Genomic DNA, 72,089 nt, shown 5'->3' with positions numbered 1-72,089 from the left:
TCTCCTCTAGTTTTGTTGGGATTTCAGCAAACAATTCGATGAGCTATCAGAAGACTTCTAAGTTGCCTAGAGCTGCCAGGCAGTACATATGCAGGAAGGACAAAAATTTGAAAAATGTAAGAATTTTAGAGGATGATGAGCACATAGATGGGATGTATGACAGTATGATTTGTGTAGATACGATGATAGAGATGGAAAATACGCTGAAAACTGATATGCAGAGTTGTCACAGTAATGTATTAGTGCAATCCCTGGACATGTTTCATGAAATTGCAGATTTTGTGTCATAGATTGAGTCAGAGGCTGAGGTGATTCAGCAAAAAGTATTGAGTGCTGAAGAAATTCAGCAAACATAGTTTCCGGCTAATTATGATCAGCTTATAGAGACACAGAGGGCTGAAAACTTTCAGCCAATAGAGTTTACTGCTGAAATATTTCAGTATCCAAAGTTTAGGGCTGTTCCTATGCAGTCCATAGAGCAGAGGGCTGAGGATATTCAGCCATTGGAGTGCAGAATTGCTGATTTATAGCAAGATTTGAGTAATGCAGAGGATCATAATGAAGCCACGGTTGACAGGAAATACAAGACTATGGATAAGAAGGTGAAGCCGGTAGCTGTATCACTTCCACCTGACAGTGATCAGCAAATAGAGAGGACTGCCAAACAGTCAATTTTGAGGAATCCGGAGCATATAGGCCAGAAATTTTCAGCAGAGACTCTCGCTGAATTGAAAATTGAAAATGGTGATTTCTTGCTACCTACAGAGAAGCAATGTTTTCAGGAGATGCTTAAGCGACATGGAAGAGGGTTTGCTTTTTTCCCGCATGAAATTGGATGTGTGAATCTGGATATTGTTGCTCCTAGGGTGATCTTTACTATTCCTCATACTCCATGGAACCTCCGACCTATTCCAGTGCCTAAGGCACACCTACCAAAGCTGATTGATTTATTGAATGAGAAAATCAGGATGGGAATTCTTGAGCCTTCATCTACACCATACTCAAACAGGTGGTTTAGAGTTCCAAAGAAGAATGGTACTCTCCGATTTATATAGGACATGCATCCAATAAACAGAGTTACTATCAGGAATGTTGGTATAGGTCCAGTTGTGGATGAGTTTGCAGAAGCATTTGCTGGACGTGCCATCTATTCTTTAGGTGATTTGTATTCGGGATATGATCAGTTTCAGCTGGCTTTGGAAAGCAGGGACATAACCACCACAAGAACTCCTATTAGGCTGATCAGGATGTATACCTTGCCTCAAGGTGCAACTAATTCTGTTGCGCATATGATGAATGCCATGCATAAGGTCCTTCGTGATTATATACCTCAGCTTACCATGCCTTTATTGGATGATGTTCCCATTAAGGGGTGTGCAAAAGAAGAGAAGAATGAGAGTCTAAATGAGCAGGGATGTAGATACTTTGTGGCTGATCATATTTCAGCTTGTGAGAAGATTTTGGCCAGGTTAGAAGAAGTGAACTTGACACTATCAGGGCAAAAATCTATTTTTGGAGTGAATGAGGTTGTCGTTGTTGGACATATGTGTAAGTATTATGGCAGGAAACCCTCACCTGATAAGGTGGATGCTATAGGCAAGATTACGGAGTATTGTTTTACTACTTCAGAGGTACGGAGATTCATTGGAGCTTGTGTGTTTTATATGATTTGGATACCTCATTTTGCACACATAGCAGATTGTTTATATCAGCTGCTTCGAAAGGGGCATAAATTCTATTAGGATGAGAGCCACACTAGAGCCATGCGGAAATTGAAGAAGCTATTGCAGATTGCTCCTACTCTCAGGAAAGTGGATTATAATTGTGGAAGGCCTATTTGTTTTGACAGTTGACACTAGTCCAATTGGCATAGGTTGGGCTGTGGGTCAAGATGATGCAGATGGAAACAGGTATGCTATTCGGTTTGGGGCGAAAGTCCTAAACGAGAGACAGAGGAGATATCCGCAAATCAAGAGGGAGTTACTGGGGATTGTTACGGCTCTCAAATGTGACAAGGAATACTTTATTAGAGCCTCAGTTGTGGTAGAGACAGATTGCTTGCCATTGATAGGTATGATTACGAGTTGCTCTACTCCGGATATAGCTATGCTGAGATGGATTGCATACATCAAGTCATTAAATCCGGAATTTAAACACATAGGACGAAACGATAATCCAGTGGCAGATATATTGTCTAGAGCCAGATATGATGATGAGGAAATAATACTTGCAGAAGAGGAGGATGCAAAAATTTCAGCCACTATGGTTGATCATGTTTGCCATGTCTTTGATATTGTGGCTTTCATAGAAGAACTCTATGTTGGAGATTGGTTGTAGATTGGTAAGTACCTTAGTACACTAAGTAAAAGAGATGAATGGACAAATAAAGAGTTCAAGAAGATCAGAAGGAAAGCCTATGGTTATTTTCTCAAGGACGGATTTCTTTGGAAGCATCCGAAGAAAAGAGGCGGATTACCTTTGCGGGTTGTCTACGATAGAGAGACACAGTTACAGGTGATGAGGGAGTTTCATGAGAGACCTTGGGCTGGACATAGAGGAGTGTGGGCTACTTATGAGAAAATCAAGGAGAAATATTGGTGGAAAGGCATGTATAGAGATGTTTCTCACTTTGTAGAGACTTGCAGGGACTGCCAGATGTATTCAGTAGTGCGTCATCGAGATGAGCTTCATCCGACCTATCCGCTATGCATTCATTATAAGTAGGTAGTTGACTTGGTTACTATGCCTATGGGTCTATGGCAGATGAGATATATTATTTTGGCTAGAGAGGATCTTACCAATCATGTTGAGGGCAGATCTTTGAGAACGAAGACCACTAGTGCAGTGTGTAAGTTCTTATTGGAAGAAATTTTCTGCAGGTATGGTTGTGTGGGTAAGATCACTGTGGATCGCGGTGAATTGGATGCAGATGAAGCTAGGGAGTTTTCTCTCAACTAGGAATCAAGTTGGCTCTAACCACAGCATACAATCCAGAGGGAAATGGGAAGAGTGAAAGAGGGCACCCGCTGATAGTGAAAGCATTAGCCAAAGCATGCAGAGGACAGATTGGAGAATGACCGAGACTTCTACCATTTGCTTTGTGGGCTGATCGTACGACTCATAGTGTTACCACATGATATATGCCTACAGAGTTGATGTATGGTCAGAAACCGGTTATGCCGATTGAGACTTGTGCTTTGACTTGGTCAGTTCTACCTTGGCAAGAGGATTTGATGAGAGAGGAGCTCTTAGCTCTTCGGATTCGACAGTTGGAGAGAAGACCAGAGGATATTCAGCTAGCTATTGACAGGTTGAAGGTTGCTAGACTAAGGAATAAGGACAGGCTTGACAGCAGGCATCGCTTGCGGCCTAGAACAATAGAAGAAGGAGACTGGGTATTAGTCTTTGATAGCAGCCTTGAAAATCAGCATACTGCACTTCGGAAGATGATGAAAAGATGGTTTGGGCCGTACATAGTCAGACATGTCTTTGATAATGCAACATATGAGTTAACAGAATTGGATGGGACAGTGCTTAGAGTGCCTATTGCTGGAAAAAGAATCAAGATTTTCAAGAAAACAAATGATGAAGATTATGCATTTGAAGAATTTGCAAGAGAAGAGCAATGAGAAGAAACTCCAATGGAAGAGACAAATGATATGACAGATAATCTTGTTGATATATCGGAAATGCTCAATGAAAAGATTGATCTATTTGTGGATCTTGATGACAATGATCATGGGTAGTTGGCCCATCCGGAGGATGCACAGGATTAGAGGGGGTGGATGTCATATTTTTGCGCATTCGAGGTGTGAAATCCACCAAAAGTTGTGTGTTTGACAACGGGTAAGGGAAATAGTCTTGTGGAATGCAATGATCTCAGGATATGCTGAGTATGGGCTTGCTGTTGAAGCTTTGAACTATTTTGAACAAATGCAAATGGAGAGAGTGTATCCAAATGTAGTTACATGGAATACTCTGATATTGGGCTGTGCTGTGCAAGAGGAAAGTGAGGAGGCCATCCTGCTTTATGCCTAGACTTCTCTTCTTCTTCTTTTCTCATTCTCTAATAGGGGGGATGGAGGCGCCTGTCTCTGATGGGGGGGTGGACTGAGGCGCCTATCTCTGATGAGGGGGGGACTGTCCTTCCTAGTAGGGGGAGGGCTTCATAATGTGTGGGAGGGGGGAGGAAGCGGCTGTTTGCCACCAATTAGGGGGCTGCATGCCCCCCATCTCTAGCTCACTCCCTCTCTCTCTCTCTCCCCGCCATGCTCATAGCAGGGGAAGAGAGAGGGAAGAAAAAAAATTAGAAAAATAAAAAAGGGGGGTGAGCTCCTATGGGGGAAGGAACGGGGTCACAAGGGGGGGGGGGATGTTACATCCTCTCCCCCTTAGAGAAATCGAGATGTCCTTATCTTGAGAGAAACTGGGGGAGACAAGCACAATTGGGGCTTATAGCCTGTGGGTTAAGGCCCACCACACTTCCGCTGCGCTACTTTGATTACTCGAATTCTCAACTTAAAATAACAACTTGTCACAATTCATGGGATTCAATAGGATTTATTTCAAGTACAATACTTATTACCTCAAGAAGATCTTCCTAGGGTATGGTAATGTTTTTGCCCAAAAATATTATAGAACTTGACCCCCACACGCCCGCGTAAAAGCTGTGCAAAGTCATCTCCCGCGTCGATTAATGACGGTGGCTAAGTGGTTACCCCACGCACAGGATCAAAAACCCCATCCGCAATGTGCAATTAAGGCCGGGGCACGAAGACCGCAAGCCGTGCAAGAACACCCTTCTTGGATAAAGGGAAAATGGATAATGGTAAAAATTTAGGCAAATTCTTTTTACTAATTATCCCTTTCCCCAGCCGATGCATGGGTGGAGGAGAGGGAGTGGGAGAAGGATGCATAGAGGTGGAGTGCATGGGGAGAAGAGAGAAGCATGAGGGCTCCACCTGTGTGGAGTCTCTCCCCCCCCTTAGCACTATAAAATCACCCTTTAGCATGGGTAGAGGGAGGTACAAAGGAAGAGAGGATTCTGCCGTGTTGTTGAAAAACGAGAGAGGGAGAGGGAGGAGCCAGAGGCTACCGTGCAAGGTCATGATCCTGGAGAGAGGAGGGAGTGTTGTCGCTGCCGTGCGATAACGCCGCCACCTACAGCGCCTATTGCTGCCGCCCATTTCCCCCACTGTCATCATCATCAATAAACTTCCCCCCCTTCGTCATCATCCCCTCTCCACTAATCATTACCCCCTCCATGTTTTTGGGATAAGGCAGAAGCTTCTTGAGGAGCTTCTAAGGGTGGGCTCCCGTAAGCCCTGTTCCTATAAGCCTTCCCGAGCCTTTTTCAAAACCGTGTTTTGGTGTAGTAATTTCCTGCGCACGAGGGAGAAGGCAGATCTTGAGACTGTTTGAAGATCACGTAAAAGCGAGAGCAATTCACAGAGTTCAAATCATCAACGATAGCTACAAAGCCCAAGTCGCAAGGTGCACGCGCGGAAGTCTCGGACCCAAGCTTGCACGTGGACATCACCACAAGTCCCCATAACCAGATTCATAGAAGTTTAATTCCGTGTTGGGCATGCTTAACTTCACAGGAAAGTTATGAATATAAACTACTTATTCATCTTAGAAGCTGGTCGCATGTTGCCTTTTTGTGCATTTCCAAAGTGACAAGCCTAAGCACATATTGCTTATGGTTAAAAGATGAAATTGTTAAGTGCATCTTTTGGCCGTGGAAAGAATAAGCAAATATTGCATTTAGGCAATAACCTCCTTGTAGTGATTCGCATGAGGAAAAATCGTTAACATCTGTTAGATGTTGTCCGAATAATTGCATAGCATGGAAATGAAACCATGGACTTGCAAGTTGCATGTGAAGATGCTTGTGGAATGGATTAAGTCAACATTAGTCTTATAGTATTTGTCTTGCATGAACTTTATTAACGATGTTGTATCTAGAAAAGGGTTGAATGTTACATATTCGTCATGCATAAATTTCATTCATCAAAGTTGCATTTAGAAAAGGTCGCATGTCATATCAAAGCATGAAACTCAATTGCACTAAACGAAAGGTTGTAGGCATAGTTCCTTGATGTAAATCTTTGTAGGATTTATGCAAATTATTCTCCATAATTGTCATTCGTCATGACTTTAAGAGATAGAAGAAAATGGTTATTGCAAACCTATAGTACACAGAGGTAACGAATCGCATATTTACACGTAATGTGATGTCTTGCAACTATTTACACCCTTAGAATAAATTTAGCGTCTCTAAGATGAGATTGTTTCTTGTCACAAGACAAGTAGACCGATTTGGCTAGATCACCTGTAAGGGTATAACCCTCAAAGGGATTCGTGTAAGCATAGCTAGTTGGTACAACGAACACCTAAAAGTGCTAGGGTTTAGCACGTTAGAAATTCTGCCTACTGTCGCATTTGGATGCTAAGTCGAGACCCTCAAACCTGAAGGTCCTACCCACATTCACAGAATGTTTGGGTTAATTGGACACCCATGCAAACAACTATCTAGGGTTTCTACCCTAAGGATTGATTGAGCTAATGCTAAAACTCGGATTGTTTTGGGAGACCCTAGGTCTAAACATTGTCAGCCTAGTACAATTAGGGTTGGATTGGGTAAGAAGACACCCCAAACCCTACATCTTGACTAAAAATAATTCCTTGACCAGGAAATGCCATTCAATGGGTGAAATGATCCCATGAGTTTAGGTGTGACACTTGTGCAACAACTAGCAATGTCACATGGCTTTGTGGTTTAATCACAAGATAGGTTTGCCACTCCTTGGAATAAGGTTGGCAGGTTCTAACTAGCGCAAGACTAGCTTGCAAGAGGATGAGTAGACATCCTGTTACATCACCTTTCTTGGGTTGATTTGCCAAGTTAAGGGAAGTTATGTATTGCCTTGTAAGAAAAGGATCAATCAAGTTAGAGCGACATGGTCGCCAGGATTTACTATCTTAACTTAAGAAGCCTAAGGTGTTGGTTAATTTGGGTTGATATGGTATGACCCTAACCCAAGGACAGAAGGGTAAACAAACAAACCCTTGGGGATCTTGCCAAGTTGCAATTGATCCCGGATCGAATGCTGGATGCATTCAAAGAGAAGAATTCACTCCTTAGTAGTTGGCCAAGTAAAACGACCACTCGATTCATTGTGTTTGTACAATTTAGGAGCACTATTTGTATTGCTTTTCTCAAAGAAATGAAGAATGGAAAAATAAATAATGCTTCAGGTTGAAGGCCTAGGGAGAGGCAGCATCAGTTACCCCCGATTGTCTTCGTGACCCTAACCAAGGGGGTTGTTAGCCGCGCCAGGAATGTGGATTGAACCCGCCACGAGAGGTCTCTCCATTAGGCGCTACTTGGAGCAGGAGGACACTTGGGTGCTAGGGAGGGCTCTGGCCGTAAATCCATTGCCTTCTGGGCCCTCCACAAGAGGCCAACGTTACTTGGGATTGGATCTCGAGGCCCACATACTGGTCTACGAGCAGAATCTTGGATTAGTAATTCCTGTGGATTGCTGGATTGCCTTCGGACGGATTATGGATTGCCTTCGAGTAGATTATGGATTAGCCTACGGGCTGGATTATATGATGTATTCCAAAAATAAATAAGATCAATTGATGTAAAGGAACTTGTTTGACACTGCTTTTCTATGTCAAGTGCTAAGATTACATGAAGAAACTAGTGACTAATTGGCTAATTAAGGAAGCTCTTTTATGTGTGTCCAACTAAATGTGATAGGTAATTAGACAACTAAAGCAACCTTGAGAAAAGTGTGATGGATGTGGCCATGGGCTCATTCTACGAATGTGTGGTCCCACTTGGCCGGGAACTTTTCTCAAGCGAAATGGACAGCAAGGAACTTTTCTTGAAGGAAATGAACAGCAGGCAACGTTGACCTACAATCTAGAATACTAGAGTCCCGATTTATGTTGTTTTAGGGAAACGGAATGGGACTATGTCCTATGGGCAGAGAGGTCGAGCTTTGCATCCCTCTCATTTCCCATTCTCCTTGAACCAAGTGCAGTATGAATCCGCTTCGACCCTGACCTTTCTACGTAAAGTTGTGGGGTTTTCCGCTAGCTGCCATTCTAGGAATTTGACCACTAGGAGAACCCTGATTCAGGTCGGTCCTAAGTGGGAATGTCCGGAATGCTTCTGCTTCGTGGAAGACTCGAGAAGACCTAGATCGCAAATCCTATGACATTTGGTGGGAGTGCCGGGGCGGCGCTTTCTAGACTCTCTTCCCGATGGGCTGCTAAGACGTGTCCTGTGAGCGAACAGGTGGACACGTTATAGTTGGTATCAGAGCAAACCAATGAAGGATCTGTCTTTATAAGAAAACTTAATAAGAAGAAGTAAAGCAAATGTTGTTGTTAAGAACATTTCCTTACCTACTTGTCAATGCTAACTTGCAGAGTCATGAAGCATGGATTCTTGGTGTTCCAAGTCATGTTTATGACCGTGATGCATGCCTCGGATTATCGACAGAGGATCGATATGATGAATATCCTAGACCACATCTACAATCCTTCACCCTTGTACATGGAATGGAGATGGATGGGTGTTTCAGGGATCTATTACATAGCTACCCACCAACTTGCGTACCTTCAAATTATCTTGAAGAGAATCAAGTGGATGGAGGACTTAAAGATCGTGAAGTTGTTCATCTTTTTTGAGGCTTATGCAAACACAACCCTACATGTCGGCGGTCGAAAGGTTAAGCAGAACAAGTATGTGTACAAGGAAGTGACTCGAGTAATCCTTGTTGCCAAGATCAAGGTGTTGGGACGTTATGAAAAGAACGGATACCAAAGGAAAGGATACCCTAATCTTCCAATGACCTATCAATTCCTGAAAATCTATGACCCCAATCCATACTATTACTCAGTTCCAGTAACTGAATGTAACACAATCTTATTCTCCTCGAATTAATGTATCAGCTTGTTCCATCTCCCCAAGAATGATTGCACTCAAAAGGGCTATGCCCATATGAATGGAATAAGACTTCTTTTTATCAATAATTGTCTTGACTATGAGTATTGATAAAGAAGTTAAGTGATTAGGTCACTTGGCTAAAAGCTAAATTTTGCATGAAATGTAATATGAGGAACTCTTAGCAAGTTTAACGTAAAGAAACTTATTGCCCAAGCGCATGCTAAGGTGGAATTCTTACTAGGAGGAAATTTGACTTCGGTTAGATTTAGGGTCATGAACCTAGGTATCCATGAGTGTTTTCTTGGAATGGATTGGTTTAAACCCAATGATGCCCACATTCATTGTGGAAAGGGTCAAGTTTCCTTTCGAAACTCTGAAAGGGAATCGGTCACAACTCAAGGAGAGGGTGAAAAGCTAAAAATTCAATTGGCCAAAGCATCTCGGATAATAAAGGGGGTTAGAAAGGGACTACCTGTCTATTTGATTAAGCTTAATAAGCTAGATCAGAATCAGGAGTCTAGTAAAAAACCTTCATGGCTAAAGGAGTACGCATACGTATTTCTTGAAGAGCTGACAGAACTTCCGCCTCAAAGGGAAGTTGATCATGAAATCAAGATAGTGCCAAGAGCTACGCCAATTGCAAAAAGGGCATATAGGATATCCATCCCGGAAGCAATTGAGCTGAAGGAGCAACTCAAGCAAATTTTAGATCATGGCTATATCCTTCCCAGTAGTTTGCCATGGGGAGCTCCAGTGTTGTTCCAGAAAAAGAAAGATGGAACACCTCGGCTATGTATTGATTACAAAGGGTTGAATCAATCAACCATTAAGAACAAATATCCTATTACAAGAATAGATGAACTTCTTGACCGTCTTCAAGGTGCGAAGATCTTCTCCAAGATTGATCTCAGGTCTGGATACTATCAGATAAGGATCAAGGAAGAGAATATCCCAAAGGCGGCATTCAACACAAGATATGGACACTTTGAGTTCCTAGTCATGTCGTTCGGGCTGACAAATGCACCTACCACCTTCAACAAGTTAATGCAGGATATCTTTAGGCCATATCTTGATGACTTTGTACTTGTCTTCTTCGACGATACCTTAGTCTACTCCAAACAGGAAGAAGATCATGAACCCTAGCTTCGCATTATCCTTGAGACAATGAGAGTACACAAGCTTTATGCTAAGAAGAAGAAGTGTGCATTCTTCAAGCGACAGATTGAGTATCTGGGATTCATTGTTTTAGCTGCAGGAATCTCAGTAGACCCGGACAAAGTCAAAGATGTTCTGGAATGGCCAACACCAACAACTGTCAAAGAAATACAGAGTTGTCTTGGACTGACTAGATGATATAGGGTCTTTATAAAAAACTATGCTTTGATTGCAGCGCCTCTGACGGATCTAGTGAAGAAGCAAATATCGATTGTATGGTCAACTGCCGAACAATCTAGCTTTGATAAACTAAAGCAAAGTTTGGTATCAGCACCTATCCTGAAACTTCCGGACCTTAGTAAGGAGTTCGAAGTAGTAACTGATGCTAACACACTTGCCTTAGGATGTGTGCTTATGCAAGAAGGTCATCCTGTAGTATACTCTTCAAGGAAACTGAAGAGCCATGAGAGGAATTATGCTACCCACGATTTGGATTTGTTAGTTGTCATAAATGCTCTCAAGCTTTGGAGAAACTACCTGTTGGGTAACAAGTTTACCCTAGTGAGGGATCATAAAAGTCTCAAATGGATCTTTACCCAGAACAAGCTCATCATGAGGCAATGTCGATGGATTGAAGTACTGGAGGAATATGATTTTAAAATCAAATACAGGCATGGAAAGGAGAATGTAGTTGCCGATGCACTTAGTCGCAATGCATTTCTAAATTCTCTAATCTTGCAAGATCCATCAACAACTAGATCTCTAGCCACAAAGGTATCAATGCCAAACAACCCAATACTTAGCTAGCTAGAGAAGAAGCATGCCATGATCTGGCCAATCAGAAGTTGCTAAGGGAGATCCCTATCAAGGATCAAGACCCAAAGCTACAGGCTAAGTATTTAGAATTCTCTATCAACAATGGACTTGTCTACTATAGAATGAGATTATGTATACTGACAAGCCAGTCATTCAAGCAAAAGTACAAGGTATTGTGGACCTTACAAGATCCTCAAGTGCCTAGGACTTAATGCTTATAGACTGCAACTCCCTGAGAACCTAAAGAGTCATAATGTATTCCACATCAGTCTATTGAAGAAGTATGTACCTAATCCTAGCCATGTACTTGATGATCAACAAGTTGTAATGCCTAGCCAAGAAGTCCTTGAGCTACGGCCTTACAGGATCTTAGATGTTAGGGAGAGAGAATTGAGATCTAGAACCTTGAGAGAATGTCTCATCCAGTGGAAAGATTATCCTAAGGAGGATGCCACTTGGATGGATTAAAGTACTCTCAACCAACAATACCCCCAGTTCTTCTCGCGATAAGGACATCTCAATTCTTCCAAGGGGGAGAGATGTAATATTTCCGCCCAAAAATATTATAGAACTTGACCCCCGCACGCTCGCCTAAAAGCTGTGCAAAGTCATCTCCCGCATCGACTAATGACGGTGGCTAAGTGGTTACCTTGTGCGTGCGATAAAAAACCCCATCTACAATGTGCAATTAAGGCCGGGGCACGAAGATCGCAAGCCGCGCAAGAACACCCTTCTTGGATAAAGGGAAAATGGATAATGGTGAAAATTTAGGCAATTTTTTTTTACTGATTATCCCTTCCCCTAGTCGATGCATGGCTAGAGGAGAGAGAGTGGGAGAAGAATGCATAGAGGTGGAGTGCATGGGGAGAAGAGAGAAGCATGAGGGCTCCATGTGTGTGGAGTCTCTTCCCCCGCCCCCCTTAGCACTATCAAATCACCCTTTATCGTGGGTAGAAGGAGGTACAAAGGAAGAGAGGAGGCTGCCATGCTGTTGAAAAATGAGAGAGGGAGAGGGAGGAGCTCGAGGCTGCTGTGCAAGGTCACGATCATGGAGAGAGGAGGAGGGACTGTTGCCGCCACTGTGGGATAACGCCGCCACTTACAGCACCTGTTGTTGCCACCCATTTTCCCCCACCTGCCATCCTCATCAATAAACTTCCACCCCCTTCTTCGTCATCATCCCCTCTCTACCAATCATTACCCCCCTCCACATTTTTCAGATAAGGCAGAAGCTTCTTGAGAAGCTTCTAAGGGTGGGCTCCCATAAGCCCCGTTCCTATAAGCCTTCTCGAGTTTTTTTTCAAAACCGTGTTTCGGTGAAGGAATTTCCTGTGCACGAGGGAGAAGGCAAATCTTGAGGCTATTTGGAGATCACATAAAAGCGAGAGCAATTCACAGAGTTCAAATCATCAACGATAGCTACAAAGCCCAAGTCGCAAGGTGCACGCGCGGAAGTCTCGGACCCAAGCTTGCACGTGGACATCACTGCAAGTCCCCATAACCAAGTTCTTAGAAGTTTAATTCCGCATTGGGAATGCTTAAAAATTCATAGGAAAGTTATGAATAGAAACTACTTACTCATCTTACAAGCTAGTCGCATGTTGCCTTTTTGTGCATTTCCAAAGTGACAAGCCTAAGCCCATATTGCTTAGGGTTAAAAGATGAAATTGTTAAGTGCATCTTTTGGCCGTGGAAAGAATAAGAAAATATTGCATTTAGGAAATAACCTCCTTGTAGTGATTCGCATGAGGAAAAATCATTAACATATATTAGATGTTGTCCGAATGATTGCATAGCATGGAAATGGGACCATGGAATTGCAAGTTGCATAAGAAGATGCTTGTGGAATGGATTAAGTCAACATTAGTCTTATAGTATTTGTCTTGCATGAACTTTATTACTGATGTTGTATCTAGAAAAGGGTTTCATGTTACATATATGTCATGCGTAAATTTCATTCATCAAAGTTGCATTTAGAAAAGGTCGCATGTCATATCAAAGCATGAAACTCAATTGCATTAAACGAAAGGTTGTAGGCATAGTTCCTTGATGTAAATGTTTGTGGGATTTATGCAAGTTATTCTCCAAAATTGTCATTCGTCATGACTTTAAGAGAGAGAACAAAATGGTTATTGCAAACCTATAGTACATAGAGGTAATGAATCCCATATTTACATGTAATGTGATGTCTTGTAACTATTTACACCCTTAGAACAAATTTAGCGTCTCTAAGATGAGATCGTTTCTTGTCGCAAGACAAGTAGATCGATTTGGCTAGATCACTTATAAGGGTATAACCCTCAAAGGGATTCGTATAAGGATAGCTAGTTGGTACAGCGAACACCTCAAAGTGCTAGCTAGGGTTTAGCACATTAGAAATTCTACCTAGTGTCGCATTTGGACGCTAAGTCGAGACCCTCAAACCCGAAGGGTCCTACCCACATTCACAGAATGTTTGGGCTCATTGGATGCCCATGCAAACAATGATCTAGGGTTTCTACCCTAAGGATCGATTGACCTAATGCTAAAACTCGGATTGAGTTTGGAATCCCTAGGACCGAACGTTGTTGGCCTAGTACAATAAGGGTTGGGTTGGGTAAGGAGATACCCCAAACCCTACATCTTGACTAAACATAATTCCTTGACCTGGAAATGTCGTTCGATGGGTGAAATGATCCCATGAGTTTAGGTGCGACACTTGTGCAACAAGTAGCAACGTCGCATGGCTTTGTGGTTTAATCACAAGATAGATTTGCCACTCCTTGGAATAAGGTTGGCAGGTTCTAGTGCAAGACTAACTTGCAAGAGGATGAGTAGACATCATGTTACATCACCTTTCTTGGACTGATTTGCCAAGTTAAGGGAAGTTATGTATTGCATGGTAAGCAAAGGATTAATCAAGTTAGAGTGACATGGTCACGAGGATTTACTGTCTTAACTTAAGAAGCCTAAGGTATTCGTTAATCTAGGTTGACAGGGAATGGCCCTAACCCAAGGACAAAAGGGTAAATAAACAAACCCTTGGGGATCTTGCAAAGTCGCAATTGATCCTGGATCGAATGTTGGATGCATTCGGAGAGAAGGATTCACTCCTTAGCAGTTGGCCAAGTAAAACGATCACTGGATTGATTGTGTTTGTACAATTTAGGAGCACTGTTTATATTGCTTTTCTAAAAGAATCTAAGGATAGAAAAATAAATAATGCTTCAGGTTGAAGGCCTGAAGGAAGAGGCAACATCAGTTACCCCCGACTATTTGCCTGACCCTAACCAAGGGGGTTGTTAGCCACATTGAGAACGTGGACCGAACCCACCACGAGTGTCAAGATTGTGGGAGAGAAGGAAGGAGTCTCACTTGTAGCTTTCTTGCTTGCACAATGGGGGAATACACACACAGGTGGAGGCTGAAAACAGTTTTTCTCTTCTTAGTTGTGTAAGCCAAAAGAACTCAAGTACATAGAAATAGAAGAACCCTATATATGGGTCTCAAACCAAACTCAACTAACTAAGGTGGCATACTAACTGAGCCACGAACTAGAGTAGATAAGGATAGCTGTCATCTAGCTATTATTCATGGGCAGTGTACCAACCGCATCTGCAACTGACAAGTCGGTAACATAAATGCACAATGGTCACCCTGGCATATCACGAGTGGAGCTCGATATCTCAACACTCCCCCTCGAGCTCAATCCCAATTCCTGTACACCAAGGAGGTCTCTGAACTTGCACAGCTTCTCTGCACCCAATGCCTTCATGAATATGTCAGCTACCTGATCCTCTGTGCTGACATAAACTAGATCAATAAGACCTAGTAAAACCCTCTCCCGCACATAGTGATAATGCACCTCAATGTGCTTTGTTCTAGCATGATAGACTGGGTTATTTGCCAAGTGTATACTGCTCATGTTGTCACAATAAATGACAACTGGCCCATCTGTAGGCTGATGCATATCATAAAGTAGCTTATGCAACCAAGCTACCTCACATGCAGCCATTACTGCGCCCCTGTACTCAGCCTCTGTGCTTGACAAGGCAATTATAGGTTGTTTCTTGCTGCTCCAAGTGACTGTAGCACTCCCAAAAGAGAACACATATCCACTGCTAGATCGTCTATCAGAAATACTACCAGCCCAATCAGCATCAGTGTATCCATGCAATTGTATCTGAACCCCAGTCTCATAAAATAGTCCATACTGCAATGTGGACTTCACATACCTGAGTATGCGTCTAGGCGCATCCAAATGCGGTTTCCTTGGAGCCTACATAAACTGACTTACCAATCCAACAGCATAGCTCAAATTTGGCCTGGTAATAGTCATATAAATCAAACTTCCTACTATGCGTCTATACATAGTAGGGTCTTCCAGAAGCTCACCTGCATCTGCGCTCAACTTCACATTCTACTCCAAAGGAACTAAAATAGGCTTACAGCCTGTCATCCCATATTTGGACAGCATGTCCAATCCATATTGCCTCTGCAAGAGCTGTATCCCACTTGGTGATTTAATCACCTCAATGCCCAAGAAATAACGCAGCTCTCCCAAATCCTTCATCTCAAACTTCTGCTTCAATAGCATTTTCACATGAAGGATATCTTCATCACTATCACCTGTGATAATCAAATCATAAATATAAATGACAAGCAGCATAATACATTTCTCTGTTTTTCTCACATAAAGTGAGAAATCAGCCTTGGAAATCTAAAAGCCAATAGTGACAAGATACTGTCCTATCTTGTCAGACCATGCTCTAGGTGCTTGCTTCAAGCCATACAAGGCTTTCTTAAACCTGCAAACAAACTCAGGATGAACAGCATGCACATAACCTGGTAGTTGCTCCATATAAACCTCTTCTTACAAATCACCATGCTGCACCATAAACAAATGCTCATTTATGTCATCACCCTGTCTACTAGAAGATGCATAATTCCCTTGTTGCAGTTTTCCATTCATGATGTCATTTTGCTTTTTATAGCAGTCTTTAGCCATATGACCCATTTTACCACAGTAGTAGCATTCAACATTATTGTTTGCATTTTGGCCTCTTTGCCATCCACCATGACCTTTTTGGCTCCCCCTGCCTCTAGAGTTACCACTACTCCTCCATAGGACTGGTTTTCTTGAGTTTGCTGCATATTCTGATTTCTACCACGGCCTCCAGATCGGCCTCCTCTACCTCTGCCTCTACCTCTTCCAGGATTTGAGTAGAAGACAGCTTCTTTTGAAGTTCCTCCTGAAGAAGATGCATCACCATTTCTCTGCTCCTCAGAAATTAGAAGAGCAATCATCTCCTCAAAATCAAGAAATCTTTCACGGACGGAAATGGATGTTCGGAACTGTGCATAATCCTTTCCTAGACCATTCAAGGTCACCGAAACTAAATCATCATCTTCCACTGGCGACCCAATGGAAGCAAGGGCATCTGCGATCTTCTTCACCTTCATGTGGTAGTCATTGATGCTTATACTTTCTCTTTGCACATTGTGCAACTCTTGCTTGAGCTGCATTTTCCTGGCTTGCGTATTTGTGCTATACATTTTTGACAGAGTATCCCATGCCTCCTTTGGCGTACTTGCATCCTGAATATGCACAATCATAGAGTCTGAAATACTAATAGACAGCCAGTACATAACTTTTCTGGCTCTCTCATGCCATGCTTTAAATGCCTGCATTTGTTGTTGATTGGGAACATCAGGAAGAACTGGTTCTTCTTCATTTCCTGCAACAAATTTCCAATATCATTTTCCCATAAGGAAATTCGTCATTCTAAACTTCCATGCTTGGAAGTTATTCTTGTCAAGCTTTTCAATGACAATCTATGAAAGAGAATCAGGTGCCATTACAGAACACTGTAAAAAATTCTGTCACTGCAAAAAACACTGCTTCAGCCTCACAAGGGCAACTCTGCAAAACTGACGAAAGTGGTACTTGACCACACAGTCACTTCCTAGTGACGATTTTGCATCAACAGGCAATAAGGATGATTCTGTAACTCCCAATGTCTCTGCGCACAGGTATACGATGCAATTTCTATAGTAACTTTTCACCGACCTGTAGAATAGTGGTCGCACAACATAAAAATGGGCCTTTTCCTAAGTGCGTGCAGAAAACTTCTGCCTCCAAAACAGGCCCCAAAATGGCCTCAAATCAAAAAATTTGGGATACCAAGGACTAAAGCCCTTGCCCACAGCATATACTGTCCTCTTGCCACACTGCGAAGGGCGTCTCAATCTGAGATAATGCACTCCTGCACTTTATGGCTGTGCTACTTGCAGAGACTTGCTCCCAAAACAAAAAATGGAAGCAACATTGGTCCTCTTACCAGAACACCACGAACTTGGTTTGCTTTCTTGAGCTCCTTACCACGAACAAGGCTCTGATACCATATCAAGATTATGGGAGAGAAGGAAGGAGTCTCACTTGTAGCTTTCTTGCTTGCACAATGGGGGAATACACACACAGGTGGAGGCTGAAAACAGTTTTTCTCTTCTTAGTTGTGTAAGCCAAAAGAACTCAAGTACATAGAAATAGAAGAACCCTATATATGGGTCTCAAACCAAACTCAACTAACTAAGGTGGCATACTAACTGAGCCACGAACTAGAGTAGATAAGGATAGCTGTCATCTAGCTATTATTCATGGGCGGTGTACCAACCACATCTGCAACTGACAAGTCGGTAACATAAATGTACAATGGTCACCCTGGCATATCACGAGTGGAGCTCGATATCTCAACCATGAGAGGTCTCTCCGTTGGGCGCTACTTGGAGTAGGAGGACACTTGGGTGCCACGGGGACTCTGGCCGTAAATCCCTTGCCTTCCGGGCCCTATACAAGAGGCCAACGTGACTTGGGATTGGATCTTGAGTCCCGCATACTAGTCTACGGGCGGAACCTGGGATTAGTAATCCCTGTGGATTGCTAGATTGCTTTTTGTCAGATTATGGATTGCCTTCGGGCTGATTATGGATTAACCTATGGGCTGGATTATATGATGCATTCCAAAGATAAATAAGATCAATTGATGTAAATGAACTTGTTTGACACTACTTTTCTATGTCAAGTGCTAAGATTACGTGAAGGAATCACTGACTAATTGGCTAATTAAGAAAGTTATTTTATGCCTATCCAACTAAATGTGATAGGTAATTAGACAACTAAAGCAACCTTGAGGAAAGTGCGGTGGATGTGGCCATGGGCCCGTTCTATGAATGGGTGGTCCCACTTGGCCGGGAACTTTTCTCAAGCGAAATGGACAATAGGGAACTTTCCTCAAAGGAAATGAACAGCAGGCAATGTTGACCTATAATCTAGAATACTAGAGTCACAATTTATGTTGTTTTAGGGGAACATAATGGGACTATGCCCTATGGGCAAAGAGGTCGAGCTTTGCATCCCTCTCGTTTCCCATTCTCCTTGAACCAAGTGCATCATGAATCTGCTTGGACCCTGACGTTCCTGCGTAAAATAGTTCGCGACGCTAGCTGCCGTTCTAGGAATTTGACAACTAGGAGAACCCTGATTCAGCTCGGACCTAAGTGGGAACGTCCCGCATGCTTCCACTTCATGGCAGACTCGGGAAGACCTAGATCGCAAACCCTGTGACATTCCGTGGGAGTTCCGGGCGGCGCTTTCTAGGACTCTCTTCCCGATGGGCTGCTAAGACGTGTCTTGCGAGCGAACAAGTGGACACGTTACAGGTATCTAGTCATCCTCAAAGGTTACAACAGGCTCGAAGCCTTCATCATCATGTGGTTCATAATATGAGCCAAAAGTAGAGTTTAGACGGCTTCGTTTAACCACACGTTCTTGATTCTCAAGGTCCAACTCAGGACAATCTTTGTGGATGTGTCCTAGTTCATTGCAGTGGAAACATCGGCAGTTGGGGCATCGCTTATGGATGTGTCCTATCTCTCCACACTTGTGACACCTCTTGTCTTGATCTCATGAGTCATCTTCATCATAGTTACTTGATTTAAGCTCTTGGACAATCGGATTCGCTCGGAGTAATGCATCTTGCAAGTCCGTTGGGTGCATTGATTCTAATCAAGTGTTTATGGGTGGATTCAACCCAACATAGAACTTTGACACATGTTGTGTCATATCCATTGGGGGTGCATACTTTAGGAGTGAAACAAACTTTGAATAATATGCTTGAAGGGATAATCCTAGCTGCTTTAAGTCATAGAATTCATTCATCTTTTGTGTGCGGTAAGTAGGCGGCAAATATCTCCCTCACACAGCTTCCTTAAGCTTATTCCAAATGATTATCCCCTCCAAGATCGCTTGGTCTCTGCACCACTATTTCCACCAAATTCTCACTTCACCCGTAAGCTTAAGTTTGGCGAGCATGGCTTGGTTAGTAGATGTAGTTCCTGTTGCCTCAAAATAGTTCTCCATGGACTCAATCCAAATCTCGACGTCAGCTTGAACAGTCCTTCCCTTCCCATCAAACTCGGGTGGCTTAATTTTCTTGAGAAGGAACTTCTTCTCTTGCATGTTAGCATTCGTGGGTGCAAAAGGTGTTTGAAAATCAAGCCATACCACTAGGTTATTTCTGTTTAGGATATGTCCATGAACCGAGCATTAATCAATCATATATCATTAAGAAGTTTTACTCTAATACCAACTATAACGTGTCCGCTCCTCAAATCATGGGACATGTCTTAGTAATCTATCAAGAGATATATCTAGAAGATGCCTCCCAGCACTCCCAAGGAATGACATGGGGTTTGCCAACCAGGGTCTGTTGAGTCTGCTCCGCAACGAAACTTATCCGGCCATTCCCACTAGGATCAACTTGAAGTCAGACTTTTCCTAACATTTTCTCATTAACATTTCCTTTTAGAAAAGCTCTCGGCTAGTCAAGTCCACCCTTCTATAGGATAGGCCCATTGGTCACATCCACCATGCTTTTTCGGGGGTTAATTTAGTTATCTAATTACCTACCACATTATGTTTGACACATAAAAGCACCTTCCTTAGTTAACCCATTAGTGACAGGTTCCTTTATGTAATTTAGGGCACAGACACGAAGACAAGATAAAACAAGATCAAACACTTCCTTAACTTACCTTCAGATTAATGTTTGTCTCCCACCCATACAGGAGAATTAAGTGTTCCTTTTCGCCTCTGCAGAATACTGTGAAATTTACACATGCCCATAAGAAACAAGAACATATATGGAGAGAGTTGAATCTCAAGGAGACTGTGGAAGAAGCAAATTTAGGTGATTACAAATGTGTTTCAACCAATGACAAGATAATTGATGCCTTGAAAAGGGGATTACAAAGTGCTAATCACATTTTTGAGTGTTTACAAATGAAACCAAAAGGTAACGAGGACAAGCAATGGTGGTTGGAGCCTTGGTCTAAAGGTTTTTTTGATACTTATGCTTGTTCAAATTTCCAAGATTCCAGTACAGATGAGGAATTTTTCAGCTCTTATAAATGATGAAGTGGATTCACAGGAGGATGTATCCACAAGTGAGATAAGACATGTAACAGATTCTTTGTTAGATGAAAAAGACAAAGCAAATCTAGTAGTGGAGCTTGACAATAATAGTTTTCTTTTTAAGTCAACATTGGTAAGTCAAATTAATGGCAATTCCACATTGTCCAAAGATAGACTTACAAGGGTGTGACAAGGAGTATACTATAGTAAGGAGGAGAAACATCATACTCAAACAAATAACAATCTATTTGGCATTGGTTCAAGTTGTGTTGTGTTCTTTCAAGAAGAGCATACCATTGGGAATATCACAAGGCCATTGATAAGCTCTTCAAAAAGTATTTAAAAAACTAAAAGCCAAAGCGTGTGGTACTTAGGACGAGTTCAAAATATGAGAAGAAAAGTTGGTGGTGCCTATGTGGAATACAGTAGAGGATTTAGCCTCCTATATAGGCCCTTAGTAGTGGAGGTTCAACTTGGATGGTATCACAAATCAAAGGGAATACGGAGTTTTATATATGATTTGACAGACCTTGATATGATAGATATTGAAAGTGTCATTGCCCTTACAAATCTGACACATGATTATAATAATAACAAATATGAGCTTGATGAAAATGATTGGAAGATCTTCAATGAATTTGTAAAGGACCATTGAGGATAGGTAAAGGAACATTATTTTTCCTCTTTTTTAATAGTATCTTTTATGTAAATTGAGTGAAGGAAAAAAGACTTATAAAGTGAGTTTTTGGCATTTTCGTTCATGTTAATGTTTTATATTTCTATATTTGAGTCAAGAATGTGACTAGTGGTTCATGATAATGTATCTATGCATGTCAGAATCAATATGGACTCTAGCTTTGAAAATGCCAAGGTGTTGAGTAGAACACATTTATAGATTGGAGAAAAAAATTGTATATCACATTTTTTGTATAGCTATATCTAATTTATAAAGGAGTACAGAATAAGTTTTGTATAAATGCAAAACTTATTCTGTACTCTTTACAGAATAAGTTTTGTATAAATACACTTTATATTCATTGTGTTGCTTGAATTATGGATTGAGTGGCATTTATCTCTTGTCATCTCTAAGAGAGAGAGAGAGAGAGAGAGAGAGAGAGAGAGAGAGAGAGAGAGTGTGTGTGTGTGTGTGTGTGTGTGTGCATGTGCATGTGCATGTATGTGCGACATATATGCCTTTGATCTTGTTTGTAGGAATTGTGGAGTGGATATTTTGAGATGAACTAGATACAAAAGGTATAATGACATACCTTGCTAGAGCCATGTTACCACCATAATAGTACAACATCAAGATCAAAATTGCAGTATAAGTGAGCCCAAAAATAGTAATAGGATGGTCAAAATATTTTCTTTTGTATATTTCCATTAAAGACCTCTAAGACTACTTTGGGCTTCTAGCTTTGTAGTAATTGTGCACCATAGCTTTAGGCAATGCTAGCTGTAAAGATACTAATATGAATGCCCTTTGCTAACTAGTTTTGGGTTTAGAATTACATGCTCTAATTATGTACCTAATGTCTCTATCTAGAAACTATTTTAAAATCTTACTTTTATTGATAAAATTTTGGAATCCACCTTTGGATGTCATATACTACAATGATATTTTTATAGTCACTAGAACTACTAAGAGATTTTTATGAACCCTTAGGAGTTGGTTTGTGGTCTGTTCTATTGTAGTATCTCGTATCTATAACATAGAATCTATTAAGTTATTTACTTTAAAAAAATAAACTCGTAGTAAGGAATTTATAAATATTGCTAAAAAGTCACATAAGGGTCAAGAAAAATTTACAAAATAGGTTACATAGGGGTATACAAAATGCCTTGAATGGATGTGATACCTAGGGTTTATACATTGTAACTTACTATATATGCAGATCATAGTGTGTACCATTAGCATATCCATGTTGGCCATATGCATAATCATCAGGTGTATAATGTCCATAGAATACTCATCATGCTTTTGATAATATCTAGGGTGATGAAAATCCATACTTGATTCAAGACTTTCTTTATTTTCTCTATCCACCTTCATAAGAGCGATATACCGATCAATTAAAGCTCCAAGTTTATCAATATGCCAAGATCATTATCAATAATAATAGGTGCAGGTTGTGAACCCTAATTTGAAGAGGCAATATTATCTCGTGAAGGACGTTCATCATCATATAAAAAAGAAAAAGCAGTGAGTAATGACTTCGTATCATCAACGTTCTCTAGTGATCATGTCCTCCATCCCAGCATCCTCTTGAGACCATGTGTAGCCCATACGTTTCTCATTGAAAACACTACAAGGATATAGAAGTATAGTGACGGCCATTTCTGATGCAAATCAGTGGCATTGTTATTTGTGTCAAGAAGAAAAAAAGTAGGCCGAAACTCGAGCATGACATTTCGTGTGAAAGAGCAAAAGAGGGAGCGAAAAGGGAGAGCGAACTGCATCTTGTGTTTGAGAGGGGGAGGGAGAGAAAGAGAGAAAGAGGGAGAAGGAGAGCGTCTTACCGCTGCCGCTGCCACCACCGCTGTTTGTGAAAAAGAGGAGGATCTACACGAAGGGCGAAGAGGAGCCGCCGAATCTATCCTTGGGCCTTTGCGGTGAATGCTTGTTTCCTCTTGGTTTGTTTTTGTTTTTTCTCCTTTTCTTTTACTTGTTTTTGTTTAAAATGATGTGTACTGAGAGAGAAAGAGAGGAAATGAGAGAGGGAGAGGAAGAGAGAAAAAGAAAGAAGGAACGAGAGAGAGAAGAAAAAAACATGAAACATAATAAAGAAAGAGAGAAAGAGAGAGGGAGGGAGGGAGAGAGGAGAATGAATGGATAAAAAACAAAGAGAGAGTAAGATTTTATTCTTTAATTTCTTCTTTTCTTGTTTGTAGTAGTAGTAGTAGTAGTTCTTTAATTTCTTCTTTTCTTATTTGTAGTGGTAGTAGTAATAGTGGTGGTAGTAGTAATAGTTCTTTAAATTCTTCTTTTCTTGTTTGCTGTTGTAGTGGTAGTGGTAGTTTTCTTAGTAGTCGTAGTAGTAGTAGTAGTAGTAGTAGTAGTAGTAGTAGTAGTAGTAGTAGTAGTAGTAGTAGTAGTAGAGAGAGAGAGAAAGAGAGAGAGAGAGAGAGAGAGAGAGAGAGAGAGAGAGATGTTTTGTTAAAGGAAATGAGACATGGAGAGGAAGAGAGAAAAAGAAAGAAGGAACGAGAGACAGAGAGAATAAACATGAAACATAATAAAGAAAGAGAGAAAGAGAGAGAGAGAGAGGGAGAGGGAGATACGAGAATTAATGGATTAAAAAAAAAGAGAGACTACTAAGATCTTGTTCTTTAACTTCTTTTTTTGTTTGTAGTAGTAGTAGTAGTGGTGGTGGTGGTGGTGGTAATAGTAGTGGTGGTGGTGGCAGTAATACATAGAGAGAGAGAGAGAGGTTTTGTTAAAGGTGCACCTTTGGTGTGTTCGAGAAGGCGAGTACTAGTAGTAGTAGTGGTAGTAGTAGTAGAGAGAGAGAGAGAGAGAGAGAGATTTTGATAGGGTGCATCTTGGGTGTGTTCAATGCTTTGGGAATGCAAGTACTAGTAATAGTAGTGGTATTAGTAGTAGAGACAGAGAGAGAGAGAGGTTTTGTTAAAGGTGCACACAAAGGAAAAAAGGTGGCGAGGTCCAGTGCAATACCACGGGACTCCAGCATAAGGTAGCTACTCCCTCGTCCCCATGCATAGCATATTATACTTTACATATTGTAGGCCCATCCGTAGGTGGGTGGAGACTTTACACACGTTAATTTTGTTGAGTTACAAGAGAAGAAATCCCTTCTCAAACATTTTAAGAAAGAAAAAAGAATGATAATAAAAACAAATTGTTTGTCGTAACGTAGACCAAATGGAAAACGATGAAGGTCAAGATGTTCAAAATTGCGAGGCATATCTTAATCAACGTGTCCCATGTCCTTGCTCCCAATGTAAGCTGGCAATTAGATGGAAAATTTGATTATCTATAGAACACATACAATGCTTCTACGAGTTTCAATCAGAGATCATTGATCAGGCGAACTCAGATTTTGAGAAAATGGTAAGAAAAGTATATATCAATCATGCATTATATTTGCAAACTAAATGAATATCATATACAAAAACATTGGATATACCCAGCAAATTTATTACAGGGAGGTGATGTCTCATCCCAACAAGGAGTGCACCCTTTGCGACCATTTAGAAGAGTTCGTGGATAGCGACTGTTCATGGCATCGCTAATATCAATGTTTTTTGCGACTATGGGGGCAAATTTCTTTATAAACATTTTTTTTTCTTTGAACATCGTTATAAGGTCTGTATCTTGTAGTGAAATAATATCACAACGTATAATTATCTTCTTAGAGGATGGATTATAAAACTTCTATCCCTTAGAAAATTTTGAATATCCAATGAGAATAACTTTCAAACGAGGAGGATCAACTTTTCTGCAAGTCTCTTTGGGTGCATGAACATAAGAAATAGAAAATTAAATAGAAGAAGTTTCACGTGTCCAAGTAGTAATCGGTATTTTACTAGATGGAGCAGTCATAGAAAGATGCTTTACACAAATACTATTGTTAAGATGGCTTCAGCCTACAAACATCGAGATAAGCCAGAATGAATGAGTACACATCGCATCACATTAAGGATAGTCTTGTTTTTATGTTCAGCAATACCATTCTTTCTTCTTCAGTAGCGTTGTCATATGTAGCAATATACGCTCTATTATGATCTAAATCAAAATTCCTCTTGAAACATAGATGGGTTGGATGATCACTCTTTTTGTAGTAGTCACAGGGAGAATAATCTCTCAATAAGCATGGTTGTTTATTTGTAATACCATGTTCTTCATCACCATATTGTTTTGCCTAGCAATCACTTGTAGTGTGACCATTTCTATTGTAATAAGGGAAGTCTATTAGGATACTTGAAATGAGAGAAGCTACCACCACGATGACTCCTACATGTAAAGCATGGAAAGGGACACTTTTGAGCAAGTAAAGCTTGGTTGATTTGTTTTGATTGTATGTCCTCTTGTGAGATCATAGTTGTTTCTTGATTTTTGTGTCATCATTCATGTTGTCGTAAATATTGAAACAAAGATATACAAGCTTGCAGATAAAAAATAATCCCATCTTTAGGGTATCCAAGCAAGCCATATCTGCAATCTAAATGATGATCAAGTGAACTTTTTATATGCTTAAATTTCATAACATAAGATTCTCATAACATACATAATACATCAAATTTAAGCATGAAAAGGACATGAATCAAGATTTGAAGAGATACTACATCGATATACTTCTTGATTGTCTTCTTCAAGGAATTGGTTGTAGTCGATCATGATAGCTCTAATACCATGTTGAGATGTGCACAGAGAAGATATGTAGAGACACAAGAGAGAGAGAGAGAGAGAGAAGAGACACACCATGTACACTCCCAAAGACTATTTCATATTGATCACAACTGACATATATATGGGTGAGACCTAATTTAGATAGGTGAGCTATAGATAGCTCCATTAGGTGGATATACATAGCACTTTTGATAGGGCCTCCAAGATAGAGAATTGTGTCCGTCTATTTAGGGTGAAAGTGGCATGGACAATGGCTATATCCGCAATGGGGATCCCGCCAATGTAATGCCCTATGGACACATCCTTCCTAAACGCTCCTTGGCCCTTCTAGGGACTTAGAAAGTCATCGACGTTGAGTATGGCCTACATTGATATCAAGTTAGCTCAAAATAGTATACATAATAAAATAAAATGTCTAGATGGACTATTGATACACTTCCTGCCCATCATTGACAACAACCTTTGAGGGTTTGGTCAAGTCCACACTAAACTTGAACTCGTCGATCAGGGGGGACTTGCTACTCTTCTAAGAGAACTTGTCCTACCACCAAGCTAGCCTACAGTGCCTCGAAATTTTGGGTGCCCAATCATGGCATGCTCTGCCAAGCCCATGATGCCATCTTTAAGGGCTATGAGTGTGTTGTCTATGTTTTCTAGCTTCGAGTTTTTGTACTCCGTAGACAAATAATAAAACATGAGGGGAAAGTCATTGGTCATTGCTAGCAAATGCCTCATCCTCCCTCACTCCAAACAATTTCTCCACATGATGGAGAAACACAAATTCTTTATCATTGATAAAGGCTTTGCTTATGCCATATATAAGAGAGTTTGCATAGATGGTAGAGGAGGGTGCAACCTCTGGCTCACATGATGCACCTTCCAAGGTGTTATCCATAGTAATTATAGCTCTCTCAAGCATAAGTTCTAGAGGTTTTGCCTCTTATGCAATATCTACTTCCTCTCTAGCATTGTCCATTGGTGAAGGATTTGCATAAGAGACATTCTTTAGTAAGCCTTCCATATGCTTTTCAACATCCACTATGATTGCAAGTAGGACGTCACCTTTATTGGGTAACAAAATGAAAGTGGCAGTTCATGAGAGGTAGTCAATGCCATGCTGATCAAAACTGTATTCTCTAACGTTTCGAGGAGTGAGATACTTGAAGTAGGTGGGGGTGAGATTTGCACAAAAATGCCCTAGTCATTTTCAAAATGTCTCCATACCATTGATGTACTTCAAGAGATTACATGGCATCCATTCCTCATTGAAATTCTAGAACTCGAGGATATATTCTCTTAAGTATGTGCTAATGTACTCGATAGGGTATTGCAAGCTTGGACTATGCCATAATACCATATCATAGTACTTGATATTGGGGCAAAAGATCTTGTAAAGATCTGATATCGCAATGAATTTCATGCCCTAAAGGAACTGCATGAGGCTATTAAGAGTGTGATCCATTGTGGAAGAAGGAGGTAAGTGATGGTGCTTAGGAGAGGAAAAGTTGAAGAGTTGGAAAATGAAAATGAGACCAAGTGAATAGAGTTTTAGTTTTTTAAAACCCATTAAATTCTATTAATAATTTTTTGAAAGGAAACAAAAATCACAAAACAATCCAAAATATAAAATGTTAGAGAATCTAAAACGTGTAGCATTAAAAAATAAAATTGTATGATATATTCATCCTTAATTTCTAATACATAGATTTTAACTTATTGTAAAGCACTTGAAAACATATATTTATTTTTTATTATTTTACCCATATGAAAGAATAAAAACCAACTAAGATTTGAGCTACTATGTCCCAATTAAAAAAAACATTCCAATACTAAACAAACTCACCTATCTACCACCAATATTACAAAAATTGAAACTCTTCGTATTATGAACACTTCCCATCAAGACTAGATGGTGCTGCAGATTTGGGAAACTCCAATAATCACTCACTGTGAGATTGACTTGATTATTCCACGTGGCGTATGAATTTCAATATCAAATGCTTGTCCCATGTCTTTAGTGGACTCCAAGGGAATCCATTGACCTGCTTTGTTCATCCAACATTGGTAATAGAAGCACATGTACAATGATGAATGTGCAATAATCAAGTAATGAAATGTAACCTTTATGCACCCCATCCCTTCTTTAAAATTAGAATTTAGTAAGCCCTCTATTATATTCTTACAAATGAACATGGAGGGACATTGATGTACATTAGTGCTTTAGAAGATATATACAAAAACATGGATTGGTACAAACCATGAAATATCCATTGATCTTAAAGCTATCTTGAATCTCAATGAGTTATGAATGTCATGTATGATCTTCATTTTTAATGTTTCAAGTGTCCACTCATCTAGAATGGACCATTTCAAAGAATTCAGAGATGGACAAGGAAATAATTCAAGAAAACAATACAAATCAATTGATGTACATACTATATACATGACCTTATAGAGAAATTTATTGCGATACAAAAAATATTATGATGACTTTCCAATCATCATTGTCTCACCCACATCCACATGTAGAGGCTGTATATCCGTTAACAAGCTTCCCAAAGGTTGGTCCTCAATAAGAAAACAGTGGAGGAGAAAGACGGAGTGCATGGGAAAACAAGAGAGTAAAGAAGAAAGGGAGTTCACATGGGATAAAAAGGGAAAATATAGGAAGAAGACAAGATATGTGACTAGAGGAGGTAGTAGAGAAAATATCAAAATGTAACATGTGTGTGTGTGTGTGTGTGAGAGAGAGAGAGAGAGAGAGAGATTATATACTACTAAGTTATTAAATAATTATGTAATTTACACATTAACTTCAGCATTTTAATTGAGAGAGAGATAGATTCCATATCACTAGCTTAATAGTTAATTAGTTTTAGTGTATTAACTAGTATGAGTTAGTTGATTAGTTAGTGTGTTTACTTAAGCGTATTTATTATAAGTTAGTTAATTAGTTAGTATATTGACTTACTAAACTATATTTACTTCAAGTAGTTAGTGTATTGTGTTGTAATAGTTAGCATATTGAGTTGGTTATTCATTGAATTAACTAGTATATTGTGTTGCAATTACTTAGTATATTAGGATAACTAACTCACCACATCATTTGTAATTAGAATTAATGTCCTTTTCCCATTCGGTTATGTTTCATCATTGCAAGGTCCACATTCACGAGGTTGCTTGCGTTGACACGTAGATACCATTTGGATGGTAATGAAAGTAAGGAGGGTTGTGTGGCTATGCGTCTGTGAGCACGAATGGATGCAAAATTTTGTGGAATGGAAAAAATAAAATTTCCATGGAAGAAAGAGAGAATTTGGGTACTGGGTGGCTATAGCTAGGAGAATATGGAGGTTGTGTGGCTATGGCTATACTTAAAAGAAAGAGAGAAGTTGGGTGTTATGTGGCTTTGGTTGGGAGAAACTGGGGGCTGTGTGGCTATGGGTGTGTGAGGATAGAAAGATAAGAAGATTTGTGGAATGGAGTTATTAAGATAAAGAACATGGAAGAAGAAGAGAAGTTGGGTGTTGTGTGGAAATGGCTGAGAGAAGTTGGGTGTTATGTGGCTATGGCTCGAAGAAGTTGGGGATGTGTGGATATGGTTGAGAGAAGCTACATGCAAAAAAAATTTAGAAGATTTGTGGAATGAATAAGGGGATGACCAAATGGAAAGCATGTCTTGCAAAAAAACACAAAAAAATGTATTTTGTGACTATATATGTCATAAGAAGAGGTTTTGGGGGGGAGGGGAGGAAGGCATTTTTGGAAGGAGAAGAGAATTTTCAAATTTTGGGTTACCTTTTTGGACACCTAGGTTAAAGTCACCTAACGTGGGGTGGTAAAGGTAGGGGGGAGGAGGGAAGGGGACATAGGGGGATAAGCCTATAAGTAGTAGGGACAAGAAGGGAAAAAAGGAAGTGGATAAAATATGCACAAAACCCCTTCTCCCATTGGTCCACCTCAAATCTCTCATCATAAGGAGATTCATTAACTCGTAAGCTAAAAGGCCCATTTTTTGTCCATATTCCCTCTAATGTCTGTTTTGTAAACATGAAGAGTCCTTACAACGATAAAAATTTCTTCAAACAAGGTATGTATAACATAAACAATAGTTGATATCTATAAATATGTAACAACGTAAATTCCTATAACTACATGGAACTATGCTTATAGATATTCAAGCTTTACATTCAAAACCATAAGAACACATAGGGCCAAAGCAAGCCCTCGATACACAATCTTGTAAACTACCTAACAATAAACCAATTGAGAATGGCTAACATGGCTAGGAAAAGACCATTGATATGCATTATGACATCAAAATCTACAATGCATTGTAAAATTTGATGGATACATCCAAGAAAATACTAAAGAGAATAGTACACCTAGAGAATATAATAGAATTTCAAATATACAAACCCTACTACAACCTTCCAAGATGACTAACAAAAATTGAGTTTATATTTAAGACTTCTAAAATGAATACTTGATAGGTTCAAACTCAATTTTGAAGATCCACTTAAGGATCCACTTAGAACATGTATTGCCTAAGTGATACTAGACACAAGAACAAATGGCATTTCTGGAGATCATTTATTAGAATTTAGACATATCACTCAAGGCTTTGGTAGAAGTGATGAAAGAACACATTAACATTATACTTAAGGATAGATGGAAGTTAACTATACTCATGGTTGTGAAAAGCTTGCCAATGACAACCAGAAATTAGTCACATACTCATTTAATAGCAAGATCTATAACAAAATCCATGGTAGTTAAATCAATCCATTCAATGCTATCATATTCATAATAGGTAAATGCTCAACTTTGGTTTTACATGTTTTATGAACTACATGATATTTCCAAAATGCAATTTAACTTCTTCTTCAAGCAATAGAAGGCAGACCATGCTCCTTCAAATGGTTCAAGGAGAAGCACTTTGAAAAAAATACACCTAACATCGCTACCTAAACCTAACTAAATGTGTCAACCTAGTTACGTGTGTGGCTAAATATCAATTTTTATTTATATTTTTCACATCTAAAAATTAATTTTATTTAAAATCTCAATTCAACACTGATATCTTTTTTTTTTCTTACACTCTACTTGTTTTAGGAATATCTCAAGACATCGCACAATTGGCCCCCATCACACAATGTTGCCACATGACTATCTATCAACAATTAGTCCCCATCACACAATGTTGTTGCCACATGATCATCTATCAAAGAAAACACCATTGCACCAAGCCAAGCGTGAACGTCCTTATCACTCATTGTCTTATCCTTCCTTAAGTTGATGATCAACTACTCATAGCCATCAACCATTCATAAGGGACTCATCTCAAAAACATTTATTGTGCTAGTGATATGTTTAACTACATTCTCTTTCGAAGTGTCATGTCAATGATTAATGGAACCTACTACATTGTATGAGCTTCATTTATTTGACTAATCAACTCCTATTATTCTTTTTCACCTTTAGGGAAGGAGAAAAAAAGACAATCGAGGAGACACATGAGGCCAAATACAGAGGGGGAAGAAAACAATGGAGGAGAAAGATGGAGCACATGGGAAAACAAGAGAGTAAAGAAGAAAGGGAGTTTAGATGGGATAAAAAGGGAAAATATAGGAAGAAAAGACAAGATATGTGACTAGAGGAGGTAGTAGAGAAAATATCCAAATGTAACATGAGAGAGAGAGAGAGAGAGAGAGAGAGAGAGAGAGAGAGAGAGAGATTTTATACTACTAAGTTATTAAATAATTATGTAATTTACTCATTAATTTTAGCATTTTAATTGAGAGAGAGATAGATTCCATATCACTAACTTAATATTTAATTAGTTTTAGTGTATTAACTAGTATGAGTTAGTTGATTAGTTAGTTTGTTTACTTACTTAAGTGTATTGAGTAAGAGTTAGTTAATTAGTTAGTATATTTGCTTACTAAACTATATTTACTTCAAGTAGTTAGTGTATTGTGTTGTAATAGTTAGCATATTGAGTTGCTTATTTACTCAATTAACTACGATATTGTGTTGCAATTACTTAGTATATTAGGATAACTAACTCACCACATAATTTGTAATTAGAACTAATGTTTGGTTATGTTTCATCATTGCAAGGTCCACATTGAGAAGGTGATTACAATCCTTAGGGAAGGCAATTACAATCTTGATACATACAATCTTTCATAAGGTTAGAATCTACCTTCTTTCGTTTTTCCCCTAATCAACAATAAAGAAAATAAACAAGAAGAAGAACATTAATACATATCTTCTCGAAATTTGGGATAATGGAACCCTCCCCCATAATTATAAAACAACTAAGAAACATGCTAGTTGTATAGTATGTTTATGTATTTTTTTGTGTTATTACTGCACTTTTACACAGTAATAGGTTAATTTTTAATTGTAGAAATTAGTGAAATGTGACACCACATCTCAAACTTTGACCAAGGAACCAACATTTTGGTTTTTGGTTTTATGTTTTGCAATGTGTAGCTCTTCATTGGCACAACATTCTTGGGTGGCACAATAACTTTCCAGCCAAATCTAATTAACTTCAAAAGGCTTGTGAGTGACATTCACCCCATGCATACTTTAAAACATATGTTTCACTTTGCTTAGTTATTGTTGAGGACATATTCAATTCAATAATACTAATATCATACATAAAAATTTTCACATTTAGTTTTCAACGAGGAGCACCCCTTCAATACCCATGCCAAATTGTCTAATAAACAAAATCTCAGACGCTCCTCCTCAATGCCAACGTCAACTTGTCTAATAAACAAAATCCCAATACCTTAAATTGTCAAATTGGTTTGGTAATAGATGTGACTATGGCTGATCTTTAATAAGAAGAGAACAAAGTTCCGCAAAAGATGCCTTGTTAATGATGGTACATATCCCATATACTCTCAAATGATATAGGCAATGTGGACATATGTGACCCATCTCCCCACAAATATAACATTGTGGAGGCTACCTCAAGTAACCTCTTCCACACACTTGGCCTTTGTTATTATCCCTTTGCCAATTAATTATTAATTAACCATCTTTAATAAGAAGAGAACAAAGTCCCATATTATTGTTAATTAACCATCTCCCATATCTATTCAGGGACGTGCTACATAGCCTATGCCTCCGTGGCCCCATCGTTTATTTTAATTGTCAGCATCGCAGGGCGTCAGGACAGGATGTCGAAATCGTCGCAACGAACAATCTGCATTTTAAAAGCTGGGTGCATGTGCAGATACCAAAACCTTCTGAGCTACAACGCCGCTGGGGAAAAAAACCTTGGGCCGTCCGCTGACTTTCGTGGCAAGTTTTATTCGTTAATCAAGTTTTATTGTCCTTTTACATCAAACCAATTACATGCTTTCTCTTAATAAAGAAATACAAATGTCGTACTCTGCGCTGGTTTTTACGGGACGAATCGAAGCAGAAGCACATGCATTATGGCGTGCTCTTACTACCGGCGCTTTACGTGACTGTAGTAAATAATGATATGCTCATTGCTCATGTTTATGGGCTCTCTCTCTCTCTCTCTCTCTCTCTCTCTGTCTCAGAATAGCTATATATATACCCCCCTGCCTGTACAAGCACAAAACATTGTGGGTTGATACACTAGTCTACTTTGCAGCATAAACCAGCTGGTAGAACCGCAACCAACCTCCTAACGTCTCCGTTAGTGTAAGTCAGTGCATATCGTGTAATTGTGATCACAAGATAATTAGCATATCGTGTATTTGTGATCACAAGATAATTAGCATATTCTTCGACTGTGCATGCAGGTGAACATGTCGCTGTATCAGACACCCGTGTCTGTGATCGGGGGGCAGGGTGGCTACGCGTTTTCTTACGACCAGAGCAGGAATGGGAAGATCATGAGGAGGATCGGAGTGTGGGCGGGCGAGTGGCAACTGCGAGGCATCCGGATCTGGATGTCGGGCACCGACAACCCAGTCACCTACGGCACGGCCACGGGCTCTTACAAGGAGTACACGTTCGCGGATGGAGAGCGCATCACCAGATTGTCCTTGTGGGGCAATGGTGCAGGTAAATATTACTAATAATCATCATCATCGCGATCAGAGTAGCATCAGTAGTGTTAGAAGTACTGCAAAAGGATTAGAAATCATCAAGATTGAAGGTGCTCGTATTTGCTCCCAAGCACACTTTCCATGGATATTGCATGGGTGTCTTACATAGCCATGCATGTTACTATTAGTAAATCTATAGGAGAAATTTTGAACCCATGTTTGCGAGGCAGCAAGTCTATCAGTTAATGTAATTGCCATTGAGGCTTCTATAATGTTATCTTGTGATGAAGTCCTCTTTGATATCTACCTTAATATGCTTGCTAGTTGTTCCTTTTGTCATCGATAAATATCTTTTCTTTTGCAACCTCCCTTCAAAAGCAACTCAATTAGTTCCTTTAATGGGCTACTATCCCTCATGTACATAATACCACGTAGGTATCTCCTATAGAAACTTTCTTTCTGAATTATGTTACTTGGGACATGACATAATACCACATAGGTATCTCCTATAGAAACTTTCATTCTTAATTATGTTGGGACAAGACATACAAGCATTGGCAACAAACAATTGCTCTTGGCAACAATTATACACACTTGCACTACTTAATCGTAATCTACAATTCAAACTTTTGAAAAGCTCATGATCCATTTGTCTTGTGGATGTTTTCAACACCCTTGAGTTGTGGTGACTCATATGCTTAAATAGCATATCAAGTGTAGTGCCTAATACAAACCATAACAATCCAAAAGGGTTGCAATGATCCTAACAAAACCAAAACTACTACTCCAAAGCTAAGCAACTTTACCAAAGGAATTTGCATGGACAAATACTTCCACATTTTTAGACTATTTAAAAATCATTTAAAGGATTTATCAAATATTCAACTTGTAACAGTACAAAGCATATAGTACATCATCGCTTTGGTAACATTTAGCTAGTTAGTGCATGCATAGTTGTCCTATAGTTCATTTTACTACTTTAGAGTTGGATCCAATTATGAACTTATGAGTTGAAAATGATAAGATATTAAAAATGCAATCAATAAGTTGTGCATAAAATTAATTTTAAAAAAATTGAATCATCCTTTGATTGCTATTATGGATCAAAAGGCTTAGCTTGTATAGATTTTTGCACTGGAAATGATATAATTCAAGCTATATTTAGCTCATATTTAAGAATAAAAATTTGGTGTTAATTTGAAAAGGACTTTCTCACTTATACATACATAAACATACATGCATATGTTTACCATATACATATATGTTTGTACAAATAAGTATACATGGATATATACATGTGTGTATATGTGTGTGTCTATGCATGTGTGTGTGCGTGCGTGTGTGCATGTGTGTGTGTGTGTGTACGCGTGCGCATGCGCATTCATGTATGTATCTATGTTTATATACGTGTACTTATGTTATATACATTAGTTCTAAACACTAACAATGGTCTAAATTTTCCAGGTACACGTTCAGGAGGCGTTAGATTCTTCACCACGACAGGAGGCGAGTTTTTCCATTACATGTGGCATCCGGTCTCTGTGTGGGTATTGTAGGAAGAGCTAATGTTGACATTGATGCATTGGGGTTCTATTTCTTAAAGTCCATAGCATCTGCTCGCATGATCAATGTAAGCTATCCTACCTTGGACTTAGAGACTGCTGGAATTGTTCCTGTCACGCTTGATTCATATAGTGACTCCAATAATGCAGGTACCCCACATTACTCATGAAATTAAGTTTAAGCAAAATTGTAGTCAAATATTTAAATGAAAAATTGTGCAAGTGTATATACAAAATTTTTGCTAGGGTCTCACCTCCTTAGTGATTTGAATAGTGTGATTGCATAATAATCAATCAAGCAAGTCACTACCTGGTAGGTCACTATTGTTGATCACTGTAAAGGATGCTACTAGTGATGATGAGTGCATGTTGGATATCCTTCTCCCTCTAGACTTGTTAGTGATAAGGGTAGACCTAATTAGTGTTGTAGGAGCATACATATGTTGTCATCTCAGCTACCGAATGGTAATTTGACCTTGTAAATATGGGACTAAAAGACCTTGACTTTGAAACTATATGGTTGTCTGTACAGCATACGTCGCCATACTGTTTTGTAGGACACCTTGTAGTAAATATGGGCATCAAATTACCTACACTCATATTTCTACACTGACATGGCTGTATATGCGCGTATTATGAGTACAGGCTCTATTTCCAAGGATTGGACATTCTCTGGGAGCCGACAAGTGACGATCTCATCGTCATGGACGGTCACTACGGGGATCGAGTATCATGCCAGTATAACTGTGCAAGCAGGGATCCCCCTTGTTGCGGAAGTGTCAGGAGAGTTTGGATGGTCGGTGAGCGTCTCAGGAAGCTACACGACCACTCACGAGGAGACTCGAACCCTCAGCTGGGACCAATCGGGAACCCTTCAGCCGGGTCAGTGGATCTCCATCCAAGCCACCACCCGGAGAGGAAACATCACACTACCCTACCAGGCGACCCTGGAGATCACCCTCCAGTCAGGCCAAGTGTTTTCATACCCCATCTCGTCTATGTATTCTGGCGTGGATTATACTAGTGTCCAAATAACCAATACCGGAACTAGAGCAGCAGATGAGCTCGACGATCAAGCCACTGATCCAGGCGTCGCCACTACTCTAAGTACTAAGCAGCCTGATAAAAAAGTCAACGAGTCCAAACTCCTCTATACCACCTGAATAATTCGCTACTCGTGATATTCCAAGAGATATTGTCGGTCTGGTCCCCATGCACGAAAATAATTTTCTCTTTATCAGCTGTTTCTAGGAGTGATCATACTTCTTGTTTTCCCTTCACATGTTATCATGGACCGACCTTCACTAACGTATATGCAACTCGATAGCCTCTCGTTAAATAATATATCGCAGCTTCCCCTACTTCTATCATGGGCTTCATCTACAGTTCTACTTGTATCATGTGGTTTTTAGTAGTATGCGGTGGCATAACCTAATCACGCATGTAAAGTCATAGGACCTATCTTATGCACATGGAAATGGGCGTCTTCTCTTGGATGCAAACTTCAAAGCCTTCTATCAATGTGAATTAAACTTTTAGTATTCACACCCACCTTTCAAAACTATCGATGAATGAGAAATGAAAGTGTGATAACTAGATAGGAAACTTTTGGAAGGAGTTGAAGAGTCCTTTCCAAGAAAGGGTGCTCTTATCGATCGTCATGGTTCTAGGTACTTTGAATGGGAATTTGTGTGGAGAAAAATTTATACACTACACTAGAACCTATTCTATACCGAGTTGAAGTTCGTTTAGGGAGGCATACATCGAAATATTTACTAATAAAAATGTATTTTTTGAATTAGGTAGTACCGAAGCTACATTCCCAAAGAAGGGATAGCTTTTATATGCATCTAGCCTAAAGTGGACATAATGAGGATGTTAGGAAACAAAGCAACTTGATACAATCATTGAAATACTCTCCATTGAATTTGTACCCAAACTCTAAGTAGATAAAGAAATATAAATTTAATATTTATGATATCCAAGTATATTCTTATGTCCAAATCAATGTCATCACAGTAGAGGGTTAGTCCACAATGGATTGCCAACTATGCTAAAAGTTCATGCTCCCTTTACATATTTTTGTGTAAATAAACAACAGGAAACATGTTGGTTTGCACTTTTACAACTTATACCAAATATGTGGTCTCCATAATTGTCATGTGGATAGAAATCTTGCATTATGGCCTTGCTAAGGTAATCTCCAAACTATGTTATCATGGTGGCCCACCTGTAGAGACAAATTGTTGTGTCCATATAGTTCACGCAAGTGATTAACTATGTCTTGTAAGGCTTGTGTGTGTGTGTGTGTGTGTGTTCCTCACATAATCTCTTATCTACCCAATGCTACAATAAGAAAGAGATACTCATTATTACAAATCTTGAATGGAATATGAAATTCAAGTATATAAGTACATAATAGGCAACTATCTCTCCTCCTTATGCCCATAGCCTCTCCACAAGTCTTGTAATCCCAGGGCATGCCATACACTCTATCTCGAGTGCTTGGTCACCAAACAACCAATGTACTCATTGTAGAAAAATAGTGATATACAATAAACATTAAAGAAAATGAATAGAGCATTGAATGCCTAATTACATCCAAGCTTAAAATATAAATGAATTAGAGGATAATATAAGTTTACAAATTCTACTTTGAAGGAGACCCATCCGTTGCTCCTTAGATATACTCATAAACTAACACTCTTGTGCATGCCACCTTTTTCTATTACTTACACATACTAGGATTTTCCTTTAAGTCATTCTTGACCTTCTTTCACTTGTCTTAATGAAGCCATCAAAGCTTGTCTAGGCCATAATTATAGGCATAATGTTGTTATCCACTTTTGTTAAGATGGCTTGGTTTTGGCCTTTGCATGTATGCCAGTTTCTTTAAATTTATATAATTCAATAAAACTTCGGTTTTTAATAAGCTGTAATTAAGAACCTTGTTTTTTTACTTCATTTTTCTTAATGCATATAACTTTGTTGGCCTAGGATGGATATATTACACAAGTTGATAAGGGGAGCGATCAAGAAGGTGAATGAGCAACATGAGAAGACACATGATCTTCTAAGCCCTAGCTTTTGCAAATATGATAACAAGGGTCATGTGCCTTTAATACATTTATGTTTTCTAGGACTATATTGGGGGTTTCATATACCCTTACCAGACTACTTTGATGCCAAGGCAAAATGGAGTACCTAATGCACCATTTTCATGCATTGCACTACATGAGGCCCAATGTGGTTATACATAGTCAATCCACACACATCTACATGAGAGTTCACATCCTTATTAATCATGTACAAATATATTGTAGACAGAATCTCGATAATTTGCCTATCAATATGAATTTCAAGTAGAGAGATTAAGGTCCATGAAGGGCTACAATAATTTATTTGAATGATTCATAACTTCATGATATTTGTAAGTGGGACATTGGATGGAGGGAAAGAGAACCTTTTTAATGACTTCAGTGAATTTTTGAGGTCTCATGGAACAAAGAGACAATTTACTTGAAAGTATATCCCACAACAAAATGGGATTGTAGAAAGGAAAAATAAGCATATTCTAAAAGTTGCATGGCTAAAAAGAATAATGTTCATGTGCCACATGAGCTTTAAAAGAAGCTTGATCCAAAGGCTTAAAATATATGCTCCTTAGAGAAAAAAGAATATTGCTACAATAATCATGTCATAGGTGAGTTCAGAGTAAGCATGGATGTTATTTTTGATGAGATGAGTAGTTGGTATGCATTTAAAGGTGATGCATTGGATGATGATGATCATTATGATAGTTATATGCAGATAGAAAATTAAGAATCATAGAGCCTTAGTGGACTAGAAACATCATTTGATACTATATTTATAGTTAGCCCTTGGTTTAGGAGACTAAGGAGTAGTCCCACATCTTTAGTGTATCTACTAGTGTTTTAGGTAAAGACAAAGAGACCAAGAAAGTGTCAAATGGTAATAATGCATCTACTAGTCATTTGGGATTTGATGGAGATTTCAGTTGTTTAGAGAGTTCGGATGATGAGCTTGGTATTCCACATGTATAGAGAGCACTTATAGACTCCCAATGTAAAAAATATGGAACCCCCTTGATCTTTAGTTTTTAGATAGGTGTGCGAATGTTTGGATGATCAATGGTGAGAAGTTTAGCAAATAGGGAAAATGTTAAGAGAAAACCCTAGTTTTGAGCTATTTTTGGATGAATTTTAGGTCAAAATATGTAAATTTTTATATATACAGGCTATTTTTTCAGTTTTGAAGCCTAAAAAATTGGCTCGGTGACCAAGAAAACATTCAAAAAATATCATTTGGGATAAAATTTGCCCCTAAAATTTCCCCTGTTTACTCGCCTAGTATCAAATTTTTCTTTGATATCAATGTACAAAAGAGAGTCTCTCATAGCCATAAAATACTCAAGAAATATTGAAAAACCATTATCAAGGTAACCATAGCTAATGTTCAATTTCATATGATGAAGTAATACAACAAGAAAAATGGATATGGTAGCAAGATACCCAACTCTTGCAATGGTGGAGCAAGGTACTCACCCCTTAGCTATTGAGGGAGGTCCAAGAATAGGAGTCCTTAACAAGAAAATTGAACAATGGCAAAAACATGTGTGCACAATTACATTCTTAGCCTTTTATACTCCACCCCAACCTAATGTTGAACCTATGCTTTACTAGGCATTTTTTTAAAAATTACATCTTATCTAGCATTCCACCTTGCATGATTGATTGGCAAGCTCGTAGAAATGCTACCCTGTAGCTGATTGCCACTAGCATCCAACCACATGAGAAACTTGCAAGCACCTAATGTGAGCCAGATTGTGCCTTGGATGCAAGTAATTGATTTGCTTGCATGAGACTACTAAAAGAACGCTACCTTTGAAGAGGTTGCTTGTAGCCAAGCCAATCCAATTCTTGCCATTGCAAGCCACACAAAAAATAGGAAATCTAGTATTAAAAAAACTTACATTGCAATATAATGCATTAGAAAATAGCAATCCTAGATAAGAAAAGCATGAATCAACAGCTAAATAGGTTTTAAAAAATGAAGTTAAGCAAGCAAAAACATCAAAAATTTGCTCAGAAATTTAACTTTTAGTGAAAACACAAGTAAAATGGAAAGCTACTGGTAAAATAAGCCACGTATAAAGAATGGAGGTAATAAAGAAAGTTAAAGAAAAGGACTAAACTATAAAGATAACCCATTGGTATGAATAAAAAATCAAGAGGAAAATTATAAAAATTATTATTCTCATTAAGAGGAACTTTAAAACATTAGTGCTTTTTGCCAAGAATATAGTAAGGATTTTTCTACTAAATATGCATAATTCAAAATATAATACAAGAACTAACCATTTCTAATTCTCATTAAGATGAGCATTTCTAATGGCAGCTATGCTATATATTGTGAGAGCTAATGAAAGGACTAGCCAAACACATGAGGTTGATCATTCCGAAAATGACATTTTTTCTTTTTGTCTAGCCTTGTGTGCTTAACTCCTTTTTCTCAAAAAAGAAGGAACAATGATATCTAAAGAATAACCATCGGCTAACTTTAAATAGAAACGGAGAGAAAATGGGAATAAAAGAGCTTTAGGCTTTAGTTAAGTGTCATTGCATATGATATTATAGCTATAGCCCCTAAAACCTTGAAGTGTTCTCTTGCAAAGTAAAAAAAAATCCCAAACACAAAAATGTAAAGTGTACCTTAACATGGAGAACAGAATACGAAGAATACTAATGAATGTGTGAATGGATGATAATATAATCGATAGGGACTCAAACATCTATATTTCTAGGAATAGGGTAGAGGTGGTTGAGGATGTCAAAGTATGTTGTAATAATCAAACGAATTCCTAAAACGAAGCAACAATCTAGAATTTATATGATGGAGAAAGCAACAATAGTGCAGTCCATATAGAAGGTTGAAAACACAAATCAAGCAATAGAAATGATAATGTCAGCTAATTGGATTAACTTTCAAGGACTAGATAGAAGTAGGGTAGCATGCTTGGTAGCCAAAAAAATGTGCAAAATCTCCAAGATTACCTATGTTAGTGAGAACACAAATTTGGAGAGTAGGCGATGAAAAGGAGAGACTTTTGAGGGGCCAAGTGACATTCTAATCTAGCAAACACACTCATTTGGAATGTAGAAACTGGTTTCCATTATAGCTACAATAAGATGGAAACTGTAGACTAACTGAAAGTTAGGTTGCCTAGCTATGTAGGGGTTCTGATCAACACTACAATACTTGAATAAGCTCCATAAATTCATGATATCCTCTAGAAGAGGTGTGGATAGCAGTTCATGATGAGAGACCTAAAGGTGTGGTTGGTGTAACAATGGAATAATAATGCAAAAGCACCTTTATAAGTTCGGCCAAAGCAATAGAAGTTTCGATTTTGTACATGTATGGTAGCTTCTTTCAGCTCCCTCCCTGCCAAGTTTATGCTCAAGTATTATTACCACATAATCTTACTTCCGTATCTTTGTCTCTCACTCTACCTCTCCCTTTCACTTGACCTCTTTGTGGCTCTTCACCTCCCCTGAGATCTCTTCCTCTTTATCCCTCCCCCTAACACACCCATTCTTTATCTCAATTACATATGTCTAGAGATATTGAAGAAATGTCAACTGAGTCATATGTATCCATGAGATCATCAACTAGATATTCAAAGTTTTCTAATAGAAGCAATCATGATATTGTATTATCTATAGTAACTACTTCCTCAACATTAGGAGTAGTTTGACAAAGAAGAAAAATCACAGATTCTTCATAGGATTTAGGAACATTGAGAGCTACAAGGAATTATGAAGAGGACAATGTCCCCTGACTGGAAAATTCCAGACAAAATTATAGAGAACATCAAGATATCACTAGGCATGGTCAAATGTATGGAAAGTACAAATAAGCTACTTGTAAAGAGAGGACTTCACAGGTTGCTAACAATGTAGCAAAAAGGTAATATAGTGATAGGAGAGTTGCTAAAGTTGTTGGTATCAAACTAAGGGCCTTGAAGAAATAATGTGCCAACGTGCAAGCTAACAAGTTCAAATGGACAGACAATGACAAAGAATGTAGGACGAATTGTCTAAGTAAAGAGGTTGTTCAATCTATCATTCAATTTTGGACAAGCAACACAAGCACATCTCCAAACACAAGGATGTTTGTAGGCAAAAAAACTACAGATTTTATCATTGTCAATACCTAGACCTTATTGAGGTATGTCTACATCCCATGTTAATATCTTCATAGTATAACTTACCTTTGCCTTATTTTCTTAAATGAACTATCTACGATAAAGGGTTTTTAAAAGATTCTTTGAATGCAATTGATGCAAATGGTTTATTGTTATAGATGCACCCCTATGATAAAAAATTTGTCTAGATTGTTAAGATTGTGTGATTTTTACTGATAGTCTTATTATCTAAATACTATAATGATTGAAACTACTACTAGTAGTATCTTTTGTCCTTAGTAATTCCTCATTAATTTGTTTATTGTATTCTAGTGATGTAGGCATAATTCTTCATGAACAAAGAGAAAGATCCCTCCATTGACATCATATTTCATGCTTTTTAGAGTTGCAATCCCATTTTTGTTAGAAAAATGGAGGAGAAAAACACTTTCTATTGTGTTTATGATATAATAATTTATTTAATTTGACTTACAATGACATCCATGAGGAGGAATACAAAAACATTGCATGGAGATAAATGTGATTGCTTATGTATAGTTTGCAAGAAAAATCCAAAGGAAAGGTGCATTACCCATGCAACCAACTTTTCTTCAATATTCAAATTGTGGAGGTTGGTAATATGCCCAAGCAACCATCAGGGTCAAGTGGCACACGCTTGTATGCTTGCTATGAGCATGCAAGATTTGTCCAGAATATTTCTTTTGTCCTTGTGAGCTCAATGCAAAAAATAAGAAACTGGTAAAGTTGAAGACTTTTAAGTATGTCACATAAGACATAGGAGGAGATCAAATGAAGGAATGTAAAAAACAAGTCTACAAGGCAACACCTATGAAAGACATTAGCACAATATTTTCATAGCATTTAAATGTTTTTATCCCCCATAACTTTCAAAGTTATTGGCAATATACTCAATTCAAAGAATACTTAAAGAATTTGTAAGATAATGTGGTGATGCAAGTTGTTGACTTTACAAAGAACTTTGCCTTCAAGGTGTAGAACAAAACCTCATCCATGCATTGGTATAATGACTTCAAGGTCACATTATGCAATTGGAAATCATTTTACTATAAATAAAGTTACAGGAATAAAGTTAATACTTATTTACTATTCCTATGATGAATAAACTTATTTGGCTCTTGAAAGCCCTATTTGACTATATTTGAAACAATGTGTGTATATGATAGCAAAATTGGACAAGAGTTTACCTATATTGTTAGATAGCATAAATTAAATTTCAAATGTGTATAATTGGTCAAAATAACACTAAGCTACATCGGTAATTTTTATTGAATTGCAATTATCTTAACATGAATGCATGCCAGACATATCAAAGTATTTTTAAAGACTAAAATTGGAATTTATTTGGAAGATTGCTCATTGATTTACTTTGTCAAGCATGCAAATATGCACCCCAAAGCTATGCACACCTTATGGGTTCTTAGAGGAGGTTCACGCGGAAATAATAAAGGTTATGAAATGCACCCATCAACATATTTGAGCACTTATGTATTGCATATATGATAATAGAGAATGATTTGGTTTTGCTACCGTGGATTCTCATTTTCACCTCAATCTTAGTAGAACCCTCAAACAAAAGATTTTCTCATAGATGCTAATGTATTTATTCTCAACTCAAAGTTAGAATTGTTGGAGTGTGTTGAATTACTTAGTAATGAGTGAACATGATATTGATATGTTAACTTGATTCCCACCTCAAACCTACTAATAGCTCATAAATAAGTTGATATATCCTTTGACGTTGTATTCTGAGCAGGGATCAGGAATGAATCCCTCACACAACCCAAGATACGTAAGAAAGAGCACCAATACAGGTTGTGGCTTGATCGAAGATCTCACAAAACTTGAAATTTGCTTAGGCGAATTCTGAGTAGTTATCTTTTAAATTCAAAAGAACTCCAGAATTCTACAATCCTTCCAAGATTTCCAACGTCCACTGAATTCGCCAACCAACCACCTTCTATTGCGAACCATGTCGAAGTTCCGCTGTCCTCGTTTTTCTCAATTGCATCAAAAATCGGATAATCACTCTGAGTTTCCCCTCGCGATCTTTCCTTTGACCAAACATACGAAAAAAATAATGGTAAAGCTTTAAGCATTTTCTTGCAAAAATATCGAATGGATTTTGGTCCTCATTGCCAAATATTGAAACCCATATTTTGATTCATGCTATATATCAATAAAGCTTCCTCATCCGCAGCAAGTTGTTCCACCTCTCTATACCTCAAATCCTAGGAAGTACACCAATGCAAATAAGAGCAGCTTCATCGGCCCAAATTTCCTATCAGTCCACACTTCCATTTGAACTCGATTCTCAGACATGTTTATAGTGAAAAGCCAACAAGGATTTGTCCAATATCTTAGATGACATCCAAAGAGCAGCAACCCTTCATGCTAAGACCACACTCCTAGTAAATGTCACCATTTCCTTGATAGTATAACCATTTACCACAAGATCACCTTCAGTGCTCAATAGTTCACCTTCAATGACATTATGGCATCCATGGATCAACATCATTTAAAGAAGAAACTACTTCTTGTATCCTTCTTGTTATCTCATGTGTGCTTGCTCCTCTTCAACAAGATGACATTTCCAACATTGTTTGAAATAGATCCAATTTTCACAATAATGCCTCACAATGTTTCATCCACAGAAAGCATTGTCTCAAATATGGATGGGAGTAATGATCCTAACCTTGAAGTTCTACCACTCACAAAGTTTCATAATGCTAAAACAAAAATCCCAATCCATATTGGGTGAAAGCACCTCCAAAAAATATCATCAGACAATGAATTTGAAATCAAGCGACATCACAAAATTGCAAAATCTCCTTAAGAGATAAAATACAAGAAAATAGATTAAGTCATTTTTATACTTAATGGCATGAGAGAAAGGTGAACTAACAAATCCACTAGTGAAAGTGAGGGGGGTAAACCTTAATGAAAAAGGGAACCCTTCAAAACCTCTCTACATTGTGCAGACATCAATGCTATGGAAGAGAAACATATCATTAATCTACTAAAGGAATACCATGACATGTTCTCATAAAACTACTCAAATCTCAAAGACATACAATCTCAAGTGTTGGCATATACAATCCCACTTAACTTGATATTGTCAATCACATTTGTTAGGAGCTAGAAAAGTTGCAAACAAAAGGATTTATTTATGCGATTGAGCATATGGTCTAGGTATCACCCATTCTCATAGCATTTGTTAAAAATGTAGATATACAAGTATGCATCAACTATAAAAAGCTCAATATCAGAACTAACCAAAACCATTATTAGTTGCCATGCATTGATGATCAAACAAGTGGCAAGTAAGGAAGCTAATAACTTCATGGATGAGACATTTGGCTACAAGTAGGTGGTGCAAATGAACACAAATGATAGGCTTGAGACTACCTTTACCATTGACCTGCATTGTCATATTTTTTATCTTGATCAATGCATTGGCCAATTTTCAATGTCTCATATATAGAATATTCAAGGTAGATCGTAGTGGAAGAATTTTGAAAAGGTAGTAAGGCATGGATCCAATGCCCTATTGAGCTTGAAAGCCTAACAAAATCTCAATTTTTGGCAACTCATATATGACATTTGTTGAAAAGACCCAATGCAAGATCTGGTTTGATAAGCATGTTAAACAATGATCCTTCACTAAAGGTGAACATTTGCTTTTATACTCACTTATTTAAAGGCCATAAATAGAAGCTTAAACTATAAGGCCTCAGACCCTATCACATTTTTGTAAATAATAGGACAACTAATGTAGGGTCTGAAACCTTAGAGAGATAGAGTTTTAAATACTTTAAGAAAAGTTGTTTTAATCTTTACTATGTTCCAATGCATTATTTACATAAACTACCCATGAAAAAACTTGACACTTCCCTTAAATCCATCATGGTAGTAGCTCAACAAGCTGCATTAAACTATATTACTTTCCAATGCATTATTTACATAATCTACCCATGAAGAAACTTGACATTCCCCTCAAATCCATAATGGTAATAGCTAAAAAAAACTTGGTATAAGCAAACAAAGTAATAGAACACATCTAGCTGCTGACCAACTTTTCCCCTATACCAACAATAAGCTTTAACACTAGGGTAGTGATTCTTAGTAGCTTAGAAATGTAGGAAAATCTTATAATTCCACCCAAATCCCTCTACCTCAAGTTGATCATGGCTAAATTTATAGTCATAGATGCACTCATTAACAAGCAAGTTGATTTTGGTATCCTTCTTATTGTTGCTATAGAAAGTTGGGTTAACCACACTATTATAGCCAAAAAGTTTATGCTAGGCTTGGGTAAATTACTCATGAAGATATGTGTGCATCACGTGGGTTCAAAATAAGGTTTTTTTAAAATACCATTTTTATACATTTTTAACATACAAAAGGGTGTAATATAAAGGAGTTATTTACAAATTAAAAAGAAAAGGGTTATATTTTATTCCTGAAAAATTCACAGATAAGGATATTTATAAAAGGGCCTTTATTGCACGTGATGTAGAGGATATACATATAGTAACTTCTCCAATATGCTAAGTTGAATCCCTATGGAGGAAAATCTTATTCATTACTTAAAGGGTGTAGATCAATGTTGATAGTGAAGACTAAAGGCATTCTAATATTCTTCTACATTTACCAAACATAGAAGGGGTTGAAATCAAAATACTATTGGGATACCATTTGAATATTTTGTGGATTGTGGTATCAGTTATGTTGAGAAGTTCGTGCACTTGAAGTTCACTAACGCATGGGTCATCTCAACCTTTTGTTTCAAGGATTTGACTATAGGGCTCACTCAAATCACTAATCCTAGGTAGTCACCTCAACAATCACCATAAACATCCAAAATTAGTCTCCTTCAGCAAACCATAACTACCTGGGATCAAAGTCAACAATCTATGAATACAAATAGCTCACATTTTAATTTCAATGGAGAATGAAGCCCCATCTCCAATGGGATCCACTAATATGGCTATGAAATTGGTATTTTTTAGATAGGTTAGAGTTGGATTTTGATTATAACTACTAGACACACTTAATCACGTATATTTCTTGTCAATATCTTTGCACAACACATGGATTACAACTTCATGAGCACTTCATGTTGCACCTATCAAATACACTACACTCCGGGGTTGTCTCCTTGTTTTTTCAATTACTTCCATGCCATGGGTTAGGTTGGTGCACTGATTGCACCATCATTGAGCACTAGCACAGCATGATGCATGTTGTAGCTTGTTGAGTGTTGAAATGACTTGTTTTTTGGCTGATTTTTGTTGTTTTTGAGAGCTGAATGGTTGATTTTATGAGATGATTGATTGGTTTGGAAGTGGTTTGAGAGTGTCTTGGATGATATTGATTGTATTTTGGAATTTCATGATGTTTATTAGTGGTTCTATGATGTTCTGATAGGTTCTGATTGGTTCTGTATACCTTCTGTATAGCTTCTGTTTTGTTCTGATTGCCTTCTGTAAGGAGGGATGGAGTATTGATTGATGAAGATTGAGATCTTGTGAAAGTTTATTGAATGGTTTTTGAGAGTTTGGAATGGTTTGAGTTTGAGTTATATGGTTTTGATGACCTTCTGTAACCTTCTGTAGGTCTTCTGTAGAGCCTCTGTTTCTGTTTTGTTCTGTTCTGTACTGTAGCTGTTCTGGTACTATTCTGTGACTGTTCTGTATGCTTCTGTATGTGTTCTGATGGATGAGAGTGTAGCTTGGAAAAGTTTTCTAGCCTTGAAAAGAGGTGAATACAAGTGCAAAAGAGCTGAAAGAAGTGAAAGAAGTAGCTGCTGAAGACTCAAGTGAAGATTGGAGTGAAGTGACAGTAGTAAGCTATGAAAGGACACTGTAGTGGCTTTGGTGACTCTTCATATCAGACATACCTCTTGGGAGGGGTATCCACAATCTAAGAAGGATTATTGAGAGTGATTATGAGAGATTGTAGTGAGGAGAAGATGTATTATTGATAGAGAGAGAGAGAGAGAGTCAGAGATAGTCAAATTCTACTGAACAAAGTGATTGTATATGAGAGATTGAGAAAGAAGACTATGAAGATATTGAAGATGAATACTATGTGATGTATTTCCATTCAAAATTGGTGTATTCCTTTGCTTTTTTTGTTATATTGATGGATTTTGTGAAGATATTGAAGAATATGGTTGATTCTATCAAATCCGTGGGAGATCTACATGATGCTGTATGAAGATTTGTTGTGCTTGGTGTTCTTTTCTTCATTGTGATCATATGAAACATGATAAACAAGCTTGTTGATGTTAAAAGATAGATTTTCTTGCAAGAGAATTCCCTTTTCCTTGGTGTTCCTCTTGGGGCTCCATGTTTTTGGTGCGCAGCTGGGGAAGCTTGCCATCAACAAGCACCAGAAGAGGTTGAAAATGAAGGAATTGGTATTGCCAAGAGGAGAAGAATTCAATGGATGTTTGTAAAGTTCCTTCTTCCACTGAAGAGTTGGAATTTCTCATAATCAGAGCCACTTTCCACAAGAAGTTCATCCCACAATGGCAGAAACACATCACCATGCATGCTCTATGTGGTGGACAGTTTCCTCTTCCTGTTGAAGTAGCAGAAACTTGCATCTTGGTGGCAAACTGTTTGGGAACAAACTGAAGAGCAAAAACAGAGAGAATGACCATCCATGGAAGATTTGGCATTCATTGAGAAGTTTCCAGACATCATTAAGTGGGAGATTGTGAAGAAGCTTCAGGAGTCTTGGTCTGTAGAGGTTCACAGAGACAAGAAGGAAAAAAGTTGGAATTTGTTCGTGGATGCTCAAAAGCAAGATACATGGGATGCTTGGTGCATTGATAACCTTCTGTTTGTTCAATTAGCAACCCATTGGAAGTTGGTAGACAGAGTTTTTTTCACAACCTACACTGTTGAAACCATCAGAAGCTGGCATTACTATGATGATGGCACCACCACAATGCTCAGACGTATGCATTTTGACACCTTCAGAACCGAATACCTTCCTCTGTGTAGTGGCATGAAAGTAGAGTTCAGAGACGTTGAAAAGAAAGAAGTAGAAGAAATGTTGGCAAGAGAGTCCTCCAGAGATTGAAGCCTTCTGCTAACCCTCTGTGGAGCACTAACAACATAGTGGAGCCACACCCCTGATGAATGACGCAATAAAGAGGCAAGCGTTAGAACGAGTCCAGAGGTACGTGAGAAAAGAGAAAGCAAAAACCAAGGCTGAGAACGAGCTTGCAGCAGAAGCTGCCTTTGATGCCCTTGCGGAACTCTTTACAGAAGTCCCAATGGCACATCAAGCCCTTCCTCCTCCTGCCGGAGGTCCACTTCCAAGCCAGATCCATCCTGGAAATATTGATGACAGGCCAGCGAATGTAGTTCCATTGCCAGTTTTTAAGGGAGAGTACAATGAAGACCCTGATCTTCATGTAGCAGAGTTTATGGTAGCATGTGTGGCTAACAATGCCAGAACCCCTGAGCATTGGTTAGCAATATTCCCCGCCACTTTCAAGGGCGCGGCGTTTCAGTGGTATGCGAGACAAGCAGTAGGAACTTTTGGCACATGGGACGACCTGAAGTTGGCCTTCCTCACTAAATTCAGGCATGAAGGTTTTGAAGAGCGGATGCGAGAGGAATTTATAAACCTAAGTCAGTCCTCTGGAGAAAGAGTAGAAGCTTATGTCTCACGAATGGAATCCATCCTGAAGAGATGGACTAACCATAATCTAGATGATGGCATTCAAAAGGGGGTGTTTCTCAGAGGATTACAACCAGAAGTCCGTAAGTTTGTAGAGCTGCAAAGACCAGCCACACTGCAAGCTGCAACAGAAGGTGCAAGACTGTACGATGAAGTGAAAGCTAGATTGGCGATGAATCCAGGAAGAGGAGTCCTACCTCCTCTGATTCCAGGAATGATGTATCCACCAAATGCAGTCTTAGGGATTGTTCCCTACCCCTACCAACAGATGCCCCCAGTATCACAGTACAGTGCACCAAATCCACAGTGGCCACAATCCATGCCTCAAATGATGGTTCTACCACAACAACAATGGTCCCAACCAATTTCCTCAATGCCAAATCAGCAGCAACAGTGGAATCCTACCAACTGGAGCCAATAGCCAACAGTTCAAACAGGAGCTCTGAATCAGAATCAGAACAGAGATTCCTCTGCACCAGCCCAACCTGTTTATGCAGTGATTACAGAGACTCCTCAAAACCCTACTGCGAGTACCTCAGGAGGAGAAAGCTTGAAGGATTACTTATCCAACTCAGTTGCAAATATTAAAATGAAGTTGATGGATGTGATTGCAGAACAGCTACAGATGCTGAAAGTGAATACCGCTAGCATATCCAACGTTGCAGGAGCAGGAAGAGATGTAATGCGGTCAAATACTTGGCGTGGTATGTATCATCAAGCAGGCCATTTAGCCACTGAATGTATATGAAAACCAACCATCCCTGGAGCCTTCTGTTCCTACTGTTTGCGGAAGAACCATACAGAGGACATTTGCTCTCTGAAGGAGATGCATGATAGGAGAAGGAAGGAAAAAGACGCAAGATTCAACTTGTTGGAATCCAAAATGACAACACAGGATATTGGACCCAAGCCTAGAGAGTTTGGTCCTAATTTCGGACCCAGAAGATTTCCATCCCAAAGTTACAGAGGAAGACAATCTGGCAGTGGTCAGAGATCAGAGGTGGAGTGTTACAGATGCGGAGAAAAGGGACACATCTCACCAAATTGTCCAAATCCCAAAAGGTCAGTGGATTCCAAGCCCTTATGCAGTCGATGCAAAGGAGAAGGCCACACTGCAAAAGATTGTCCAAGCCCAGCCCTAGTGAAAAACAGTGCTACTGATAGTTCGGCCAAGGCCCAAGAGCCTACCTCCAATTTAGTGGAATTGGAAGTTGCTTCCATCACACGTGCAAAGAAGAAGGAACCACCTATCCAGAAAGAAAATAATCCTCTTGCCAGAGCAGTGAAGTTCAATCTTCCACCAGAAGAACAGAACAGAACAGAGCCTGACAGTGCTATACAGAGCACTACAGTGCCATAGAGAGTTACAGAGACAGTTCCAGAGACAAGACCAGAGGTCCAGGAGACAGAAGAGGCGGAGGTGCCGCAAGTGGCAGAAGAAGTTCCCATGATTCCTTTGTTGGAAGAAAGAGGGAAAATGAAAATGGGTGTTGCCCCATTCCCTAACCGGTTAGAGAAGCCAGTGGATCCTATTAAGGAATACGATCTGGTTAGAGATCTAGATACCTTTAAACCAAACCTCACATTCCGACAATTATTGATGCTGTCTTCCAGTTGCCGAAAAAGGTTCAAAAGTATACTGACAAGAAGACGTGGCTTAAGGATTGCTCCCTCAATAGCAACAAAGTCCAATAAAGCTCCAGAGCCTGTCAAAGAAGTGGACATAGCTAACACCTTCCTAAATCCAGGTACTCCAGAGACTGGCGCGTGGATAGAAGGCTGCTTCATTGCAAATGCACTGATTGATGGTGGTTCATCAGTGAACATTATGACGGATGTGACAATGAAGGATCTAGGCCTACAAGGTGTGCAACCAACCCAATGGCTCACCAGACTGGCGGATCAGAGTAGAATCAAGCCTTTGGGTATTCTCCCATATGTGAAGACTACAGTGGCTGGGAAAGATTATTGGCTAACCTATCTAGTGGTGAAGCCAAACTCTTATGGTACATCCTACCCTCTGTTACTGGGCAGACCATGGCCTTTTGAAGCTAGAGCAAGGACGGATTGGTTCAAAGGAACCTTGAGCTTGGGTAGAGGACCCAATAAAGTGGTGCTGAAACTGTATGGTTCTCAAAAAGGACATGGATCCACCTCCTTGGAATTATCTTCTGACTCCCCTAATGAGGCTACGGATGGAACATCAGCAGATGAAGATGTTGTCAAATAGATCCTTCCCCAAAAAACAGTGACACATTCCTTAACAGTGGATACTGTAAGCCAACTCCCAAAAGATGCAAAGCCATTGTCAATGGGAGAATACTTCCTGCCTGAACCAGGAACTATTTCCAAAATCACTTCTGACAGTGAGATAGAAGCATGGATGTACTACTCTCCCTGTTACATGGCTATAGTAGAGCCAGAGACAGAGGTAGAAGATGAAATAGAGAACCTGTTCTTCTCTTACAGAGCTCCTACAGAAATAGAAGTAGAAACAGAAGTAGAGACAGAAGTAGAGACAGAAGCAGAAGCAGAGACAGTGACAGAAACAGAAGAGGATGGAGATGATATGGACGAAGAAGGTTATGAAAGTGAGCCAGAAGAGTCTATTCCACCCGAAGAGGATACATTTGAAGAAGAAGTTCCAAAAGCATCAGAAGCAGACGAGCTCATGCTATGGGACAGAATGATGATGGTACCATTTGGTCTGGTAAATGGATCTTCTCATATGCAAAATCTTTATAAGACATCGGTTAAGAAGAACAAGCCATCTTTCAGCAGTGGCTCATGTCGTCCTAACCCATCTTTGCCAAGAAAAGATGATGATGATGCACCGTGCCAATAAGCACCAGTCCCACAAACCCAACAGGCATCAGAGGGCCCCTGTTATGTGACATTCTTGGATGCGTCATCAGAAGATGAGTCTTTAAGCCAAGAGGTAATTAATCTTGAAACCAAACCCGACACGGCTCTAATCCCATTCCAACAGCTCAAGGAGCAACCTAAGTCTCCACCAAAAGAAGAAGTTGGGTCTAGTGGGACATCAGAAGAGGATACCACTCCCTTGAAGGAGTCGAATCTGTATCCAGAAGCAGTCCGCGGGATCTTCATCCGTAAAGTAGAAGGTGAAAGGTAGTTAACTTTTGTGGGTGCAGATGGCACAGAACGCCACTTGAAGGTGGGTAGCAGTCTCCCATAAGAAAAGTTGTCAACCTTGTACAACTTGTTGAAAGAAAATTTGGACGTGTTTGCATGGTCCTACAAAGACCTAAACGGGATTGATCCCACAATATGTCAGCATCATATTAACTTGGAGCCTGATGCCAAGCCAGTACAGCAACGACAGAGGCGAATGAACCCGAATTATTCCACATTGGTGAAAGCAGAGCTGCTGAAGCTTCTAGAAGCCGAGTTCATCTATCTAGTGGCAAATAGTGAATGGGTTTCACCCATCGTGGTTGTACCCAAGAAGAATGGCAAATTGCAAATCTGTGTGGATTTTCGAAAGCTCAATTCTAAGACGAAGAAGGATCACTTTCCTATCCCTTTCACAGACCAACTGTTGGACACGGTGGCAGGACATGAGCTTTACTCCCTTCTGGATGGATTCAGTGGATACAACCAAGTGCAAATAGCAGAAGAAGACCAGTCCAAAATAACCTTCACCACAGAATGGGGGACCTACGCTTACTGAGTGATGCCATTTGGGCTCTGCAATGCCCCTGCTACCTTCCAGCGAGTCATGATGGCCGCATTCCAAAATCATTTGCATGACTTTATTGAGGTATATTTGGATGACTTATGTGTCTATAGTTTGATCTGTGAACACTGGGGACATTTGGAACAATGCTTTGACCGATGCCGGGAGTATGGGATTTCCCTCAACCCCGACAAATGCATCTTTGGGGTCTCTTCTGGAGTTCTGTTGGGCCACATTGTCTGTGCACAAGGGATATCAATAGATCCTGCAAAGATCGAAAAGATTGCAGCCTTGACCGCACCCACCAACCTCAAACAGTTGAGGGGATTCTTAGGCCATGTGGGTTACTACAGAAGGTTCATAGCCCATTTCGCAACAAAGGCAACCTCCTTGCAAAAGCTTCTGAGGAAAGATGCAGAGTTTACTTGGACGGAAGAATGTGACAAAGCCTTCCACACTCTGAAGCAGTGTCTGATTGAGGCACCCATTCTTCAACCTCCTGATTGGACGAAAGAGTTCCATGTACACACTGATGCATCCATTGAAGGCTTAGGTGCTGTCCTTTGCAAGAAGGGCTCCTCGAAGCTGGATCAACCGATCTATTATGCAAGTTGGAAAGTCACTGATAGGGAACGGAACTACACAGTGACAGAGCTGGAGTGCTTAGCAATGGTGTTTGCCTTAGAAAAGTTCCGCCACTATCTCCTATCCATCCACTTTAAATTTTATGTGGATCATGAGGTCCTCTCCTTCCTGATGAACAAAGCGGATGTGAAAGGACGAATGATGAGATGGCTCCTTCTATTCCAGGAGTTCGACTTTGAGGTGATTACCAAACCTGGTCGTTCCCATGTTTTGGCTGATCATCTATCGCGTATCCCACAAACTGCAGACGAGGAGCACGATGATCCAGACCTTCCTGATGCTTCCTTATTCCTAGTAGCAACTATAACTCCCTGGTATGCAGACATTGCCAATCTGTTGGCAACCCAACAGTACCCTCCTGGCATTTCTAGTCGGGAGAGGAAGAAGCTTATGCTAGAATCAGCCCCCTACACCCTGCTAGGCGGTGCACTGTACAAGAAAGGCAAAGATGAAGTGCTCCGAAGATGTGTTGCAGGAGATGAGATTGGGATTGTTTTGAAGGCTTGCCATGACGAGCCATGTGGAGGTCACTTTGCACAAGAAGCTACAGCCAGGAAGGCTTTGCTAGCAGGTTATTGGTGGCCTACCATTCATAAGGATGCCTATGATTACTGTAAAAGATGTGATGCTTGTCAGCGAATGGGGAAACCCACCAAGACAAGTGCTATGCCACTGCAACCTATTCTTCCCCTAAAGCCATTTGAGAAGTGGGGCATTGACTTCGTAGGCCCAATCGATCCTCCCACCAGAAGGAAACAGAACCGATACATCCTCGTATGTACGGATTATGTCACAAAGTGGTGTGAGGCTAAAGCCCTAAAGCAGGACGATGGTAACAGCGTGGCCCTGTTCATGTACGAGAATATCATCACCCGTTTTGGCAGTCCCTTAGAGCTGGTAAGTGACAAAGGTACTCATTTCCTTAATCAAGTCATGGAAGAGTTGACAGAGTTGTATAAGATCCGCCATCGAAAGTCCACTCCTTATTACCCCAGAGCCAATGGCCAAGTCGAAGTCACCAATCGCATCCTCTGCTCGATTCTGACAAGAACAATTGCCGCACATCGTCGTGATTGGGATGATTGACTTATAGAGGCCCTTTGGGCATACAAAACCTCCCATAAAGCAGCAACAGGACAGACACCCTTCCAGCTGGTGTATGGTACAGAAACTGTTTTCCCTGTTGAACTGGAATTACCCTCTTTGCGAGTGGCTATCAAAGAGCGTTTGGGGGACGATGATTCACTGCAACGCCGTCTCCTGCACCTGGAATGTTTGGACGAAACTCGTAGGATGGATCTACAGTGCATGGAAGCCATGCAAGCTCGACGTAAGGCTTACCATGACAGCTTCATCAAGCACAAGGAGTTCAAAGAAGGTGATTTGGTCCTAGCCTATGATTCACGATTTGGCAAGTTTCTTGGCAAGCTCCAACAGCGGTGGATGGGCCCATATAAGGTACTTGCCGTCAATCCTAATGGCTCTGTCCAAGTGCAGACCGTTGATGCCTCTGATGATCCCTTCCTGATCAATGGATATCGCCTGAAGAAGTACTTCCCTCCTTGGGGATCTTGATCTTTTCCCTCGTTGGCGCGGCACTATACTTCTTATGATACTAATTTTGATAGCCGTTCTTCAACCACTCATGAAATGGATGCAATCCTCTGTCCCCTCAAACCCCCCTTCCATCCTTGATCTCTTATCCTCTATTTTCCACCAAACAGTGGCGAGGTTGGTTCTGATACATTGTCTTTCTACCATTCCCTTGCTTAATTCAAAGAGAAAGAAAAGAAAAGAGGAAAAAAAAGAAAAAAATATATACATATCGGTCATGGGAGAAAAGGACTTAGGTCCCTATCATGCCAACCTATTCTTCGAGAAAAGGTGGAAACACCCTCGGGAGTAGGAGAACAAGGAAAAAAAAAAACAAGAAAAAAAAACAAAAAAAAACTGTTATGAGAGAAAAGGAAGCAATTCCGTGTCATAGCAGGCCTCGTTCCAAGAAAAGGTGGCAAACACCCTTGGGCGAGAAGCGGGCTGTGGAAAAGGTGGCAACACCCAGTAGTCCAGAAAGTGGATTCATCAATTGATATCCCCAGGATCCAATTTCGAAGCTGCCTCCCTTGGTACGCTGTGTCCTGGGTCTCTCTGCAGCATGTCTAACTGTCCTCTAGCAGATGCCATGTTCCTATCCAACACAATGTTCGATTTGATGGCTACCTCCCTGGGTACGCCTCTTCAGCAACAACTAACGACGTGATCTTCATCGACAAACAATTGAGTGATGCGAGCTTTCATCCTAACCGGATGGGAAAGTGAGTATGGTTGCCCTCTGCATCTATCAGAGAGTGAGACAGAGGGTGGGGCGAGTGACTAGTCTTTTCCCTTCAAATCAAATGAGAGGTGAGTAGTGTGAATGAAGTGTTGCATGCACGGGATGGGCCTCTCAATGCACAAAGCACAATTTGTTTCTGTGCACTACACCATAAGGCTCCCTGGCCTTCCTTCTCGCACCGTATGCCAGCACAGGGCGGGATGCACAGTTGCACCATCAAATGCGCACAAGGCATACAACCTTTGCACAAGTGACCGTGAGGATTACATCAATGGGTTTCAGGAAACGGCTGCCCTCCTGTATCTATCAACAGAGCGTGAGACAAAGGGTGGACTGAGTGTGACTAGAGTGTCTTCAATCAATTACCGAGAGGTGAGATTGAGGGACGTTACGACACTTGGAGTCAAGTATGTTCCCGATTCCCTATGCACCCACGGGATGGGTCTTTGCCGTCAACACAAGACACATCACCCTGTTCTGTACACTGCACTGTAAGGTTCCCTTGCCTTCCTCCTTGCACCTATGCCAGACGAGTTGGACGCACTAATGCACCATCAACTGTGCACCTTGGCATACTCCTTCTGCACCATTCCCCTGTCGATTCCTAAACTGGGTATGCGATATGGGTTTCACTCCTTATTCCTCGAGTGATATTAGTCATGGGGTGAGTGACTGTTCTTTCATTCCATATGAGTGACTGTGAGTTGAGTGCAATATCCCTCATCATCGATAAATTTCTTACGATTCCTTCAATCAGCTACCTCCCTGGGTGCTGCCGCGTGGTCCCTTCCATGACGGACGTGTGCCAAGAAGATGCCTTGGTACCTCCAGCAGCCGACAACAACACAGGACGTGCCATCGACACTCAACCTTGCTTCTTGACAAAATGGGCCAAGTTTTTCTAACCTTACAACTTTTGATTCTCAGTGATGTTCATGTTTTAAGTGTGGGGATGTTAGTGGATGGTCTGTGGCGTGGTCCTAGGTCCCTGTTGTTTGGTTACCCCTGTCCGTTAAGGTCTTAAGTGTGGGGACACGTCCCTGCGCATCTACATTGCATACCCTTCTGGGTGAGTTTGAGGGTTGCGAAGGATGCCTACAATGGCGAGATGGGTTGTTAATGTAGTCAACATCATGAGGACCATTGTTACATAAGTGTTTGTGAGATTTGGGTGGGTGGAGAAAAATGCAATAATTATTCTTTTTGCTCAGTTTTAAGAGGTGAGGTTAAGGATTCTAAAGTATTCAATGATTTGTATTTGCATAGTGGATGCTATACATGCACTCATAGACCAGACTAGGCACATATATTTTCAATGTTATGCCAGTTGTGGAATTTTTTATGACTATTCCAAGCTCTATATTTCTATCTTTCACAGAGATTAAATTGATGACCTAATAGAGTTATTTGGAAGCAAGATACCATTTGGAACATGAAAATTTGTGAATGGAATGGACTCTAGGATGTCTATCATTGTTAGGGAAGGGGAAGATGTCACACATGTAAAGAACAAGCTACAACTTTGCAAGGGATGCCAAGGAGAATAGAGTTGTCACCAATTGTCATGACTTGAAGTGGGGATTCTATTTTTTAGAAGGCTTATTGAGGGAGTATTTGCTCCATATTCTAAGAGACTGGAATATGGATGTAAGGGGGTAATTAGTATTTTGGAGGGATCATATGCTCATCATGTTTGGTGTTATAAGATCCGATATACACGCTTGACTTTCTTATATACTTAAAAGATATATCACTACAACAAAAGGCCTCTTAGATGCACTTTTAGATGCGATTTTTGATTTGAAAGAAAATCTTACGGGCGCGTCTACAAGCCCGTCTATTTGTGCGTCTACCATTTCGCATCTATAGTCGCATGTATGAGGAAATTTACACGCACCAATAAATGCGCTTTAGACGCGCATATACACGCATGAATACAAGCACATATGAAAACCAAAATTATTATTTATTTAATTTTTTTGTGCGTCTAAAAGCGCGTCTACATGGAAAATTAGACGGGCATATAGACACGTTCATAGAAGCGCTTTTACAAGCTCCAGTAGACGCGAACACAAAACCAAAAATCTCATTTTTTTAAAAAATATATTTAATATATTTTTATTAATTTGAATTATATATCATGTGTATGAGCGTGTGTACTCTGCATTTTAGACGCAAGTATAGACACACGTTTTCTGCAATTTAGAAGCGCAAATAGACGCGAAGCACAGAATTCGAAAAAAAAACCAGAGAGCAACCACATGCTCTCTGGTTTTTTTTTCCCCCTCCCATACATCAAATTGTGCATTTTGGAAAAACACAATGGATTTGAAGGCACGAGAATTGAAAACAAAAATCCATGTATTCATTATATATAAAACACATTTACATGGGGAGGTTAAGTGCTTGCGACCTAAAGTGTGGCCGCAAGCAGTAGGCTCAAAGATGGATAATAGATATACAAGGAAACAAGGCCATAGAGGACGTATGGTGCTCCTCTACGAATCTGAAGAAGAAACATCTTCGCTAGCACCACCATGGCTACTAGCGTCGCTATCCCCCTCCTTGCTATGCTTCATATCCGAGTTCGCCTAAACACACAAAAGATCAAGGTTGCTTACGTACAATTGCAAATAAAAAATTATAATTAGCTATACTTTTAATAGGAAAGTAAGAAAAACATACCTGCTTTGGCTGTTAAATCCTCATAGCCCGGTTGTATTGCTCCTCAGTGATGAGACCCTCCTCATAGAAGTGAAGCCATGTGGCTACGCGGTTATGGCCTCGATGGTAACCTACCTCTCTAGGAGTAGGTATCCTGCCAACGATAGTAGTCTGCAAAACAATTATGATATATACAAACAATTATGAGACACAATGTATTAGAACAAATTATATAAAGAATTGAAAGAAATTTAATTTTAAAAAACTAGAAATCAAAATATACTTACAAACTTTGCCTCCCACGACTCTCTGCTATCCGATCCGTAATGCGACGATCCCATGGTTTCCATTTAGATGCATCGCGCCTCTGCTTGCTGGCGACTCTTCACTTTCTCTGTTGCTTTCTTCTTAGCTTTCTTCCAATCTATGCGGTGGCACATAGATGGTTGGCTATAGGCTCCACGCCCCTCCTCTTGTCTCCGCAATGACTCCCTAGCGCGTGTCATGAGGTAGGATCTTTTGTTGTGAAGCAAATCCCTCACTTTTGTGCATCCCCAATCATCCGAGAATCGCTGACCCTTAGGATTTGGGTACCTTCTATGGACTGCCTACATCCCTTCCTTCATCATCATGGAAGATGCCACTAGTATTTGTAACTCTATAGTACTGGCATACTAACTCCTCTACGTGATCTTCTGGTGAGGGTGATCGCTCGCCACCTCCTAGGCAACCCCCACACAAGCCTCGTCCTCCCCCTCGACTCTCCCTCCTCCCTCTCTGTCGACTACCCTCTGCCTCGCTGGATACATGTGCTTCTACAAATGTACATGCGTCGGCTGATGCTTGTGCTTCAGCCGATGCATGTCCAGGCATTGCACGTGGACTACCTACAATTGGAGTTTGGACATTTAGTATTTGGGAAGCAGTACCAGGTAAAAACGTCAGAGAGACGTTCCAGACCTGACAGTGAACACCTCGTCTACTGTGGGAGAGCGGCCAAGGTGTCTAGTTATCTCTCCCATGAAGTCTTCCTTACTAGGAAAACCTCTAAAAAAAGCATTGACCCCTCTGCCAAACAAGCCCAATGTATCATTCATGCGATCCAAATCTGGGTCATTGCTAGATGAACCAGGATGTGACATCTGCAAACAAAACACATGAATAAGATAAATTTGCCAAACTGCAATATTGTGTAAATTGTACTATTGTGTAACATATTCGTACAATTTTAAAAATAAAAAATTATTTTTTATCAAAGCTAGCGCGTATATAATCGCGTCTGAGATGCATAATAGACGCGCTCTCAGACGCTTCCCTAAAGTTAAACCTTCAGGTCAAAGCACGTGTATATTCGCGTTTAAGATGCTGAATAGACACACTCTCATACGCGTCTCTGAAGTCAAAGCTTCTGGGCAGAGCGCGTGTATTCTCGTGTTCGAGATGCAGAATATACGCACCTAGAGATGCGACTCTGAAGTTAAAGCTTCTGGATAGAGTGCGTGTATTCTCACATTTGAGATGCAGAATACATGCACTTGGAGATGTGACTCTGAAGTCAAAGCTTCTGGGTAGAGCGCGTGTATTCTCGCATCCGAGATACAGAATACACACGCCTAGAGACGCGACTCTAAAGTCAAAGCTTCTGGGCAGAGCGCGTGTATTCTCGCGTCTGAGATGCAAAATACACACGCTTGGAGATGCGACTGCAGACATGATGACAGCAAACATAGTTGCGCGTCTATGTCTGCATCTACACTGAAATCTACACACGCTGTCAAACGCGCTCAATCGGCTGCTTTCAATCCGACAACTGCCATCCATGATTTATTTGTGATATAAGAAGTTCAATCATAGATCCTAATACAGATAGATCAAATATTGAAAGGAGAGAGAGAGAGAGAGAGAGAGAGAGAGAGAGAGAAAGAGAGAGAAAGAGAGAGAGAGAGGACTCACCTTGGGTCTTTGGTGTGGATGGGTGGTGGCGCTGCTTCCTTTCCCTTCTTCCTCTCCTTGGTGAGTTACACTCCCTTGATGCTTACTGCTTGTTGTCTCCTCTCTTTGCTTCCTCTTCCTCTTGTTCTCCTCTCTTTCTTCCTCTCCTTGTCTTTCTTCTTTCCCCTCTTGTCTCTTTCAAGTGAAAGAAGAGGTGAGTCATGACGAGGTACAGCATGAAGAGACTAGTGGAGCTAGACTACATGTCCCCGCTGAACTCGAGCTTTAGAACGTGCAAAAAACGCAGGAAAGGAAAGGCGCAGTTTGAAAAGAAATGATTCAAGTATATTTTGAAATTGGACTTTTGCGTCTATTTTTGCGTGTATATGCGTGTCTACGTTTATGTAAACACGCTTATAGATGTGAATATAAACACGTAGATAGACGCAGATTTAGACGCGTAGTTAAATGTAGGTATAGACGCGTATTTAGCATAAGTTTTTATCATGATTCTTTGTATTTAAGATAAGTTTTGATAGTAAGTTCTTATCATAAGTTTTTATGTATTTATGATAAGTTTTGTGTATTTAAAATTAAGATCTTAGAATAATTAATACGCCTTGAAATTTTTATGTAAACATATGAATTACAAATTTGATGTTGTCATGAGAGGAGAAGAGAGACACGAGATACTGAAAGTGGAACCCTAGAAGTGCGTCAACTAAGCATACATGATAGGAATATATAGAGGGGACCTGGGGTGCTATATATAGCTAACAGGGGCACTATATATAGACAAACTATATATAGCTAACACCCCCACTCAAATAAAGGTCCCTTACTATGGATGAAAAAACCCTTGGGGGCTGAAGGGAAAAACCCACAGCTCTATATAGGCCTACCGTTATATTAATATTCAAAATATAAAATTAAAAAGTTGAACTTACAAGAGCCTATTCATAGGCATCAAAGGAGCTACATCACTCATGAATTACAACATCAACGGAGAAGGAGCTACATCACTTCTAAATTACAACAGCCTATTCACAGGCATCAAAAGAGCTTTATAACTCCTTAATATACAACATGTAAAATAAGGATAAGCGACATCACTGCAAAAGATAAAATCTCCAAGAAATTCCTTCAATTGAACTTGGGATGTAAGCAGTATATCTGTCACATCAAAACTTAAAGAAAAACGTTACAGTGACATTCGAACAACACAAGGTCTATACAGACGGTTCACGACACTGCTCTATAGACAACATAACACATGTGGGGCCCCATGAACAGAATATAAATAAAACAATTTGTCATCAGCTCGAATATAGACGCTCATCAGCTGAAGGGGCATGCTAACTCCTTTTAAACATCTAGTCCAAAGTCAGAATCTGTCTTATCATAGGAATTCTCCTATCACAAGAATTCTCCGTTTCCTTGGTAGAACATCTTTCATTGGGAACAATGAAACATCAGCTGGAATAGATGAACAAGAACTGGAAACAATGAATAAGGAATGAAACATTAGCTGGAATAAGAATGAAATGAAATATCATCCCATGAGCTCGAAACATTTCTTATAAACAAAGCATGGAATAAGTTCGTGAAACATAGAGATATGTTTGAGCAAAACTTGCATAAAATTTCATAATCATAGCTAAGGGAAACACACAAATCCCGTGGAAAGAGATCTGGTCTTGTTGCAGCCCACTACCCCCATTTGATGAATGCCGCACCTGCAAAATCATGAGTATGATGCACAAGCTGCATCTAAGACTACCGGAAGCTATCTCCAAAAGCATTCGCAAAAGGAGCACTTAACACTGTAGGTGTAAATAATATCAGCATAAATATTGTCCTTGCAAACAGTCCCATCATCGCTAGTGCTGCAAGTAAAAACGATACAACATGTGAGTGCTGCAAGTAAAAATGATGCAACATGTGACAGTGAGCCTGTTGATTGGCTGTAAGATGAGGTAGTGCCTTGAGCTTCACATATGGGCCTATTGATGATACCAAATATCAATGACATTACTCCAAGACAAGCATGTGAGTGAGTACAGGAATACTCAAAGCCCTAACAATCATTCCATAGTAGGACGTGGTTCCACTGCGAGATGACTTTCTGCCACCACTAAAGTGGCCTTTTCCTTTCCTCTCCTCTGCTATGCATCCCCTTTCCTCTCCTCTGCTGTGTTGGGAGGACAACCCTGCCGAGTTTGCATTTTTGCATGCAAGCCTCATTTCGTAGAGGCTGGACATCTGGCAGCAACGGTCAGGTCGCTACGAGTAGGAGGCAAGGTCATTGCAGAGGGAGCGGGGGCCCGACTGGGTGTTCTTGCCTTATGCTGGTGATGGTGGAGGCAGAAGAGCCTCCTAGCGACGAACTTAATGGGAGAGACGGAGGGGGCTAGGTTACCATGGCCGACGACAGGTACAATAAGGCAAGATACTCTCAGCTACGACCTATGCTTGGTTTGATACCATGTTGAACAGTACTCGAGGGAGACGAGGAATGGAGGAAGAGAGGGGAGAAGAGAGACACGAGACACCGAAAGTGGAACCCGAGAAGTACGTCAACTGAGCACACATGATAGAAATATATAGAGGGGACTTGGGGTGCTATATATAAACAGACTATATGTAGCTAACATCAACAAACACATCCTCAAGTGAGGATGAAACATTATGTCTTCATAATCGAGATGCATGGCTATGATGAAAAATTAAATGCATGTGTGATTGTTGTCGAGGGTGTATTTTTCGAGCACCTTGAGTTGCAATGTCAAACCTTAGCATGTATGGAGAATGGGACCGAGAAAAATCACCAGTATTCATTGTTTTTAACACTAAGATTGCTAGTTTATGTTACTCAATATACATCAACGTACGTGTAACTCCCTTTTGTGGTTGAGCAGGATGCGGTGCCACATCCTCAGATGCTCCGTCCCGGGTATCAAGAGGCTACAAAACGTCGACGCGAGGAGGCAGAGTCTTCAAGAAGTGTGGAGACTAACGACCATGATAGTAGTCCTCATGAAATGCCCCATCAAGTTGTAGAGGATGAGATTTTGGACAACATGGTACACAATCTATTTTCACAATTGGTTCGGGGAGAAGGTCAATCTATGAAGCCAGATGACATACTATACGTAGCATCATCTACTCCGTTGTATGAAGGTTGTACGTACTCCGTTCTTCGTGCGTCCCTCGAGATATTCAACTTGCAAACAATTTATGGATGGAGTAATGTCAGTTTCAATGCGTTATTGAAGTAGGTATCAATTCAGTTTGGCTTATGAATCATAACATTAATTGTTCTATTTTGAAATCAGACACAAATATATGTTGGTGGTTTTTTAACTCGCTTTTAAAAATATATGTAGGTTATTATTACAAATGCTTCCAAAAGGAAACAAATTGCCAACCAAGAAAGAGGCAAGACATTACTTGACATCTCTGGGAGGCCTCGATTATATCAAGATCCATGCATATGTCAATGATTGTGTCTTATTTCGTGGGATTCATGAGTTCACACGAGAGTGTTTTGTTTGTGGCGAATCAAGATACGAAGTGGAGATGAAGTCAATGGATGTGCCTCGTAAGGTTTTGCGACATTTTTCGATTGTTCCATGTATTCAACTTCTATTCAAGTGTAAGTCTATTGGAAAGCTCATGTCATGGCATGCTAGTCATCGTTCAAGTGTTGGAAAATGGAGGATCCCTACAAACACACCTGCATGGTAACATATAGACAATTTGTGGCCCGTTTTCAAAGAAGAGACAAGAAATTTGAGATTTGGTCTAGGTATGGATGGAAGCAATCCATTTGGCATTAAAAGCACATCATACAGTGTATGGCTAGTGGTATTGGTGAACTATAATATTCCTCCATCCATGGCAATTAAAAAGGGACATGTAATGTTGTCCCTTCTGATTCTTGGAAAGCACAAGGTAAAAAACATGGACATTTACTTAGAGCCTTTGATTGAAGAGTTAGAAATGTTATGGAAAGGTATTGAGGTGCAAGATACATTGGCATCTGCATCCCCTAGAGATTTCACGTTGAAGGCCATGTTGTTGTGGACCATGCATGACTTTCCAGGATATGAAGAGTGTTCATGTATATGTATATAACTCTATATTTGAAATTCAAGACTTGAATCAATTGCATGTTATTAATTCACTTGTTTGTTCAAGTTCAACCACATCAGGATATCATGCATGTCCTATTTGCGGTCCCTCTCTAGTTTCCTCTAGGCCGGCACGTTTAAAGAAGGTTATCTATGACAATCATCATCGATTTCTTCCTATTGACCATCCCAAATATGTTCTCCCTACTAATGGAATGACTCCACAATCTCTAACCATTCGAGATTGGAAGGAGAGATGGATTAATGCCGACAGCCACCCTCCACTCGGCATGGTAAGAAGTATATTTCTCTCGATTGACTTTAAAGTATTTAGCATGATGAATTATTTACATAATATATTGTTTCTTTGTTAGATTATCTATATTTTTTCATCTTTCATATTAGATTGAACTCAAGATCAATCACGTGTTGGACCCCATGCATATATTCATCTTTCATATTGGACTGAACTCAAGTTCAATCACCTGTTGGACCCCATGAGACGAGCCTGGCCATGCATTGGACCTAGAGGAAAGATTGAGGTACCCCACGCGCCTTGGATGTTGTCAAAGAACGAGGAAAAAATAGTGAAGGAACAAATATGTAGCTTTCGAACACCCATAGGATGTATGAGATGTCTCAAGGGAGCCTTCATAAAGAAAAAGAAAAGAGGTGTGGAGCAACTATCTGGTTTGAAGTCCCACGATTGGCACAAAATGATTCAAGTAAAGGTATCTCTAACCATGAATATAGTAATTAGTGGAGTAACTATGTGTAAACTTTGGGGTATGATGACTTTTTCCTCAACTAATCATTTGATCTATGAATATTATTTACATTCAGTTCGTACGTCCTACTAGCATATCCCATTGTGTATCCAAAGATGTACGTGATATCATTTACAAGATGGGAGAGCTTGTGAGGTGTGTATACATTGTATTTTTTCATTATATATTGCATACATCATGTAGTGAACCTCTTTGAATTTCTACACAAAAATAATCAATTGTCAAATACATCCTAACAGATACGTGAGCTAAAAGGAAATTGATCCAAACACATTGCAAGATGCTCGAGTATTATCTGTTAAGGTGGTTTGTTTGGTGGAGAAAATTTTTCATCGGTCCATTTTGACTACTCAATTACATTTACTCGTACATTTGATTGATGAGATCACACTTTGCGGGGCAGTTCATGCAAGGTGGATGTCTTTTCTTGAGCGCTTCATGAAAACCTTGAAAGATTCTATGAGGCAAAAAGCACGGCCTAAGGAAAGAATGGGTGAGGGTTGGTTAGTGCAATTATCCGTTGTTTATATCTCTGAATATCTTGCTGAAGTGGACCCCTCTCAACCATGACTAGTGGACCCCTCTCAACCACGAATATGAAAAGACAATGAAGACTTGAGGATGACCTTTGTAATACCTCAAGGAAAAGGAATGAGTAAAGTTCTAACAAAAGAAGAACTTCGTAAGTTAAATAGTTTTTGTGTGCTCAATAGTGATGTAATGAGCAAATGGGTGACACTATATAATGAAGCAAGGGCAAGAAGAAAAAGCAAAAGACAAGCATTTCACACTAGATATGGACGTAATGTCTCATTTCTAGATCATCTAAATGGGCTGCCACGTCATATTGATATAGATTGGTTACATGAGGAAATGGAGAGAATGGAAAAAGAAAAGGAAATTAATATATCTCAAGAAGAGTGGGAATACGCATGAGGTTGCTTATCAAAGGCAAGACATACTATCAATTAATTTGTTTTTAGTTATATTTTATATAATAAATTGACATGTTTGATCTTAATCTTTTACTACTAGTGCACATTATTCCACTACAACAAAAAGGCTCCATAGGCGCGCTTGTAGACGAAATATTTGAATTGTGTTAAAAAATGTCGGGCACTTTTATTACTGCGTCTACTAGCGCATCTAAAATTTCGCGTCTACAAGCACGCTTATAGTGAAAACTACACGCGCATATAGACGCACATATATACCCGAAGATAGATGCTCCTATAGACGCACTTATAGATGTGCATATAGATGCGCATATACATGCGCACATACATACACATATACACGCGCATATACATGCGCACATAGATGCGATTATAGACGCGGAAAATAGTGTCTGAAAAAAAAACCTCAAAGGAGATGTGGTTGTTTAATGCGAGTGCGTCTACAGGCGTGTCTACTCTATGGATCAGACACGCTCTTACACATGCTAGGTCCACAAAACTCAAAAAAACCTAGGAGGTTTTATGGATCTTCAATGCTTGCGCGTCTACGAGAGCGTCTACTCTGTATATTAGACGCGCTTGTAGACGCAAATTAGCAGTGAAACACAAAATAAAACTAGGAAAAGCAAGCAATAACTAACATATCCAAAGCTAAGAAGGAACCAAAATACAACTTAGAGTAACTAGAGAGAGAGAGAGGGAGAGAGAGAGAGAGAGAGAGAGAGAGAGAGAGAAGAGAAGAAGGACTCACCTTGAATATTTGTTGTGATGGGCAGCAGCACAATTACAAACCCCTTCTTCTCCTCCATCTCCTTGCTCTTTGGCTATTCTCCTTGTCGCAACAAACGTACCAAAAGCTAAGAAGGTAGCAAAATACAACTCAAAGCAAAGATAGAGAGAGAAAGAGAGAGAGAGGGAGGAAGGGAGGGAGGGAGGGAGGGAGAGGGAGAGAGAGAGAGAGTGTATGTGTGAGTGAGTGAGAGAGACAAGAAGAAGGACTCACCTTGAATCGGTGTTGTGATGGGCGGTGATAGGGCTACAAACTCCTTCTCCTCCCTCTCCTTTCTCTTTGCCTCTTGCTTCCTCCTCTCTTTACCCTTTCTTCTTTGCCTCTTCCTTTCTCCTCTCTTTGTGTCATGCGTCTGTCAAAAAAACCCAAAAGAAACGCACGACGGGACTACTTTGAAAATAATGACACACAAGCAATATTTTTCAAATTTTTTTAACATTTTAGTGTGTGTCTGTGTGCGCATCTTTAAGCGCGTCTATAAGCATGTATTTAGAGCAAGAATTGCTTATAGACGCACTTATATATGCACAGTTAAAGGCACTTATAGATGCGTATATACAGACGCTTATACACGCGCTTATACATGCGCAAATACATGTGCATATAGATGTGATTTCACCTGCAAATTAAACGCAAATATAGAGCGCAAATGCGTCTATATTTTTCAAAAAATTTTAAAATTTTAGTGCGCGTCTATGCGCGCGTCTACAACTGCTGCTTGTTATAGTGATGCATCTGAAAATGCATCTATGTTCGTGTCTATTTACGCAGATATATAGACGTAAAATTTACGTCTATTTACACGCTCATTTACACGCACATACTGACGCGATGATAGACGCGCCTGACTTTGCGCGTCTATGCCTCGTTTCTGTTGTAGTGTTCAATGCTATTTGGAGTGAGGGTAAACATCTTCAAACTCAACGTATAGATGAAAAGAGAAATACCCAAGATTGTGGTGTTCTTGCTCACTTCGAGGATGCCAATGGTACCATGGAAGGTTATTGTGGCTTGATCCAAGATAATCTAAAGCTTGATTTCAGAAGATTCTTTATATATGTACTGGATGTGAAGTGGTTTAAAGAAGTGGTAACAAATGGTGAGCATTGCATAATTAGACATCATCCAAGTGGTTTTGTAATCATTGATTCTATAAAATTTTACCAAAAAAAGAATGAAACATTAGTACTACCTCAACAATGCGAGCACGCATATATGTAAAAGCTAATTTTTTTATATGTATACATGTGATACATATACACAATATAATAAGTATTTAAGTTTCTTGCTTTTGTTTTTTAAATACAGATTGTGTATCATCTAATGGTAAACAATAACCGATGGTGGTATGTCATCCCTATATCTGAACGTTCAAAACCAATATATGGTAATATTACCGACATAGAGATAGCAGATGACAATCCAACAATTAATGATGATATACATGATGACACCATAATGGATGATATGTGTGATGTAGTACAAGATGAACCTCGCGAGGATGTTTAAGGAAATGCAGAAGAGGACAATAATGTGGTTGATGATGATGAAGTTATTGAGCAATATAGCAACACATCTGATAGTGGGATAGACTTATTTATTTCGTTACCTCTTGGTAACATAGACCTAGAAGTAGATAGTTTAGCAAGGGCTGATTTCATTGAAGAAGAGATAGATCATTCATACTTAATTCGCTTAATGATTCAATGTGTATTCTTAATTCTATGGAAAATATCATGCGCACATGTGCATACTCAAGAAACAATAGTCAAGTTTAAAGCTAAATTGAATTTTCCATAATAAAAATGAAGTATTTTTTATCATCTTCAAGTAGAGAAGTTACGGGATACATGCAATGCTTGCTACTAATTGTATAATAAGGTTTGTGTCACTTGCCGCTAATTACTTATATTAGGCTTGTCAACTGGAGGAACTGCCATTCATTAGAGAGCAATGAAAAAATAATTATTAACTCTGGCTTTTTTATTATATTAAGTCCAATTTCAGGTGGTTAAATAATTACACGTCTGAAAACGCATCTATATTCACGTCTATTTGCACGGATATATAGATGTAAAATTCGTGTCTATTTACACGCTCTTTTACATGCACATATAGATGCAATGATAGACGCACCCGACTTTACGCGTCTAACATGCACGTCTATGCCTCGTTTCTGTTGTGGTGTATGGTGAATATTATGCTCACATAGAGAGAGAATAGATGAGAGAAAATAAAATAAAATAAAATAAATAAATAAATAAATAAATATAGAGAGAGAGAGAGATTGATAACATACTAAGGACTGGAAGATGGGCCAGTCCCCCCCCCCTTGTGGAGTTATATTATTGACAAGGAGCAAGCCCCTTCGTTACACATAAACCAGTTCTTAACTTGTACATATTGGGAATAAGATCATGGTTCCTTGCATGGTATACAACTGGTTAAAACTTGCATAGCTTGGAAGGTGGCACCTTTTCATCCTTCTTGAGTCTCTCCTTCTCTCTTACACAATATGTGTAGGGCTCTCCTCTTGGAGCTTGATTTCAGTAGAGCTTCCACATCACTTGCACCTTCTCTCCTACACAATATGTACAACAATCTCCTCTTGGAGCTTGATTTTGGCAGAGCTTCCGCAGCACTTGCACCTTCTCTTCTCCTCTTGGAAATTAATTTTAGCAGAGCTTCTGCAGCACTTGCACCTTCTCTTCTCCTCTTGGAACTTGATTTGAGCAGAGCTTCTGCAACACTTGCTTCGTCGCTTCTCCTCTTGCATGCATGCAAAGTGCTGATTCCCTCACCTCTTGGAACTTTATTTCAACAGAGCTTTAGCAATCCTTACTCCTTCTCTTCTCCTCTTGGATGCATGCAAAGTGATGCTTCCTTCACCTATCCCACCCCCAAGGAGAGCCTCCTCTCTTATAGGCTTCAAGAGCTTCTCACTACAAGGATACGGAGGCATAGCGACAGCGCTTTTCGATGAAAAATAGCAGCGTCGCTATTTGCATCGCAAATAGCAACGGTGCTCAAATGAAAAAAATGCAGGCCGAAACCCGAGTACATTATTTTGCATGAGTAAATGAAAGAGAGAGAAAAATCCATCTTGCATTTGAGAGGGAGAGGGAGAGAAAGAGAGAAAGAGGGAGAAAAAAAGCTTCTCACCACTGCCACCGCCGTTCGTGAAGAAGAGGAGGAAGTGTACAGAGGGCAAAGAGGAGCCGTCTTTGTTATGTGAGTGGTGATGGAGAGCAAGCCTCACTCACAACCCGATAACAAGACATTAAGCAGTGCCGATTGGGGTAATTGACTTTGTCGAATGCACAACACAACTTGAAAAATTCAAATATTCAATAATACACCACAAGCCACACATAAAAACAAGACAAAAAACAATGTCTCTTATAGCTTAAAAAAAATTAAAACCCGTATGCGGGTAGCGCATCATGCAACCACACAATGAAAATACCAATAATTCGACAACAAACCAAGTGGAATATATTCTCATACCTTAACAACCTTGAGCCAATGCTCGGTGCTTTGACACCCAAAAGCTCCAACTTCCAAATTGGCATGACAAGAGCTCACTCTAGCATGCGACCCTCCACTCTCCTCTCTCAAAAAATACAATTGTAATCAATGGGGAAGGCCCTTAACTCTCCATTCTCATCTCCTTATATAGTTTTCTATGCTTTTGGCTTTTGCTTTTCACTATTTTAATTTTTTTTGCCCTATGTCTGTTTGCAACTTGTTTGGATCATAACTTCATCACTTGAACTCCGAATATAGTTGTTCGGGTACTCAAATTGATCGAAACACATATGTTCAACAAGC

At 39.7% G+C, this 72,089-nt stretch overlaps 1 protein-coding gene across 1 annotated transcript; it reads left to right on the top strand.

Moving 5' to 3' along the window:
• Window positions 1–33,309: 33,309 nt before the first annotated feature.
• Window positions 33,310–36,913, top strand: LOC148012701 (uncharacterized). Its single transcript, XM_087669542.1, has 5 exons — window positions 33,310–33,456; window positions 33,558–33,822; window positions 35,271–35,312; window positions 35,363–35,518; window positions 36,014–36,913. The coding sequence occupies exons 2-5, from the start codon at window positions 33,564–33,566 to the stop codon at window positions 36,529–36,531; spliced, it is 975 nt and encodes a 324-aa protein (XP_087525668.1). The 5' UTR covers window positions 33,310–33,456; window positions 33,558–33,563; the 3' UTR covers window positions 36,532–36,913.
• The last annotated feature ends 35,176 nt before the right edge of the window (window positions 36,914–72,089 follow it).

Source organism: Lygodium microphyllum, chromosome 27 (genome assembly GCF_053477565.2).
Source record: "Lygodium microphyllum isolate KBCC chromosome 27, Lygodium_microphyllum_v1.1.10, whole genome shotgun sequence".
In the NCBI taxonomy this organism is placed as follows: Eukaryota; Viridiplantae; Streptophyta; class Polypodiopsida; order Schizaeales; family Lygodiaceae; genus Lygodium; species Lygodium microphyllum.
The sequence above is the reverse complement of the archived record's forward strand: the minus strand, read 5'-3'. Positions and strand labels throughout refer to the sequence as shown.

Coding starts and splice junctions, on each gene's coding strand:
- LOC148012701 (XM_087669542.1), top strand. CDS start 33,564: ATGTCGCTGTATCAGACACCCGTGTCTGTGATCGGGGGGCAGGGTGGC. Junction 33,823..35,270: donor CTTGTGGGGCAATGGTGCAG/GTAAATATTACT, acceptor TAAATTTTCCAG/GTACACGTTCAGGAGGCGTT. Junction 35,313..35,362: donor ATTCTTCACCACGACAGGAG/GCGAGTTTTTCC, acceptor TGGGTATTGTAG/GAAGAGCTAATGTTGACATT.